At 44.1% G+C, this 72089-nt stretch overlaps 1 protein-coding gene and 1 non-coding gene across 2 annotated transcripts; one reads left to right on the top strand and one right to left on the bottom strand.

Annotated features, from left to right (window-relative positions):
• Positions 1–22620: 22620 nt before the first annotated feature.
• TRNAC-GCA lies at positions 22621–22692 on the top strand. Its single transcript has one exon. It is a non-coding gene; the product is annotated as a tRNA-Cys (tRNA).
• Positions 22693–24742: 2050 nt separating this feature from the next.
• Positions 24743–64355, bottom strand: ONECUT1 (one cut homeobox 1). Its single transcript, XM_027553966.1, has 2 exons — positions 62983–64355; positions 24743–32026 (listed from the first exon to the last, which is right to left on the bottom strand). The coding sequence occupies exons 1-2, from the start codon at positions 64085–64087 to the stop codon at positions 31734–31736; spliced, it is 1398 nt and encodes a 465-aa protein (XP_027409767.1). The 5' UTR covers positions 64088–64355; the 3' UTR covers positions 24743–31733.
• Positions 64356–72089: the final 7734 nt, after the last annotated feature.

Genomic DNA, 72089 nt, shown 5'->3' with positions numbered 1-72089 from the left:
CTTGCCTACAAGTATTTTCTGGGGTCACGTCTCAAACTGCTTTCACTCAATCCAGAGCATTTTCTTCAGGGAACCCAAAGACAGGATCATTTAGAACTTCTCTTAATACAGGTTTATTGGTAACAAATTCACTTTCTGTGTATCAGACAACACCTTCATTTTATTATTGCTCTTGGAAAATGGTTTTGCTGGATCGCTATCCTAGGTTGTCAACTGTTTTCTCTCAAACTTTGAAAGTGTTATTTCATTGTCTACTGTCATTCTAATTACCATCCTTTTGTAGGTGACCTGCCTTTTCTCTTAGAGAAAAGATCACTTTGTCTCTGGTGTTCTGCAGGTTTCATTATGATACAACTGGGTTTAGATTTTTAAGAAATTTAACTTTCCTTGGCATAGATTATTTCTTCCTCTATCTGTGAACTTTCATCCTTCTGGAAAATCCTCAGCAATGATCTCTTTAAATACAGCCTTTTGCATTCTCTTATTCCTTCTGAGACACTGATTAGACATATGCTAGACATTGTTCTTTTTTCTGTCTTTTCTGTCTTTGCTACATTCTGATAGAGTTTTTAAGACTTCTCTTTCAATTAGCCAATTTTTGCTTCAACTGTTTCCAATCTGCTATTTCATCCCTCCGTAGAGTTTAAAATTTTTTCTATACTAATGTTTTGTGTTTTAAAAGTTCTTTATAGATCTTTTCTCAATCAAACTCATTTTCATTGTCTCTTTTTCTCCCACTTCTGTGATTCTGACTTTCATTTATCTAGATACTTCATATATTATTATTTATTGTTTATTTGATAATTCTAGCAATGAAATAAAATTTATATTTTAAGGCAGGTCAAGAAAAAAGTTAAACACAAAATTCCCTCTGTGTGTTTGGGCCTCCTGCCTCCCTCCCTTCCTCTCTCCCTAAAGTGCAGTGTGCATTACACATGAACCAGAGCTCCTCAAAGGTGGGAATGCCTGCTCAACCCTGAAGAGCAATTCTTTTTCTTTCTTCTGATGCTAGCAAGGCAATTTCTTAAAAGAAAAGAGTTCTTTGTGGCTTTGTAGAGGGTCATGGCGGAGAAGGCGATGGCATCCCACTCCAGTACTCTTGCCTGGAAAATCCCATGGACGGAGGGTCCTGGTAGGCTGCAGTCCATGGGGTCGCTAGGAGTCGGACACGACTGAGCGACTTCACTTTCACTTTTCACTTTCATGCATTGGAGAAGGAAATGGCAACCCACTCCAGTGTTCTTGCCTGGAGAATCCCAGGGACGGGGGAGCCTGGTGGGCTGTCGTGTATGGGGTCGCACAGAGTCGGACACGACTGAAGCAACTTAGCAGCAGCAGCAGCAGAGGATCATAGTGACTTCCTGCTGGCTTTGTATATGCTTACCTGGCCTATGTATCCTTGGTGAAAGTGAAAGTGTTAGTCGCTCAGTTGTGTCTGACTCTTCACGACCGCATGGATTGTAGCCTGCCAGCCTCCTCCGTCCATGGGATTCTCCAGGCAAGAATACTGGAGTGGGTTGCCATTTCCTTCTCCAAGGGAACTTCCCAATCCATGGATATAGCCCACGTCTCCTGTATTATACGCAGATTCTTTACCATCTGAGCCACCAGGGAAGCCCAATCCTTGGTGAACTTTACATAAAGTGTCAGTATATCATATTGATATATGATCCTTTGTCTTGAAAATGTATATGACTGTACCGTCTAACAGACGGAATAGTTCTCAGAGCTTTCTGAGAATCTGCTTCCTAGGTTATAATCCTCAGTTCAGTTCAGTTCAGTCGCTCAGTCGTGTCCAACTCTCTCGACCCCATGAATCGAAGCACACCAGGCCTCCCTGTCCATCACCAACTCCCGGAGTTCACTGAGACTCACGTCCATCGAGTCAGTGATGCCATCCAGCCATCTCATCCTCTGTCGTCCCCTTCTCCTCCTGCCCTCAATCCTTCCCAGCAGCAGAGTCTTTTCCAATGAGTCAACTCTTTGCATGAGGTGGCCAAAGTACTGGAGTTTCAGCTTTAGCTTCATTCCTTCCGAAGAAATCCCAGGGCTGATCTCCTTCAGAATGGACTGGTTGGATCTCCTTGCATTCCAAGGGACTCTCAAGAGTCTTCTCCAACACCACAGTTCAAAAGCATCAATTCTTCAGCGCTCAGCCTTCTTCACAATCCAACTCTCACATCCATACATGACCACAGGAAAAACCATAGCCTTGACTAGATGGACCTTTGTTGGCAAAGTAATGTCTCTGCTTTTGAATATGCTATCTAGGTTGGTCATAACTTTTCTTCCAAGGAGTAAGCGTCTTTTAATTTCATGGCTGCAGTCACCATGTGCAGTGATTTTGGAGCCCAAAAAAATAAAGTCTAACACTGTTTCCACTGTTTGAGTTAAATAAAATTTCCCCTTTTTCTTAACTTGATAATTAATTGAATGTTTGTTGACATTAATATTTAAAATTTTGAGTGGTTCTAACCCTGTTGTCTGTTGTTTTTGAAGATGCTTACTCATGGTGCCTTTTTTTCTTTTTGATCATTGGTAAGGAGTGCATATGTATTTGCTATTAATCTACAAGGACACTTACGGCCTAAGACTGGGTTACTTTCTTTCAGGGAATGTTTTCATTTACCTCTGCATACAGGGAGCACTACTGACTGGGACCTTTTGGCCCCTTCCAGGGTTTTTGGCTTAATCTGGAACCAGGACTCAGGGCTTAGACTCTGTTATGGGCTGGACTCTGCCTCCCTCTACCTCCCGATTTCTCTGTTGAAGTCCCAGCTCTCAATACCACAGAGTGTAACCATGCTAAGAGATAAGGTCTTTGAAGAGGTGATAAAGTTAAAAAGAGACTGTTAGGATGGGATCCTAATCCAACATGACTGGTGTTCTTATAAGAAGAAAAGGAGCTAGGGAGGCCTGAGTACAGGGACGACCATGTGAAGAGACAGCAAGAGGGCGACAATCTTCAGGCCAAAGAGAGAAACCTCAGAGGAGCCCAACCTTAGGGGTTGGCACCTAGATCTTGGACATCTAACCCCCAGAACTGTGAGAACATATATTTCTGGGTTTCAACCCCCTCCCAGGCTGTGGTATTTTCTTACAGCAGCCTGAGCAGACTGATACAGGCTCCACAGCTCCTTCATCAGTATTTCCCCCAGGGTAACCACAGTTTCTCTCCTGTGTCCTCATTCACCACTCTGGTTTTAGCCAGCATTTTAATCTCTGCTCCAGGGAAATTTCCCTTACTTCTACAAGCTCACTGATGCAAAGGTGAGTATATTTCATTGTAGGTCTAGTTGTTTTGTTGGAGGATCTGTTCAGAGTATCTAGTCTGACATACTGCCAGCAGTGCCTCAAATGCTATTGTTTTCTTAAGTACCAAATTCCCTGTTCTTTCTTCTACATCTGCTTGAGTCATCTCCCACGGTAATTGCTCTCCTTTTTAAACTCTCAGCATTTATACATACATTATTCATTGCCATTTATGCTACCCTAGAATTAGTCCCCAACTATTTCCTTGAAATCAGAGGTCAAATCCTATACCTTCCTCTCTCCCACAGCTCATAAGGTAATCCCAGACACTGTAGGCACTGATCTCATGTTCACGAAATGAGTAAATGTAAAATGAGAAACAGAGGACCAAAAATCTGTTTGCTGTCAAACCCATGCCCTTAGAGCCAGTGCTCTGCAACAGAAGCCACTGCAATAAGAAACCTGAACTCCCCGTCAAAAAGTAGCCACCACTCACCACAACTAGAGAAAGCCCACATGCAGCAATGAAGACCTAGCACAGCCAAAAATAAATAAGCACATTTTCTTAAAAAATGTACACTTAAAAAAAAAAATCTGTTGGCTGTTAAAACTACATTCATTGAACAGAATACATGAGTCATAGAACTGATGGTGGCTATTAAGTGGTCCAAATATGTTTTAACAACAAAAAGATCATATTTGAGACCTGATTCCCAGAGCCTTTGAGGAGTTAATGAAAAGATCTTGCATTATTCCTTAGAAACAACTCTGTAAGGTCATGAATGTTGAAGTAAATCAGATCCGTAAACCTAAGCTATTTTGCAAGTTCTGCTCTTACTGAGAAATAACAAAAGTAATAGAAACCAAATTTATCTTGCACTGCCTCATACTAGAAAGGAGAATACACTCACCTGCCATGACTCATGCAGCCTATTTGGCAATGATTTCCAGATTCCTCTTCCAATTAAGAAATAAGACAGACGAGCCAAAGTTGTTTAGTTTGTGTGGCAATAGATATTAGACTCTAACCACATGAAGTCCTTTGTCATATGGGGACGTAGTCCATAAATGAATTCTGAGTTTTAAAGTTACTGAGATTTCAGATGTCTTTTAGCAATTGTGTCATTTTACATTGCTGAAGAAATAAAAAAAAAATTAGGTGGAATGTAAAAATGTAATAGTTATAGAGCCACATGGTCAAAATTATTTTATGATTTTAGAGCTTGATTTTTAAAAGGTTAACAATAAGATCCAACATAAAGAAGAGAGATGAGCAATCGAGAAGCAGGAGTGGAGGTGAGAGATGGAGAGAGGCCTCAGCCGAGAACCCTTGGATACCAAGGTTACTTCTTGGAGGTGACTCAGAAATCTGGAAGTGACCTCCCTCCCTCCCAGCCCTTAGGACTCCTTGAGAGGTTCCAAAAAGGTATGTGGAATCTGGATATTGAAGAATCCTTGCATCCCTGGGATAAAGCCCACTTGGTCATGGTGTATGATCTTTTTAATGTGTTGTTGGATTCTGATTGCTAGAATTTTGTTAAGGATTTTTGCATCTATGTTCATCAGTGATATTGGCCTGTAGTTTTCTTTTTTTGTGGGATCTTTGTCAGGTTTTGGGATTAGGGTGATGGTGGCCTCATAGAATGAGTTTGGAAGTTTACCTTCCTCTGCAATTTTCTGGAAGAGTTTGAGCAGGATAGGTGTTGGCTCTCCTCTAAATTTTTGGTAGAATTCAGCTGTGAAGCCGTCTGGACCTGGGCTTTTGTTTGCTGGAAGATTTTTGATTACAGTTTCAATTTCCGTGCTTGTGATGGGTCTGTTAAGATTTTCTATTTCTTCCTGGTCCAGTTTTGAAAAGTTGTACTTTTCTAAGAATTTGTCCATTTCTTCCCCGTTGTCCATTTTATTGGCATATAATTGTTGATAGTAGTCTCTTATGATCCTTTGTATTTCTGTGTTGTCTGTTGTGATCTCTCCATTTTCATTTCTAATTTTATTGATTTGATTTTTCTCCCTTTGTTTCTTGATGAGTCTGGCTAATGGTTTGTCAATTTTATTTATCCTTTCAAAGAACCAGCTTTTGGCTTTGTTGATTTTTGCTATGGTCTATTTTGTTTCTTTTGCATTTATTTCTGCTCTAATTTTTAAGATTTCTTTCCTTCTACTAACCCTGGGGTTCTTCATTTCTTCCTTTTCTAGTTGCTTTAGGTGTAGAGTTAGGTTATTTATTTGACTTTTTTCTTGTTTCTTGAGGTATGCCTGTATTGCTATGAACTTTCCCCTTAGGACTGCTTTTACAGTGTCCCACAGGTTTTGGGTTGTTGTGTTTTCATTTTCATTCGTTTCTATGCAAATTTTGATTTCTTTTTTGATTTCTTCTGTGATTTGTTGGTTATTCAGCAGCGTGTTGTTCAGCCTCCATATGTTGGGATTTTTAATAGTTTTTCTCCTGTAACTGAGATCTAATCTTACTGCATTGTGGTCAGAAAAGATGCTTGGAATGATTTCTATTTTTTTGAATTTACCAAGGCTAGATTTATGGCCCAGGATGTGATCTATCCTGGAGAAGGTTCCATGTGCGCTTGAGAAAAAGGTGAAATTCATTGTTTTGGGATGAAATGTCCTATAGATATCAATTAGGTCTAACTGGTCTATTGTATCGTTTAAAGTTTGTGTTTCCTTGTTAATTTTCTGTTTAGTTGATCTATCCATAGGTGTGAGTGGAGTATTAAAGTCTCCCACTATTATTGTGTTATTGTTAATTCCTCCTTTCATACTTGTTATCATTTGTCTTACATATTGCGGTACTCCCGTGTTGGGTGCATATATATTTATAATTGTTATATTTTCTTCTTGGATTGATCCTTTGATCATTATGTAGTGACCATCTTTGTCTCTTTTCACAGCCTTTGTTTTAAAGTCTATTTTATCTGATATGAGTATTGCTAAGGCAGATAGCTAGACGATATACATTACCCTTCCCTGGCCCACAACTGGGAGCATTCTATGTCAGCGACAGGTGAGCAGCCAGTGTTTAGTTTGCCATGATCCGAGAAACTACTAGAAGCAAGCTTATCCTTAGACCAGTGTGAACACAAAAATCCTGGACTGAATTTTCTTTAGATTTTTCAGTGGGCTCCATTTTCTAGAAGGCTGTGGAATGAAAGGATCACATAGCAGTCTAGTCAAAATTTTGATGATCTCTATAGGCGTATAACTTCGTATTTTTCTTTTTCAAAACAAACTCACTAATTCCTTTAGTTTACCTTCCTTTCATCTAAGGAAAGGGGTGATAATCTCTAAACGGGCCCAGACAAGTTCCTTTCTAGCCTAACTCTTGTGTCATTAGTGGCTTACAGAGATGTATTTTGATTTAAGTGATATGTCTGCATCCCTCCTTTGTTAATAAACCTGTAAATCAGTATCCCTTCACTCATTTGGTGAGAAGAAAAATCCATGATCCCAGTTTCCTAAGAATCTGTGTAGCGCACATACTTCAACTTCTGTCTTCCTCTCATAGACACCATGATCAATTTCCTGTTGACTTGATTTGTCTCATGCAAGTACCATTATATCTTATGACTAATGCACACCACCTTCTCAAGAGGACTTCAATAGCCTACCTGTAATTCTGGTTCTTTTGTAATAGACCCACATCTGGTTTGTCTTCCTGGTGTAGTTAAGGCGGGTGATACGGAGGTAATTTTTCTCTCCCTTTCCCGACGGGGATGGGGGGTCTGGTTAGCTGCCCATCCCTGCACTTTCTTTTGTCAGAAACAAAAGAAAGATGATATCCAAAGTGTTTTGGAGGTGTGGGAAGCACAATAGTTTTCACTTATTACAGCTTTTACAGTCCAATTCTCCAAGGAGCACAAAAGCAGTACACTGAGGTAATGCAAATGAGTCTAAGTGTCAGATCTCAGCTTTCCTGTCTCAGAGTACACCCAGAGAATACCTGAACCTCTGTGTAAGCCAATACCAAGGTTAAAAATACCACTCTGCGCTCTGGCTGGGAGAGAGCAGGCCTTTACTGCTGCTGAGGGGCGGCAAAGGCCAAACTGCCCCTGCCTAACCAGGGCATTCTCCTTCTGGAAGGCTGCCCAAATATTAATACAAGCATAGCCCCCACTATACTCTCTCAGAAGTGTTGTGGGACTAGTCCAGTCCTGAGATGTCATCAAAAGTTGAGGAGAGTTGGGAAAGACATTCTTCTGGGTAAAATAGTATACTTTCCCTTCCCTGATAGCCAGCCACCTGAAATGCTATCACTGAAAAATGCCTTTAGCTGAAGACGTGAAAAAGCAACTCCTTTTGAGAGTGGTTGCCTTATGGGTGGTTTGTTTAACAGTTGCATTAAACAACCAACCAACAAACTCATGATTATTGAAAAAGTCAAATGTGCACATGGTAAAAGAAATCAAATAGTACAAAAGATTATACAGTAAAATTAATCTTCCACCCCATATCCTCAAAAGTTAGTCACTTAGTCGTGTCCAACTCTTCCTGACCCCATGGACTGTAGCCCACCAGGCTCCTCTGTTCATGGAATTCTCATCCTCAGTCTCCCTGCAATTATACCCATCAGGCTCTTACATATCCTTCCAGAAATAGACCATGTATATGCAGGCATATGTAAAATCGGTGTTCCTTTATAGCACACCACCCTCCATTTTCTACCTGCTTGTGAACACACAGGTGTGGCTCCTTGCCCCATTCCCCTCTTCCCCTTTTTTTTTGGCCCCTGACTTTTTTTTTAACTGACTAATTTACTCTGAGTGTAACTAAGCAGTTGAAGAAGGAGCATATCCTTCCTTCCCAGCTGCTCACCAGTGTTCCATGATTACCATCACAGAAAGCAAAGCGGACCCTGCTTAAGGAAGGTCCAGAGGCTCCTTCTTTCTCTGAACAGAAGAAATGGCCGAGATCACTTGGAACTGGCTTGTTCCTGTAAGACACAAGCTCATAGAACGAATTATTCATGCCACAAAACACAGGATATTATTTAGAACTTGGGGTAAATGAAATTTTGAAATGAGGACTCTTGAAAACTGTGAGAACAAGGTAGAATTTCAATCTGGATTTGTGTTTGCTTCTCTTTATCTGTCCCCTATGGGGTTAGGGTGAGATGGAGACTGGGCAGAGAAGGCGTGAAGTGGATGGGCTAGATGGGGGCCAGAACCAGGAGTTGGGTCGGGCTAGGGCTGTGAGTCAAAAACTGGAGACAGATCCATTTCCTAAGTGAAAACAGGCATGTTTCCTGATTTCTTTTATGGCAATTTCTTCTAAGCCATATGAGACTACAAGTTTGTGACTTACAAGATTTTAAAGGTAGAATTAAAAGTAAACTCCGTCCATACAATGGATAAGGAACTAGGTTTTGTGTTTCAGATTAAGATAAGTGTGGCCTAACTGAGTGGTAGCAGTTCATGCATCTGTGATACTTTATATATTAATATGATTGTCATTTATGCCATTCGGCTTTTCTGTGGGACACTTTCTTAATTTTACAAAATACATTTAGATTCAGGTTTCACCTGAAACTCTAACTTTCAGATATAACTTCCAGGTTACAGGAAAGTCAAGGGATAGAGAGACAAGCCAAACCTCATCTATAAGTCTTTAGAAACACTCAGGAGGCAGGCATTCTGCAGTCAACTGACCCCATGTCTCCAAATAGTCAGTGAGAATCCCAGGGACAGGGGAGCCTGGTGGGCTGCCGTCTATGGGGTCGCACAGAGTCGGACACGACTGAATCGACATAGCAGCAGCAGCAGCATGAGAAAAGGGAATGTTGTAGATTAAGACAATAGGGGACTTCCCTCATGGTCCAGTAGTTAAGAACTGCCTGTCAATGCAGGGGACACAAGTTCGATACCAGGTTCCAGAAGATCCCAAGTGCTGCAGGACAACCAAGCCCATGTGCCACAACTATTGAGCCCATACCTCTAGAGCCTGTGCTCTGGCACAAAGAGAAGCCCCTGCTCGCCACAACTAGAGAAAGCCTGTGCTTAGCAATGAAGACCCAGCGCAGCCAATAATAATCTTAAAAAAAAAAAAAAGACAATAGGGGCTTAAGAGAATATGCAATGAAGGATCTTGTTATTGGGTCCTAGTTTATACAAACCAGCTATAAAGGCTATTTTTAAGGACAGTTTGAGAAATTTTAATTTTAACTGGAAATTATATATTAAGGAATATAATTATATAATTTAACTTGGCTAAATGTGAAAATGTTCTTTTGACTCTAAAAAATGTTATTTAAAAAAGATGTCCACTGAAGCTAAAAAACAAACTGTGGGTTTCCCCCACCTCCCACCCCAAGACCTTGGTGTTCTTAAAATGAAGGTTACCAGATCAGGATGTGGTGATGGGACAGGGCTACATTTTCACTTTCATTCTGGTGAAAACAAGTATCACTGTGGGCAGTCTCGGGTGGGGTGTGTTTGCAGCCTTGCCTGGCTGTCTTTCTTGAGTTGCCTCTTTGAAGGAGTTGAGTTCTTATATTAAGTTTTGCACACTCAGCAGAGCGGACATGTGTTATGTAAAACCAAGGGTTCTGGCATCACACTCCTCAAGCCCTCTTACCCACATCCTGTTTCATTCAGCTGCAGATGTGGCAAGAGCCTCAGAGGCAGCACAGAAGGCCTGGGCAGCAGGCAACTGGTGTCTGGGCCTCAGTCTACTGTGGGTCAGAGTGAGCTGCAGGGACTCTGGGTGGGAGGGAAGGCAGAAAAGGGGTGTGTGGGATTTCAGGGCTTCCCTGGTGGCTCAGACAGTGAAGAATCTGCCTGCAATGCAGAAGACGCAGCTTCCATCCCTGGGTTGGGAAGATGCCCTGGAGAAGGGAATGGCTACCCACTCCAGTATTCTTGCCAGGAGAATCCCATGGATAGAGGAGCCTGGAGGGCTATACTCCATGGGGTTGCAAAGAGTTTGACACCATTTAGTGACTAACACTTTCGCTCTTCAGTGTCCCCCAAGCAGACAGATCTCAGGATCGTGTCTGTGCCTTGACATTCTAAGTAAGGAATCCTTTCTTGGGAGAAGCCAATGAGAAGGACCACCTGTGATCTGCGCCCTCCAGTTTCCTGATGACTGGCTTGGACTAGACCTTGAGACACTCGCAGCGATGGCTGCCTGTGGTGGCTCCCAACCTGGACTGGACGAGACACTCAGGAGCCTCTCCTGCTGCGGCTGATTCCTGAATTTCCTCCCTGTCAGTCCTAACACCTCTCAAGCCAGGATCCCTGCTGGCTCTGAAGGCCGTGTCCTTCCACACATCCTTCTAACCTGCTGCTTTTTGAGGGGCTGGGGGGCAGTTAGGACGCCAGGTGGTACGCGTTCACTGGGCAGGCAGCACAACGCTCATCTGTTCATTGGCAGGAGGTTATGGATTAGGAGTGGCAGAAAGGGCATCTTTAAATAGACTTCTGTTTTGTTTGTTTGGTTTTGGGCCTAGTGACTGAAATCTCTCTGGGAGAAGCTTCAGAAGTACCAAGAAGGTCTGGTCACAAGTTTTGGGCTCTATGTTTCACAACAATTATCCTCCCACTGCAGTGGGGTAAAGAAAAGTTAAGTCAGGTTCAGTAGTGGAACAAGGAACAAACGTTCCCGGGTTCAGAAAATCAGAATACAACGCATCGTTAAAATACATATTTTAGGGAATTCCCTGGCGGTCCAGTGATTAAGACTCTGAGCGTCCACCGCGGGGGTGTGCCAGGTTGCTTCAGTTGTGTCTGACTCTTCGTGACCCCATGGACTGTAGCCCACCAGGCTCCTCTATCCATGGGGTTCTCCAGGCAAGAATACTGGACAGGGTTGCTATGCCCTCCTCCAGAGGATCGTCTTGACCCAGGGATCGAACCCAAGTCTCCTGCATTGGCAGGTGGATTCTTTACCACAAGCACCACTTGGGAAGCCCTCCACTGCAGGGGGCATGGGTTCAATTCCTGATTGGGGAACTAAAATTCTGCAAGCTGTGTGGCTCGGCCAAAAACACTGAAAACCAAACAACCAAACGAAAAACAAAATTAAAAAAAACCCCAAACCCAAATCTGAAATAACTGTATCTCATATGTCTTAACCATTATGGGGAGGTTCATCTTAGTTAGCGTACCTGGACTTCATCAGGGACTCCTTGGTGCCCAGTACCAGAAATCATCCCACCCCTGTCTCCTGGGAGCCCACACCAGCACTGATGAAAGGCAGGAATTTAGGATGGGTTTCCTCTGCCCCATGGAAGGGGGACTGGACTCATCAGAGTCTTGGCTTGAAGTTCTAGTTCTAGCACTTGCTGGCTGTGGTCTCTCCTGCTCGCTTGGGGTTCACAGCCACCAAAGATGGCTGAGACAATGAGGTCAGGTTTTTTGATGATGGGAGTGGTTCTGGAGTTTGGGAGAGAAGACAGCAGAGAGAAAAAGAGAAATAAGTGGAGTTCCTCCCAGGCCCACTGTTCTCAGAAAAACCAGCAAGACATTTGGTAACAGTCTTATTTAAAAATTATTAAACTTTTATACTATTACTGATTTATAGTTTCTTTAAAAGTCTCTCAAATGTGGCATTAGCACCTGGTGGAGGCAGTGCCCAGGGCTCCTACCTGATGCCCCAGGCTGGGGTGGGAGCAGTGTGGGAATAGGGTGGAGTGGATAAATTTGCCTCCAAGCCTTAGATCACTGTTTACAAGTTCTTTCCTCTATGCCTCAGCACTTAAGTGTTCATAAATAATGGCATCACCCTAGAGTGACGTATATCAAATAATGACAATGTCACCTTTATCCCCTATCTCCAGGACATCTGTAAAGAGCAATATTGCATAGGAACCTGGAATGTTAGGTCCATGAATCAAGGCAAATTGGAAGTGGTCAAACAGGAGATGGCAAGATATTGACATTCTAGGAATCAGCGAACTAAAGTGGACCGGAATGGGTGAATTTAACTCAGATGACCATTATATCTACTACTGCGGGCAAGAATCCCTTAGAAGAAATGGAGTAGCCATCATGGTCAACAAAAGAGTCCAAAATGCAGTACCTGGATGCAATCTCAAAAACGACAGAATGATCTCTGTTCGTTTCCAAGGCAAACCATTCAATACCACAGTAATCCAAATCTGTGCCCCAACCAATAATGCTGAAGAAGCTGAAGTTGAACGGTTCTATGAAGACCTACAAGACCTTTTAGAACTAACACCCAAAGAAGATGTCCTTTTCATTATAGGGGACTGGAATACAAAAGTAGGAAGTCAAGAAACACCTGGAGTAACAGGCAAATTTGGCCTTGGAATACGGAATGAAGCAGGGCAAAGGCTAATAGAGTTTTGCCACGAGAACGCACTGGTCATAGCAAACACCCTCTTCCAACAACACAAGAGAAGACTCTACACGTGGATATCACCAGATGGTCAACACCGAAATCAGATTGATTATATTCTTGCAGCCAAAGATGGAGAAGCTCTATACAGTCAGCAAAAACAAGACCAGGAGCTGACTGTGGCTCAGATCATGAACTCCTTATTGCCAAATTCAGACTTAAAGAAAGTAGGGAAAACCACTAGACCATTCAGGTATGACCTAAATGAAATCCCTCATGATTATACAGTGGAAGTGAGAAATAGATTTAAGCGACTAGATCTAATAGAGTGCCTGATAAACTATGGACGGAGGTTCGTGACATTGTACAGGAGATAGGGATCAACACCATCCCCATGGAAAAGAAATGCAAAAAAGCAAAATGGCTGTCTGAGGAGGCCTAACAAATAGCTGTGAAAAGAAGGGAATCAAAAAGCAAAGGAGAAAAGGAAAGATATAAGCATCTGAGTGCAGAGTTCCAAAGAATAGCAAGAAGAGATAAGAAAGCCTTCCTCAGCAATCAATGCAAATAAATAGAGAAAAACAACAGAATGGGAAAGACTAGAGATCTCTTCAAGAAAATTAGAGATACTAAAGGACCATTTCATGCAAAGATGGGCTCGATAAAGGACAGAAATGGTATGGACCTTAAGCTCATCTCTCCTCTTGGGTTTCACTGATGAGAAACTAATCAAGTGCTGCCACCTGCTGGCGAAATGGTATATAAATAAGGAGTTGCAGCCTGGAAAATGTTAAAACCTTGGATTCTCAACCACCAGGCCATTCAGGCATGAACTAAATCAAATCCCTTATGATTATACAGTGGTAGTGAGAAATAGATTCAAGGGATTAGGTCTGATAGGTTCATAACATTGTACAAGAGGCAGTGATCAAAACCATTTCCAAGAAAAAGAAATTTAAAAAAGGCAAATTGGTTGTCTGAGGAGGCCTTAAAAATAGCTGAAAAAAGAAGTGAAAGGCAAAGGAGAAAAGGAAAGATATACTTATCTGAATGAAGAGTTCCAAAGAATAGCAAGGAGAGATAAGAAAGCCTTCCTCAGCGATCAATGCAAAGAAAGAGGAAAACAACAGAATGGGAAAGACTAGAGATCTCTTCAAGAAAATTAGAGATACTAAGGGAACATTTCATGCAAAGATGGGCTCAATAAAGGACAGAAATGGTATGGACCTAACAGAAGCAGAAGATACAAAGAAGAGGTGGCAAGAATACACAGAAGAACTGTACAAAAAAGATCTTCATGACCCAGATAATCACAATGGTGTGATCACTCACCTAGAGCCAGACATCCTAGTGTGAACTCAAGTGGGGCCTTAGGAAGCATTATTACAAATAAAGCTAGTGGAGGTGATGGAATTCCAGCTGAGCAATTTCAAATCCTAAAAGATGATACTGAAAGTGCTGCACTCAATATGCCAGCAAATTTGGAAAACTTAGCAGTGGCCACAGGACTGGGAAAGGTCAGTTTTCATTCAAATCTCAGAAGGAAATGCCAAAGAATGTTCAAACTACTGCACAATTGCACTCATTTCACATGCTAGTAATGTAATGCTCAAAATCCTTCAAGTTAGGCTTCAAAAGTAGGTTGAATGAGAATTTCCAAATGTACAAGCTGGATTTCAAAAAGGCAGCAAAACCAGAGATCGAATTGCCAGTATCTGTTGGATCAAAGAAAAAGCAAGGGAATTCCAGGAAAACATCTACTTCTGCTTCATTGAGTACACTACAGCCTTTGATTGTGTGGATCACAACAAATTGTGCAAATTCTTAAAGAGATGGGAATACCAGACCACCTTACCTGCCTCCTGAGAAACCTATATGCAGGTCAGGAAGCAACAGTTAGAACTGGACATTGAACAACAGACTGGTTCCAAATTGGGAAAGGAGTACATCAAGGCTGTATATTGTCACCCTGCTTATTTAACTTATATGAAGAGTACATCATGAGGAACGCTGGGCTGGAAGAAACACAAGCTGGAATCAAGATTGCCAGGAGAAATATCAGCAACCTCAGGTATGCAGATGACACCACACTAATGGCAGAAAGTGAAGAGGAACTAAAGAGCCTCTTGATAAAGGTGAAAGAAGAGAATGAAAAAGCTGGCTTAAAATTCAACATTCAAAAAAACTAAGATCATAGCATCTGGTCCCATCACTGCATGGCAAATAGATGGGGAAAAAATGGAAGCAGTGACAAACTTTATTTTCTTGGGTTTCAAAATCACTGTAGATGGTGACTACAGCCACGAAATTAAGAGACACTTGCTCCTTGGGAGAAAAGCTATGACAAACCTAGACAGTGTATTCAAAAGCAGGAGACATCACGTTGCCAACAAAGGTCCCTCTAGTCAAAGCTGTGGTTTTTCCAGTAGTCGTATGAGAGTTGAACCATAAAGAAGGCTGAGCACTGAAGAATTGATGCTTTCAAATTGTGGTGCTGTAGAAGACTTTTGAGAGTCCCTTGAACAGTAAGGAGGTCAAATCAGTCAATGCTAAAGGAAATCAACTCTGATTACTCTTTGGAAGGACTGATGTTGAAGCGGAAGCTCCAATACTCTGGCCACCTGATAAGAAGAGCTGACTCATTGGAAAAGACCCTGATGCCAGGAAAGATTGAAGGCAGGAGGAAAAGGGGGTGACAGAGGATGAAATTGTTGGATGGCATCATCAACTCAATGGATATGAGTTTGAGCAGACTCTGAGAGATGGAGGCACTGGAGTGGGTTGCCATTTCCTTCTCCAGTGCATGAAAGTGAAAAGTGAAAGTGAAGTCGCTCAGTCGTGTCTCCTCCAACAGGGACATTCTTCAGTCTTTCTTGACCTTAACACTTTTGAAGAGTACTATCAGTTAATTTTCCTCAGTTTGTCTGATACTTTCTCATGATTAGATTGAAGAAATTTATTTTGGATAGTATACTGATGTTGATATGTGTTATTTATAGGTGACTCAGACGGTAAAGAATCTATCGGAAATGCAGGAGACCTGGGTTCAATCCCTACGTCAGGAAGATCCCCTGGAGAAGGAAATGACAACACATTCCAGTTTTCTTGCCTGGAGATTTCCATGGACAGAGGAACCTGGCGGGGTCCATGGGGTCGCAAAAGAGTCTGACACGATTGAGCAACTAATGTTTCCACTTTTTCACTTTTCACTAATGCTAACTTTGATCTCTTGGTTAAGGAGCTATCAGGTTTCTCTGCACTAAAGTTACTATCTTTCCCCTCTGTAATTAGTGAGCATCTTCTATGGAGATGCTTTGAGATTTTGCACATATCCGATTTCTTATCTTTTACCGATTTTAGCTTTCATCAATAGTTGTTACTCTTGCCTGGAGAATCCCAGGAACAGGGGAGCCTGGTGGGCTGCTGTCTGTGGTGTCACACAGAGTCGGACACGACTGAAGCGACTTAGCAGCAGCAGCAGCAGCAGCACTTATTATGGTGATGTTTGCTTAGTGGTGCCATTAACTAATTCAGTCTCTCCTTTTACATTTTTTAAATTGAAATTCTACTGTAGTAAGGCTGTCCCTCCTTCCCATTTATTTATTCACTTATATATTTATGTTAGTATGAACTGGTAAATATTTATTTTATTGTATGGGTTATAATCCAATACTCATTATTTTATTTTGCAGTTCAAATTGTTCAAACTGAAGCCTTTGGGAGTTCTTTTAAAGTCTTCTCCTATATCCTTCAACAGGTCTTATTGTTTAATAAGTAATAGCATAATTAATGGCAACCCACTCCAGTGTTCTTGCCTGGAGAATCCCAGGGACGGGGGAGCCTCATGGGCTGCTGTCTATGGGGTCGCACAGAGTTGGACACGACTGAAGTGACTTAGCAGCAGCAGCAGCAGCATAATTAAGATGTAATTCACATAAAATTTATCCTTTTATAGTGTACAGTTCAGTGGCTTTTTGCATTTTAACAAGATTGTGAAGCTATCACCACTGTCTAAGTCTAGAACATTTTAATCACCCCCCCCAAAAGAAAGCCCACAGCCATCATCAGTCATTTCACATTTCTCCTTCCCTCAGGCCCTGGCAACCACTGATCCACTTTTTCCTTCTGTGGACTTGTCTATTCTGGACATTTCGTGTAAATGGGATTGTACAGTATTTGGCCTTTTATGTCTGTTTTCTTTCACTTAGCGTAGCATTTTTGAAATCCGTCCATGTCATAGCATGCATCAATTCTTTTTTATAGCTGAATAACAGCTCAATATATGAACATAATACAAGCTGTTCATTCACTTAGCCAGGTAATGAACATTTGGGTTGCTTCCACTTTTTTGCTGTTATGATTAATGATGTTATGAGCATTTGTGTACAGCCTTTTGGGTGAACATATGTTTTCAGTTCTTCTGGTTATACACCTACTAGTAAAATTTCTGGATCAAATGGTAACTCTATGACTTAACAGTTTGTAGAACTGCCAATTTGTTTTCTGAAGTAGCTGTACCGTAAATCCCCTTTGGTAATGTATGACCATTTCAGTTTCTCTACATCCTTGCCAACACTCGGTATTATCTTTTTTAGTATAGCCACTCGAGTGGGCAGGAAGTAATAGTTCCTTGGTGGGTTGGATTTGCACTTCCCCAGTGATTAACGATGTAGCATGTGGGATCGGGTTCTCTAACTGAACCTGGGCCCCCTGCATTGGGAGCATGTAGTCCTACCCGCTGGACCACTAGGGAAGTCCCTAGTTATTTCTAATACTTTTATCTTTTAACCTCTATCCTAGAGGTAACTGGTTAACCTGCCACCATATTATATATTATAGTATTCTAAACTTGAATATATACTTACCTTTACTGGTGTGTTGTATTTTCATATGTTTTCACATTAACTAGCATTATGCAAACCGAGAACTGCTAGATGTCCAAGCTGGGTTTAGAAAAGGAAGAGGAATCAGAGATCAAATTGTCAACATCTGCTGAATCATAGAGAAAGCTAGAGAATTCCAGAAAAACATCTACCTTTGTTTCATCGACTACGTCAAAGCCTCTGTGTTGATCATAATAAACTATGGAAAGAACTATGGAAAGAGATGGAAATACCAGACCATCTTACCTGTCTCCTGAGAAACCTGTATGCAGGTCAAGAAGCAGCAGTTAGAACCCTGTATGGAACAACTGATTGGTTTAAGATAGAGAAAGGAGTACAACAGAGCTGTCTGCTGTCACCCTGTTTGTTTAATCTGTACGCTGAGCACATCATGAGAGATGCCGAGCTAGGTAAGTTACAAGCTAGAATCAAGATAGGAGGAAGAAACATCAACAACCTCAGATATGTGGATGATATCACTCTAATGGCAGAAAGCGAAAAGAGCCTCTTGATGAGGGTGAAGGAGGAGGGTGAAAGAGCCAGTTTAAAACTAAATATCAAAAAAAAAAAAAAAAAAAAAACTAAGATCATGGCGTCTGGTGCTATTATTCCATGGAAAATAGAGGGGGGAAAGGTGGAAGTAGTGACAGATTTCCTCTTAGGGCTCTAAAATCACTGTGGATGGTGACTGCAGCCATGAAATCAGATGTTTTCTTCTTGGCAGGAAAGATATGACAAACCTAGACAGTGTGTTGAAAAACAGAGACATTACTCTGCCGACAAAGGTCCATATAGTCAAGACTATAGTCTTCCCAGTGGTCATGTACAATTTTGAGAGCTGCACCATAAAGAAGGCAGAGAGTGGAAGAACTGATGCCTTTGAACTGTGGTGCTGGAGAAGACTCCTGAGAGTCCGTTGGACACCAAGGAGATGAAACCAGTCAATCTCAAAGGAAATCAGCCCTGAATACTTGTTGGAAGTACTGATGCTGAAGCTGAAATTCCAGTATTTTGGTCATCTGATGTGAACAGCTGACTCATTGGAAAAATCCCTGATGCTGGGAAAGATTGAGGGCAGAAGGAGAAGAGGGTGTCAGAGAATGAGGTGGCTGGATGGTATCACCAATGCAATGGACGTGAACTTGGGCAAACTTCAGGAGACAGTGAGGGACAGAGAGGCATGCTGCAGTCCATGAGGTCACAAAGAGTTGGGCATGACTGGGCGACTGAACAACAACAGCATCTTTTCATTTCAGCTTAAAAAATGCCTTTCAGCATTTCTTATAAGGCAGGTGTAGAGGTAATGAATTCCTTTAGCTTTGGTATGTCTGGGAAAGTCTCTTTATCTCTCTACTTATGAAGGAATGTTTTTGGTGGATAGTATATTTTTGATTGACATTTTTTCTTTCAGCACTTTGGAATATATCACCCTATTCTCTCCTGATCTGTGAGGTTTCGGTGGAAAAATCTGCTGATAGCCTTATGAAGTCTCCCTTGTAAGTTACAAGCTTTTCTCTTCCTATTTTAAGATGTTCTCTTTGTCTTTGATTTTTGACAGTTTTATTATAGTGTGTCTAGAGAAGATAGATCTCTTTGAGTTTTTGAGGGTACCTAGGAGAAGGCAATGGCACCCCACTCCAGTACTCTTGCTTGGAAAATCCCACGGACAGAGGAGCCTGGTGGGCTTCAGTCCATGGGGTCGCTGAAGAGTCGGACATGACTGAGCGACTTCACTTTCACTTTTCACTTTCATGCATTGGAGAAGGAAATGGCAACCTACTCCAGTGTTCTTGCCTGGAGAATCCCAGTGACGGGGTAGCCTGCTGGGCTGCCGTCTATGGGGTCGCACAGAGTCGGACACGACTGAAGCGACTTAGCAGCAGCAGCAGCATGAGCTTCATGAACTTGGATATCTAAACAGCTGGGAAAAGAGCAAGGTGCATTCTCTCCCATCACCTCCTTTGTGCCCATGCATACATACTGAGGGCATCACACTCTGCACAAGTGTAATCACTGGAAGTGAGGACCTGCCCAGGAGGGGAGAAATAGGAAAAACTGCTTTAGAAGGAATTGAAACCAATTAAAATTTATAAGTTATGTTTGCCATCAGTGAGGAGTATGTACACACATTGTTTTCAGCACTTTAATGAAATAGAAGAGAAATACTGACCCCATCTGGAGGCTTCCATATTTCTTCTGGCTTCCTTCCCCTGGGCTTTATTTGTAACCCTTCCTCATGAGTGCATGCTCAGTTGCTCAGTCGTGTCCGACTCAGCGACCTCATGGACTGTAGCTTGCAAGGCTCCTCTGTCCATGGAATTCCCTAGGTAAGAATACTGGATTGCGTTGCCATTTCCTCCTCCAAGGGATCTTCCCAACCCAGGGATCAAATCCATGTCTCTTGCATCTCCTGCATTGTAGATGGATTCTTTATCACTAACCACCCAGGAAGTCCCAAGGGGATCTTAATCCTCCCAGGTCCTCTCTGTGGAGCTTTCCAAATCTCCCCAAATTAACTCCAGTCTCTTACAGAATCTACAGTTGAAGCCTTTAGGGAATGGTGTTTGAGATGCTTCCAGGAGTCTCCCCATCCTCTGTAAGGCTCAAAGTCAACTTACACCTCAAAAACTGCTACCCAATGGATAATTCTTCTTTCCTTTCTGGTATCTCGGTACTTAGATATTAAGATAGAGACCTATTTTCTTGGGGATGGTCTTGATCCCTCTTCCTATACGATGTCATGAACCTTCATCCATAGTTCTTCAGTTACTCTATCAGATCTAATCCCTTGAATTTTTCTTACTTCTACTGTATAATCGTAAGGGATATGATTTAGGTAATACCTGAATGGTCTAGTGGTTTTTCCTACTTTCTTCAATTTAAGTCTGAATTTGGCAATAAGGAGTTCAGGATCTGAGCCATACAGTCAGCTCCTGGTCTTTTTTTTTCCTGACTGTATAGAGTTTCTTCATCTTTCGCTGCAAAGACTATAATCAATCTGATTTTGGTGTTGGCCATCCAGTGATGTCCATGTGTAGTCTTCTCTTGTGTTGTTGGAAGAGGGTGTTTGCTGTGACCAGTGTGTTCTCTTGGCAAAACTCTGTTAGACTTTGCCCTCCTCCATTCTGTATTCCAAGGCCAAATTTGCCTGTTACTCCAGGTGTTTCTTGACTTTCTACCTTTGTATTCCAGTCCCTGTAATGAAAAGGACATCTTTTTTTTGGTGTTAGTTCTAGAAAGTCTTGTAGGTCTTCATAGAACCGTTCAACTTCAGCTTCTTCAGCATTATTGGTCAGGGCATAGACTTGGATTACTGGGATATTGAATGGTGTGCCTTGGAAATGAACAGAGATCATTCTGTCGTTTTTGAGATTGCATCCAAGTACTGCCATTTCAGACTTTTTCATTAACTATGATGGCTACTCCATTTCTTCTAAGGGATTCTTGCCCACAGTAGTAGATATAATGGTCATCTGAGTTAAATTCACCCATTCCAGTCCACTTTAGTTCGCTGATTCCTAGAATGTCAATATCTTGCCATCTCCTGTTTGACCACTTCCAATTTGCCTTGACTCATGGACCTAACATTCCAGGTTCCTATGCAATATTGTTCTTTACAGCATCAGACCTTGCTTCTATCACCAGTCACATCCACAACTGGGTGTTGTTGTTGTTTTGGCTCCGTCTCTTCATTCTTTCTGAAATTATTTCTCCACTGATCTCCAGTAGCATATTGGGCACCTACTGACATGGGGAGTTCATATTTCAGTGTCCTATCTTTTTGCCTTTTTATACTGTTCATGGGGTTCTTAAGGCCGGGAGAAATACCAATAACTTCAGATATGCAGATGACACCACCTTTATGGCAGAAAGTGAAGAAGAACTAAAGAGCCTCTTGATGAAAGTGAAAGAGGAAAGTGAAAAAGTTGGTTTAAAACTCAACATTCAGAAAACTAAGATCAGAACATCTGGTCCCATCACTTCATGGCAAATAGATGGGAAAACAGTGGAAACAGTGAGAGACTTTATTTTTGGGGGCTCCAAAATCACTGCAGATGGTGACTGCAGCCATGAAATTAAAAGATGCTTGCTCTTTGGAAGAAAATTTATGACCAGCCTAGACAGCATATTAAAAAACAGAGACATTACTTTGCCAGCAAAGGTCCATCTAGTCAAAGCCATGGTTTTTCCAGTAGTCATGTATGGATGTGAGAGTTGGACCATAAAGAAAGCTGAGTACCAAAGAATTGATGCTTTTTAACTGTGGTGTTGGAGAAGACTTTTGAGAGTCACTTGGTCTGCAAGGAGATCCAACCAGTCCATCTTAAAGGAAATCAGTACTGAATATTCATTGGAAGGATTGATACTGAAGCTGAAACTCCACTACTTTGGCCACTTGATGCAAAGAACTGACTCATCTGAAAAGACCTGATGCTGGAAAAGATTGAAGGCAGGAGGAGAAGGGGATGACAGAGGATGAGATGGTTGGTTGGCATCACTGACTCAATGGACATAAGTTTGAGTAAACTCCAGGAGTTAGTAATGGACAGGGAGGCCTGGCGTGCTGCAGTCCATGGGGTTGCAAAGAGTTGGACACAACTGAGCGACTGAACTGAACTAAACTAATAGAGACCTCTCCAGGGTCAACCCACTGGACCACTTGAGAGGGCCCCCCCCCTCATTCACATTTTATTCTACAGCTTCTTCCCACCCCCACCTTTGGAGAATGTAATGTAATTACTGGGATCATGTCAAGAAATACAACAGACTGGTTCCAAATAGGAAAAGGAGTACGTCAAGGCTGTATATTGTCACCCTGCTTATTTAACTGAGATGCAGAATACATCATGAGAAACTGAGGAAGCACAAGCTGGAATCAAGATTGCTGGGATAAATATCAATAACCTCAGATATGCAGATGACACCACCCTTATGGCAGAAAGTGAAGAAGAACTAAAGAGCCTCTTGATGAAAGTGAAAGAGGAAAGTGAAAAAGTTGGCTTAAAGCTCAACATTCAGAAAACTAAGATCATGGCATCCGGTCCTATCACTTCATGGCAGATAGATGGGGAAACAGTGGAAACAGTGGCTGACTTTATTTTTCTGGGCTCCAAAATCACTGTAGATGGCGATTGCAGCCATGAAATTAAAAGACACTTACTCCTTGGAGTAAGCTTCCCTGGTGGCTCAGACGGTAAAGCCTCTGCCTGCAATGCAGGAGACCCAGGTTCGATTCCTGGGTAGGGAAGATCCCCTGGAGAAGGAAATGGCAATCCACTCCAGCACTCTTGCCTGGAAAATCCCATGGATGGAGGAGCCTGATAGGCTACAGTCCATGGGGTCTCAAAGAGTCGGACATGACTGAGCGACTTCACTTACTCCTTGGAAGGAAAGTTATGACCAACCTAGATAGCATATTAAAAAGCAGAGACATTACTTTGTCAACAAAGGTCCGTCTAGTCAAGGCTATGGTTTTTCCAGTGGTCATGTATGGAGTGAGAGTTGGACTGTGAAGAAAGCTGAGCGCCGAAGAATTGATGCTTTTGAACTGTGGTGTTGGAGAAGACTCTTGAGAGTCCCTCGGACTGCAAAGAAATCCAACCAGTCCATCCTAAAGGAGATCAGTCCTGGGTGTTCATTGGAAGGTCTGATATTGAGGCTGAAACTCCAGTACTTTGGCCACCTGATATGAAGAGCTGACTCATTAGAAAAGACCCTGATGCTGGGAAAGATTGAGGGCAGGAGGAGAAGGGGACAACAGAGGATGAGATGGTTGGATGGCATCATCGACTTGATGTACGTGGGTTTGGGTGGACTCCGGGAGTTGGTGATGGAGAGGGAGGCCTGGCGTGCTGTGGTTCATGGGGTCGCAAAGAGTTGAACACGACTGAGTGACTGAACTGAATTATATTAAAATTTTTTTTTAAACTGAGTTAGAAATTAGTGTTTTCCTTAAACTGGAAAAAAAACCCTGCATTTTAAGATAAATTTACTAATAATAATGAAAATAGGTAAGATTTACTGAAGATTTGTCATATGCCAGACACTATGCTAAGCTTTACTTACTTCAAATTTCTAGTCCTCACAGCAACATTGTAATATAGATATTTATTCCCATTTTACAGATGAGGAAGCTGAGATTTAGGGAAGTTAAATAATTAAATTGTCTGTTCAAAGTCACATAGCTAGTAATCAGTATAGCAGGAATTCACACTCAGTTTCTGTTTTTCCGGAGCCAGGCCTCTTAATCGATCAGCATATTCTATGATTCTATCATATCAGTATATTCTATCATATATCAGTATATTCTGTCATAAAATATAAGTATCTTAATTTCTCAGCCCTGCCCTAGCTCCACACATATATGACACACGCACACACACACACACACACACACACGTTATTTTATCGGAGAGGACTTTTAAAGGCTATGCTCTCTAATAATAATTTTCATTTCTTCTGAGGGTCAATTAGGTTAATATAAATGGCTAACATCTACAAATAAATTGTCCAGCTTCCATTTAAAAAATTCTTCTGCTCCAGTAGAGAACACCTCTTTCTTTCTTTCTTTTTTTTCCCTTAATTTTCCTTTAGGTCATGGCACTGGCTTGAGTTTTCAAGCATGTTGTCCCCTTAACTTCACCCTTCCTCCAAAGAAAACCCGCAAGCTACTCACTGAGGATTGCAGAGAGAAAAAAAACAAAAGAAGGCAAGAATTGTCTAAATTTAAAGTGCTGGAAAATCCAACATTTTATTTACTACATTTTGGTGACTACATAAATGCTGAAACATTTTAACACTGAAAAGCATGATGGCATCATCACTTGCTTTTTTTTCTTTTTTTCTTTTTTGCTTAGCAAACACAGCAGATGATATTGCACGGCATAAAGTGAGAACAGTAGCGAAGCTTAAAAAAAAAATGAAAGAAACCTTAATGCAGTACAGGAGATACTCATAAACAAACCAGGAAATGCCTAATGCATTACACTTTTTGTTGCTACACACAAAAATACAGAAGAAGCATTGGACAGAGAGAAAGAGAAAGAGACAAAATATTAGCAAACAACCATAACTGGGTACAATAATCATTTAGTCTGAAATGTAGATGCAACGTAGAAACTACCACTGCTTTCTAATTGACAAAGAAAATGACAGCAACATTTGTCTTTTATCAAAAATCTTCTAAGCCCCTCATGGTTAGGTTTTAAAATTAATTATGTATTTAACCTTTTTTTTTTTTTTTTCATTACTAAGGAAGAACTCCCTCTGCTCTTGGAAGATATTCTACTCTACTGATCTTTTTTTTTTTTTTTTTTAATTTAATTTTTTTTTTTTTTACCTGATGATTGTCTTAGGCACCCTCCTTACATAATAAACCATCAAGCTAACTTGAACAGGGAAACTGAGTCACACTCAAACATGAGCTAAGGTCAAAGTTACTGAAAATAGAAGAGGGAGAAGGGACAGGTCTACATGAGTGACAGATGGGCTGACTTTAGAAGGGACGAGAAACTCAGGGAGATATGAAGACAACTACCGAAGCAAGTGGAAGACAATGTTTTAAAGTTTATTTTGTTAAAAAATCCTTGTCACTTGGTTCAGACGGCAAATGTCAAATGAGCCCACAATGATTATGTAATAAATGCAGAACATACCACAAAAAATTGAGACTAACACAGAAACAGAAAATACGACCTTATGAATACAACTCTGTTCAGCGTTTCATTGGTGATGGTGAAAGTCAACTCCCTCAACCATTTTCCTGGGCTTTCTGTAACTCACTACACAGCATTTGTATTAAAAACAAGTAATTAATCAATGCTTACCAATAGAGCACTGAATGATCCTGCAACTCAGAGCAGATTTATTGCCCTATTAAAATACATAACAAGTATAAAATGTTTCTAAGAAAATGTAACATTTGACCAAAAGTCTAAACCCTCCCCTTCCTTCCCCCTCCCCCAAACACCCCTGCAAAAGAAAATAAGGTAAAATTCTTATATTAGGAGAAAAAGTATTTACATCTATGGATTTATGTCATGTAGTTGAAGCAACTTACTTAGCAAAATTAAACAAAATAGTGGGCACCGGGTCTTCTGAGGACGCTCTGGTCAGCTGAGAATTCTGTGTGTGTGCTGATCTGAAGCAGGGCCAAGGGTATGAACAGCCTTGATTAAGGGGGTTTGGGGCAGGGACCCTCTTTAGTGTGGGCAAGAAAACTAGTGGGAATATGACCAGTGAGAAGAGACAGACAAGTCTGAAGTTCATTCTCCCCTGGGGCTGTGGCATTTGAGAATTCTTCTAATTTTTGTTGGGGGTGGTGGTTTGGGGAGGGAAAAGGGTAATTGTGGGTAGTAGATGCCAAGAATTAAAAAATAAAACAAAACAAAAAAACATGAGGTGGAATCTGTATCTTTGAAACATTTTTCTTAAATTTGATTTCTGACTGGGGTTCAGCAATTGTGTTTTGCTTCTTCTGCAGGTTGGCTGGACAGGCAAGGGCCAGGTCTGCTGCTACCTAGCCTGACTTTCTCTCTAAGGTCATGGACCTGTGATGATCTCTTAGGTCTGCGAAAGGAACTGTCTCCAAGCCCTGCCCGCTGCCTTGAAGCACTTCAGAAACTTGGTGACACTTAAGAGGATTTCCAAATTCAAGTTAGCTTGTCTCTTTGAGTTTTTACACTTTTTACTTCTCATACCTGGGCAAATGTTTTTCTTTTTTTTTTTAAAAAGTGGCAAAATATCTCACAAATGCCGGTGCTTTGAAACATTAAATAAGTCTTAAAGTCTTCGGAATTTCAGGTCTAACCTGCAAAGCAACCTTTTCTTAAAGAAAAAAAATAAAATATTGATAAATTAAAGGAAGAACATAAACAATGCCTTTCTTCTAAGTGACAGAAAAGACTACCTTGAAACACCCATTTTGGCATGTACAGATTTTTTGAGGGGGGAGCCTGGCAGTGTTCACAACACACATTGAAGTGCCTGCTAAGAAAAGCTGAAGATACACCCTGCAGTTAAGAGAAGTTCTTGCCTTCAGCTAATCTTAGCATAGAGAACAAAAAGATTGTAACATAAAGCTTTGGCCGTTTCCATTCTACTATATACATTTTAAAAACTACACAGTCATAAATTAACACAGTGATTAAATAAGCTCATATAAAATGTAATTTAAATTAAAAAAAATCACAGCACATTATAGAGAAAAATAGGAACCAGTTTCACAAAAAAAGATTATATATACTTCTTTACCCTGTGGAAACAAATTTACTACGAAAACACAAAAACTTCATAAGTAACCGTCAGAATGAAAATCATTTCTTATTCCATTCTTGCATTTTTACACAACCCTTCACCCACCTGGGGAACATTTCCAGAAATTAAGTCTTCCTTGAGCAACAGAGCAGTTCTTCTGAGAAAATAAACCCCGAACCAAAGTGGGGGTGGGGTGGGGGACATCCCAAACATACAAACTACAAAATAAATAAGAATTATAAAGTTTTTTTTTTAAAAGTAACCTTAACAATTATCAAACTAGTAAGTTCTGCCTTATCACATAGACTCTCTATACAACATAACCCTAAAATTTTATTACTATGAGGTATTTGGAGGAATTGGTAAAAGTGATGCACGGCCTGCCTGGGGAAGGGACTCGGTGAAGTTGGGGGGAGCTTTGAGAGGGAACCAGGAGGAGGAGCTTTGGTTTATCAGCAAGAAATTGGGGGGAAAAAGTCATCCTTTGGTATCAAAGAAAGTTTCATTGCATGGTTGCACGGAAAAAGCACCACGGTGATTAATTATTCCTTTTTTTTTTTTTTTTTCATTAGTGGCCTTTCTAAGAGGCTGAGGTATTCAAAGAGTATAAGGTGAGAGAGGTCAACAGCGGTTTAACACTTTGGTTCAAGCAAGGCACTCGTCCTAGGAGTTTACAAAGTTTGCAACATGTTTGCCTAGAGATTTACAAGTAGAACTAGCAGTAGTAAGAGTAGTATTTCCTAATGTTGTTGTTGTCATTATCGTATCATTATTATTAAGAATGAAGACAAGTTTACACACTGAGTGAAGAGTGAGGCGGGGAGAGGAGGTGGGGGGGGGGAGGGGCGGAGTTCCCTCTGCAGACCAAGGCCGTGCACGAAAATATCTTTGGTATTCTTTGGTATCATCAATGTGATTAAAATCACCAATGGAAATCGAGTGAGGTAGCGTCTTTGGTTCACACTATAAATAGTAGATCTTTACACATTTCTTTTTTTTTTTACACGTGGAAGTAGCTATTTCTTACCTTCTGCTTCTTTGTCCTTACTATTTAGTAAATAGTTACCAAATGTACTGTAAAGCTAACCACACCACAAGAATAATCCAGAAGGCCAATCGAGTCTCAAAACGGCCTCTGGTGTTTGAATGCACCCTAAACTAGATAGGAAAGGGAGAAGTGCTTTCTCTTTGTTTGCTAAATGCATAGTTTTCATCCTTTATGTACAAAGAAGGGAGGCCCTTTCTTAGGGAAAATGTCTTTATAGCTCGTGTGAAAATGTCCTAGGACTCTTTGGTATAGCAAAGTCTGCATTTAACCTGCAAAGACCAGTTGTTCACCTGGGGTAGCAATAGGAGTGGCATGAATCTGAAAGTAATATAGAGCTTTATCTTTTTTTTTTTCCTGGAAAATTAATTATGCTTTTGGGGGGTAGAGTGAGTGACATGTTCAGTTGGAACTTCTAAATTTCCCCACACATTTTCTTTGGTTTTTTTCTTTTGGGGTGTGGGGGTCGTCTATTCCAGGTGTATCCAGGAACTAGAATACTCAGTGCTTGACAAAAAGAATTCTTTTACCTGAACATTTACTGATGTCTGGACTCTTGGGGTGTCCAGACATCGTAATTCCCACTCTTTCTCTTGGCCCCTTTTCAGGGAAGCTTCTAGTCATGAGAAGACCCGAATGATTTATGGCCAAAAACAGTCTAACTTCCATTCCACCAAAAAAAAAACACCAAAAACAACCCAAAACATGCTATTTGAAATACAGTTTTGGAATAAACATGCATACAAAGAAAAGAGTGCGGTATCTTTTTAGGTGATTTCACTAAAGGACTGAGAAATGATGGGTGAACAAACAGCACTGCTGAGTGTGGTAGGTGAAGACATTTGAGACGTAAATTAACGCCAGACTAAACAGGAATGCAAGCATTTTCTATGTGCCAAGTCAGAAGCAAGAAGGAATCAGTCATACATGATGTAATACATGTATTGCTTGTGAGAAGCTGAGTTTGTCCATTAAGATTTCTAAAAAGCAAAGGTTGTGAGTATGCCTAAATAGTCAAGTAAAAAAACTGCTTTTCAGGCTCTGATTTGTGCATCTGTTTATGAGAAAATATATCTCTAGGCCCTGAAATTGCATAATGGGTGCAAATTCAATGCTGGTATGAAAATTATCTTTGGTGTTAGCAAATAGGATCACTGGTTATTAAAAAAAAAATTATGGGGAAATCCATGGCCATCCAGTGGTTAGGACTTCATGCTTTCACTGCTGGGGACATGGGCTCGATCCCTAGCTGAGGAACTAAGATCCCGAATGCCACAGGGCTTGGCCAAACAAAACAAAATATTGTGGTGGGAATATTAAAAGTGTAGCAATATTCCTTGAGACTGTGTCTATACTGTACCAAAATAATTGGTTGAAAATGTAAATCGCGTTGGTCAAAAATGTAACCAACTAATCTGAGTGGGTAACATAGGGAAAATAAAGCAAAAGACACAGTTGTCTGAATTCAACTTTCGTTTTTCCTGGGGTATTGAATTTGGTAAGGTTGTGTGTAGACACAGCTTGAATTTCCCTGCATTTAAAACTCTCATGTTTTAAATAAAAAAGGCTTTCTTCCCTCCTAAGTGATAAATATATTGTATTGTATTATATTGCCCCCCTCTTTTTCTGGGGAGAGAAAAAAAATGTTCATCAGTTTTTTTCTTTTTCACTTATGTCATTGACAAGATTATATTTTTAGCAAATCTGAGAGGATGGCCATTTAAATGGTTTCTTTTAATAGCTGAACTATAATTGTGCCATATTTAGAAGGGGAAATTTAAAGATGGAATTTGGGGTGAGATTGAAAAAAAAGTCAAAGACAAAATGTGTCAAGGCAAATGCACAGTTTCATCCAAGGAAGAGTATGTCTTGGTTTCCTTTTCTCATCCCACAGCAGACATGAAGGAGACACTGATGGCTGTGGGTTCATCTCTCCAGGTGCCTGCCTCTTCTAGGCCTGGACAAGATGCTCATATTTGATCCTAAGGAGTTAGGTTTTGTGTCAAAATGGTTCAATTTTTAATTTGGCATTTAAATGAGTCTCAATAAATAGCTTATTATTGAGATAATATTTAATTTTATATTTCTAGTTAGGTGTGGTGATTAAGAGTACCCAATTCTTTAACCTACTAGTACAAAAGGTATCCACTTACGTGCTTACAGTTCAACTGATCCCAAGAGAATTTTTCTGGGAACCAAGTGATTCACTTGGGTACTACTAGAACAACTGTATTACCTTGGGTGGGTTTTTTGTTTTTTTTTTTTTTTGCCTTGATTTCTATAGCCCTGGTTTAAGTGATTTGGAAAAATAGAAATTTAAAATTTTGTATCTGGAAAATTTTCAGGTCTAGTTTTTTAACCTGTCCCTGTTAAGAGGGTGGAATCTATGTTATAAAATTTCCAGCTTAATGCGGTAGCAAGAAAGAATGTAGTATGTTTTGGAGGCTATGCTTAGTGAAATAGATAGCTTAATACCTATGGAACCCAAGGTCTTACCTTCCACTATAATTCTTGCTTTCTCTATGCAGTTCCACAATTTCTTGGTTGCACATGTTATTTTTATTGGTGTCCAAGTCACAAAATTGGGATTGGCAATCAAATCAGCTCGATTATATTCTCAGGATATAATGAACTAGATAGTTCATTTTAATAATAATGTTAGTCTGCTTATTTTGTGTGTTTGTAAAGTATTTTAAATAGGTATTCTGTGTAAAATGGATAAGGAAAATTTTAGTCAAATTTACCTACGTATGGGGTGCTTCATTCAGTGGCATTTTACCAAAAAGAATGACTTTGAACAAATTTTCTAGTTTAGCTACCTGTCCTGTTAAACTTAGTTTTCTAAGTTTACAAATGGGTCCTACTTCGGAAGAATCACCAGGTTTTCTCAGCTGTGAACAGAGCATGGAGTCATGTCTATATGTTTACTTAAGTGACATTTATAGTTCCCGAAAGGGAATGTGCCATATGGATGTTCGTGTATACTGCACTGACCTCTCTGTTATGATATAAATTGCTTCCCTGAAGCTACATTCTTTCTTGCCAGTTCTGAAAACTAATATTTCAAATGCTTCAAGAGTCATAAATAATAGTCATGATTCTACGTGGTATGTGTATTACAGCTAGATCAGTTCATACGTATAACTTTACATAGTATCTTGTGTAAAAATAGCTTTGGTTATTAAAATCATTGCAATAAAATACCTGCACTATAATATTAAGTGTGTTCTTTGGTACCTAGGTGATTTTCTTTCTTTAATGGATGGACTCTTGTTTCATTTCTTAAAAAATATCTGAACATTCCTTAACAAACAAAGAGAATGCACTGGTTTAGGTGTCATTCAAATTTCTTTGCTGGGTTTGAATCTGCATTTAGGTTGTGGGCCTGGCAGGTTCAAACGCTAGGCTAGTTGAGCAAAATCAAGCTCCTAATCCCATGAACTCAGACAACCCCACACTATGTTGGTTGCACTCCTACAGCACAACCCTTCCTGAAGACCAGCCCTGCCTAAGTCCCTAACCACTGGTGGTGGTAGTGGTGGTGGTGGTGTGCATGTGTACGTGTGGGTGTATTCAAGCACACACCCACACACAGTACTGAGACACCATACACCTTCATGGCGCGGTGGAGTGGATGAGGAAGTCTGATCTTAAAGGTGTCCACTCGATGGCTCAAAATCACTATGCTCCAAACCACAGGACAGCCAAGCACAGCGAGGATGATCACGGACCGAAGCTGTGAGATCCAGTGGTGCCTTCCTGCTCATAATTTTTCTTGCCAAGTTGTCACCCGGCTGAAGTGTGTGTCTCCGAACAAAGTCAGAATGCAGGTGAGCTATGTCTTTGGTTTCTTTGGACTATAAATAACACTTTTTTTTTTCTTCAAATATTTCTAAGTATAAACCTGCTATCTTGAGGTCCTGGTCTTTAAAAATTTTTTCTTTTTATTTAAAGCTTTTCCACCGAGGTTTCAGTTCGTGGTTATTCCTTCATGCTTTGGTACAAGTGCTTGATGAAGAAGATGAGTTGCCTGAATTGGAGCCGCCCTCGTCCTGCCACTTGTCCAGACTCCTCCTCCTCGCATTCATGAAGAAGTTGCTGACGGTGCTCAGCTCCAACCCCAGCTGCTGGGAAATGGTGATTTGCAATTCTTTGGATGGACGCTTATTTTCCTTGAATATTGCATGTAGAGTTCGACGCTGGACATCTGTGAAGACCAACCTGGGCTTTTTGGGTGTGTTGCCTCTATCCTTCCCGTGTTCTTGCTCTTTCCTTTTGCATGCTGCAAAGAGACACAGAGGCTGTTAGAACAGACCGGCTGGGAGACTTGAGAGTAGAAAGGCCCAGCCCATTCAATCTGTTAGGCATTCCTCATGGCCACCTTCTATCTGCTGACCTCTAGTTTTAGCACCATCATGGGCTGGGAGGGAAGTGTAACAAAGGCATAGAGAATGAGGAGGAGATAGAGTTTTGTGAGTAGTGGGCATGAGACCTGGCTTTGACGAGTATTTGTGTTTTGTTGGTAGTAAATCAATTAACGGAGTGTGGACCTTGATTACTCATCTGTGGAATGTTGGGTTTTAGATAAATGAACTGACTATTGGAACTTTTTTTTAATCACTATCCGTAAAGTAGATGTAAGAACATCTACCTTACTGGGTTGTAGTAAGAATATATGAAATAGTATGTAAAAGTTAACGTTAACTAGTGAAGTGAGTGAAGTCGCTCAGTTGTGTCTGACTCTTTGCGACTCCATGGACTGTAGCCTGCCAGGCTCCTCTATCCATGGGATTCTCCAGGCAAGAACACTGGAATGGGTTGCCATTTCCTTCTCCAGGAGATCTTCCTGACCCAGGGATTGAACCCGAATCTCCCGCATTGTAGGCAGATGTTTTACCATCTGATCCACCAGGGAAGTCAGTAACATTAACTAGAGGGCTTCACAAACACAAAGTCTTATCCCCTAGAAGTGGGTGTTGCCCTCAAAGGATTTACGGTCTGCTGCTAGTGGAATACTAAGAACCTAATTGAGGGTCTAAAAGCCAAATAAAAAAGGAATTGCATTTGTTCCCCTTCTGATTGTTTTTGTTTCCTAGGAAACAAACTAGGAAGAGTTAGTATGTAAGAAAACTCCGTAAAGAGTGTCCTACCATGCCCATCAAACAGTTTTCCACCGATTCTTTGGTGGAATCAGGACTTGGGGAGCAGGGATGAAGTGCACTTCGTCACCACTGGGGCTAAACTGTGACATTAGCCATGTTCACCTTTGGGGTGTCCCTGTGCCTCCTTTTTGTTCTTCACGTGAGTCTTGCTGTTGGAGTTGCCCTCTTCCCTCGCCTCATCTCCCGCTGAGAAGGCCCATTTCCTGCCCATGCCCATACAGGCAGTTCCTATTTCATGAAGCTGCCTCATGGCTGCTAGAGCTATTCTGGTGCATCATCCCAATGTGGTCCTCAGGTCCCCAGGGTTTGGTGGTGGATCAGGGTCTCCTCACCTCAGATGCCATACTCCTGTTTCTCAACTAACTTGGCTCAGTGGCTTCCACCTGCCAAAGGGGCACTGAATTGCTAACGATGCCCTCCCCTCCCTCTCCCGCCCACCTCCCCCATCAATGAATCCCCACAGCCATCCCCACATAACCAGGCAACTGAAGTAAAAACAGCGCTCTCTGGCTCTGCTAATTCACCTTTAAGACAAGGCTCCGGTGCTGTAATCCCAGTCAGTTTCCGGCCCCTTGCTGCACCTCCTCCCACTTCCTGCAACCTCCCCCACTCCCACCCCCCAACCCCATGCTGCCCACCCAGTGTAGAGGTTCCGGAGCAGCCTCAGTTATCTTCACAGCTGGCTAGTACACACTGTAAGGTGTACACTCCCACCACAGCAAAAGGCAGACAGGGCATCTTCCCGGTGGAGATGGGGCCTGCCTCTCTTTCATGTCGCTGTAGCCGGCTGCCCTACCTACTGCTGTCTCTTGCTCCCTCTCCCATCTTTCTGTATTCCAGGTTCCTAATTCCCTACTAGGTGGTTCACCACTTCTGGCTACGTGCAGCCTCTGTGCTCTCCCCAGTTAGCCCTGCCCTTCAGCCTGCCCCTACCTTTTGTACCCTGCTGTTCCACAAGGTGGATTCCCTTAAAGCTTTAGGTGTCCATTTAGCACAAATCAGTTGAGCAATCAGAGCAGCTAAAAAGCTATTGGGTACAGGTTGAAAAAGCCTCCAGTCTTCAGAGTGCAATCTAGGAGTCTCCAAGTTTTGTTTTTTTTTAATTATGTGCTATTTAGTAAAGAATGCTTTGAGTATTACATTCCCTTGTGTTATTTCTTTATACATGATATGCATGTGTTACTATACAACTGTGTTACAGACATTATAAAGCAAACACAAAATATAGAAAATTTTAAAAGGGTAAAATAACATAAATAGATATAGAAATTCTTTTCTACAGTTGCATCAGCTTACTCAGGCCTCAGAGTGCATTTGCCTCACTCCAGCGCTCACAGGTCCATTATATTAGGAAATATAAGAACAAGAATTTCAGAATGGACATGAGGGATTGTTGTTTAGTTGCTAAGTCATGTCTGACTCTTTTGCGACCCCATGGACTGTAGCCCACCAAGCTCCTCTGTCCATGGGATTTCCCAGGCAAGAATACTAGGGCGGGTTGCCATTTCTTACTCCAGGAGATCTTCCATACCCAGGGACTGAACCCATGCCTCCTGCATTGGCAGGCAGAATCTTTACCACTGAGCCACCTGGGAAGCCTGGACATGATGGAAGGCCTCTCTTTTATGTCCTCAGTTATGAAAGAGAGATTTTAGAGCAGCCAGGTCTTCTGGTACCTTTTATAACACATTCTATAGATCACTGGCTCTGTCCTTTGCCCACCATGACAGGAAGCATCTACATAATGGGAAAGATTTATTAAATATCCAACTCCCTCAGAGCATTGAGCTGTATATCCTGAACTAAGTGAGAGAGTCCCTGCCCCCAGGGAACCCACAGCCTTCACTGGACAACCAGATTAAGTCCCTGAAAAAATAAGCTGACTAGACTAAAGTCAAGCCTAGTTAGTTTGTGTCAACCCAAGTAGACACAGCTTTACATAATACTGATGCACATGGCTGGTTGATTCATTCACTTACATTCAAAAACGAATATAACACAAGCCTTTCTCTTAAGGAAGTCAATCTAATGGTTATGTAACCTAATAACTGCAGGAGTATGACAAGAGCCTACAGGATATTATCTCTGCTTGAGGATATTAAAGAAGGCATCACACAAGAAGGATACTTATGCTAGGCCCTAAAGGATGAATAGGAGTTTGCTAGTGAGAAAAGCAGGAAAAACTCATTCCCAGCAGGGGGAGCAGCACTCGTGAAGGACTGATAAGTGTTAGTAGATTGGTGGCGGAGCAAGAGTGCATGCAAGGAAGAAAGCTGTGGGGGACAAGGCTTCACAGGTAGACCGAGATCAGAAATGAATTACCTTGTAGGTAAGGTTTTGAGTAAGGGTGCTGTGTGATTGAATTTTAGTTTAGAAAAACCCCTCTGGCAGTGTTGTGGGGGGCGAGGTGGAAAGCGGCAATTCAGGACATGTATGCTGACATGTGCTACTTTGACCTCCTTTAGGACACTCATTCTTGCACCTGTTGGAAGACGCTGGTGACTCTCAGCTGAGATCCATGCTGGGAACTGCCCTTGGCCAAAGGTTATGCCATCCCAGAGAGAAGCTGGAGGGCTAGACACATCCAGTGGGGGATTGGGGGAGTAGGGGATGGGAGTATGAGGGTAGAGGTTGAAGACAGTGGAATGAATTGGTTTAAGGCTCCCCCACACCAAACCCTTGCATCTAATAGGGACAACTTTGAAGCATTATCCAGCTCCAGAGTACCCTGTAGGATGGGTTGAGGCTATTTTTGCAACTTCGTTAAAGTTCAGCTCCATCTGCCTGGTCTTACTTCCTCCACACCCTTCCCCACTCGAAAAGGGTTAATCTCCATAGCCCTCTTTCTGCATGCAAGTCTCAGAGTCTGTTTCTCAGAAAACCTGGCCTAAGACAGAAGCCAATTAGAAAACCAGTGTAATGAGGACCCCAAGATAGACAATGGCAGTTGAAGATGGAAAAGAGGAAGCAAATTTAAGAGCTTCTTGGAAGGGAGAACCAAGAGGAATTAGTAACAACAACCCTGCTGGGAGGATGGAGTTCAGAACATCTCCCAGGCTTCTGATTGGATGGTAGTAAGGGGGCCATGAGGAATGCAGATGGAGGAATGAGTTTTATGAGAGCAGTTGTCACTTCTATGAGGGACAAATCCATCTGAAGTGCATGTTGGACATCCTGTTAAATATCTCCAATAGGTGGGTGTCCAGCAGATGGCAGAATACATGGGGCCTGGAGCTCAGGGGGAGAGATCTGTGTTAGGAATATAGACTGGGAGGCGTTATCTCTAGATAACTCTAGACACTTCCCTGTGCAGAAGCTGGAGTGGCTGAGTAAGAAAGTAGAGAGCTCTGTACAGTGAAGAGTGGACTAAATTACACAGAACACATACCTATGTAAAAATAAATAACTGAGCATTGGGTGCAGACTCTACTTATTTATCATTCAAAAGGCAGAACTAAGGGAAATCACAAAGAGATATCTATTTTCAACCCAACTAGGGTAACTGAGGGCTTTCCAGGTGGTGCTAGTGGTAGAGAACACACCTGCCAATGCAGGAGACATAAGAGACCTGGGTTTGATCCCTGGGTCTGGAAGATCCCCTGCAGGAGGGCATGGCAACCCACTCCAGAATTTTTGCCTGCAGAATTCCCATGGGCAGAGGAGCCTGGCGGGCTAGGTCCATAGGGTCACATAGAGTCGGACACGACTAAAGCGACTTAGCATGCACGTACACAGGGTACCTGAGTGACTTCAGTGTGGTCCTTAGCACTTGCAGGACTTGGCTGAAGCTACTCCAGAGCACCCTTTCCCAAATGGCATCAGAGGCATGATATTGTCTCAAACACGAGTTACTTGAAAAGATGGTTTGCAGGCCAAGTACTTTCAGAAAAACCTACTATACATAGCCTCTTCCTCAAAATGCGTTGTATGTGTTTAGCACATATAATTATGTTTCTCAAATTTATTTAATTCCAGAACTTTGTTTGGTAGAAACTGTCTATGTCTTATACAATACTAATTATGGGGAAATGCAGTTTGGAAGTTCCTGCAATGAGCTTTCAAGCATTGCAAATGTCACTATGTCAGAACCTGGGAAGTGAGATTCTCCTGGGGCAAGGAGCCTGGCCAACTCATTCTGTCTCTCCAGGGCAGGCTGCCATAGTGCTTGGATGTAAGGGGAGCCCAGTACTCATATGGGTACTGGATGGGGTGACTGTGATTAAATGTGTGTGGTTATATCTGGAAAGAGCTTTGTACAGAAGTTGGAGTGGCCAAATAAGAAAGTAGAGATGTCTATAGAGTGAAGAGTGGACTAAAGCTTGTTGAAGGTCAGTGTGTAACTTCAATGAGGTGCCCAGGAGAAGCAGCCCACAGAAACAAAATCATGCTTCTAGAAGCGTGTATAGAATTATAGTTGTGAGACCTGTTAAGAGAATATAAATGAAAGCAATGTTCTGGCATTTCCATGGAACTCATGTCAGGGTACACATTGTTGTTTAGCAGCTCAGTTGTGTCTGACTCTTTTGCGACCCTATGGACTGTAGCCTGCCTGGCTCCTTTGTCTATGGGATTTCCCAGGCAAGAATACTGGAGTGGGTTGCAATTTTCTTCTCTAGGGTATCTTTCTGACCCAGGGATCAAATCCTCATCTCCTGCATTGGCAGTTGGATTCTTTACCACTGAGCCAGCAGGGAAGCCCCAGAGATTACCTAATATAAAGTTGAAAACCAGCAACTGGTCTATAAAAGTGTGCAGTGGACAAAGAGAGAGAATAAGAAAGTGGGAATAAAGTCTGACAACAGGAACCACTGCTTAGGGAACAGTATTGCATGTGTTTTATGGGAAAACTATATTTTTGTGTGGGTGTATAGTTTTCACTAAAAATAGAGTAGTTATCACAGAACCGGACTAAAGGGAAGAAGATTTCTATTACGTGCAAAAGGCAATACTGAAGAGGAAGATGACTCATCCCAAGTCACCTCCATGAAGGTGGGCAAGTAGATATGTTTGCAGGATGCAGTGGCCAAGTGTAATAGGGCTGTCTCAGGTGACTTTGATCTCTGGGAGCCAGGTCACCTACAGGCAGTACTGTATGGGAAAAAGAACCAGGTGTGGAAGATAGCAAAAGGCAGAGAATGATTTTGTGTATCACAAGAATAAAGATGATAAAGAATTGTTTTTTTAAAAGGCAATGCACGAGGATGTGGGCAAAGGACAAGCTTTCACCTCAGGCATGCCTGGGGCCTGTGCTTTGCCCAGAGTTGGCAGGAGAGAACCAAGGGTATTTCAAGAAATATGAATTCTGAAAGATGTTGAAAGGCATTCAATGAACAATGAGTTTTGAAGTCAGGCAGTTTGGGAAATGCTGAGTTAATGATTAAGCAATCTTCTTTAATGCAGGACTTCTCAGAGCCTTTAACATGCTAATATGCACTGATACTTTCTAGCTTATGGGGTCTCTCAAACTTATTTGATTAAGCAACTCTTTACTCAGAGATTCTCTCAGGAATGGTGTTGCTTAGAACCATGTCTCTCAAAATCTGGTTGCCAGACCCATGCTGGTCTGTAAACTGTTACTGACCTGTAGCAAGATCAGAAATTTGAGAATAAACAATTAGAAAGTTTTATGGCAGTTTGACATTGCTCCAGCATTCTGTGATTATTGTTCTAGTAATATATTTTTTATTGTATTATCAAAACTATTGGTCCAGAACATATGGAAATCAGAGACAAACTTCACTACACAGAGTTGAAGAAGCCTTGTCTTAGAATATACTTTATAAAACATGGTATACAGTAACATCCTAGAATCAGCTGTCACCCAAGCATTTGTGTGTCAACATATCCATTTTCCTGATATAATGACACAAAGGACTTTACAACATCTAAACTGCTAACTGAGCTGTGCAAAAGTCTGCCAAGAATTTGTTTGGGAATAAGTAGGCACATTGCTGTACACCTGAAAATAACACAACATTGTAAATCAACTATAGTTTAATTTAACAATTACAACAAAAAAAGATCTGCTGTGCCATATTAAAAAAAATACATAGGTACAGACATGTGGGCTTGAGAGACATTTATAAAGCCAGACAGAATCATAATACAACTTCTTAAATGAACCTGAGCTCACAGGACACAAGCTCAAGTCCCAGCTCTGTGGCCACTGATAGATGTGTGATCTTGGGCAAGTTACTTGTCTTCTAGAGCCTTAGTATACCCAGCTGTAAGGTAGAGAACAGTGGCTTTCTTTCCTCTCAGGATTAGAATAAGCATGAGATAAGATAAGCTATGGGCTTCCTAGGTGGCACTAGTGGTAAAGAACCCACCTGCCAATGCATGGCACCCCACTCCAGTACTTTTGCCTAGAAAATCCCATGGACGGAGGAGCCTGGTAGGCTGCAGTCCATGCTCTAGTCCATAGGCTAGAGTCGGACACGACTGAGCGACTTCACTTTCACTTTTCACTTTCATGCATTGGAGAAGGAAATGGCAACCCACTCCAGTGTTCTTGCCTGGAGAATCCCAGGGACAGGAAGCCTGGTGGGCTGCCGGACACTACTGAAGCGATGCAGCAGCAGCAGCAGCAGCCAATGCATGAGACGTAAGAGATGTGGGTCAAGGGTTTGATCCCTGGGTCAGGAAGATCCCTTGGAGGAGGGCATGGCAACTTGCTCCAGTATTCTTGCCTGGAGAATCCCATGGACAGAGGAGCCTAACAGGCTACAGTCCATGAGGCCTCGGAGAGTAGGACATGACTGAAGCAACTTAGCATGCACACAAGATCTGATTGTTGAAATGACTGTTAAAATGACAAGTGCTTAGGAGATATTCTAGATGTTTACAAATTAATTCTCTGATCTTTTCTTCTCTGATCAAGATGCAGGTATAAACACTGAATTTACACAGCAAGTTTGGGTCTTCGCTCTGTCTCTAGCCTATGGTATAAACTTGGGCACATCACTTGATCTCTTTTTCTGCATCCTTTCAATGAGTAGGCAGTGTTCTAAGGCCCCTGCAGGCTTTAGAGCCCTGTGAGTCAATGAATAAACCCATGCAGTATCTCTCCTGGTGTCCAAAGTCTTATATTATCTGTTAAAAAATTTCCAAGGTAACCTTACTCTGTCTTTTAGAATATATAGCCACTATGGTGACTCTTCCATTTTATCTTCTCCATCCTTTTGGCTTCTCAAAAAGAGAAGGTAATGGCTCTGCAGGGACACCATCCAGTTTTGCAAATAGTCCGGATCCATGTTTATTTGAATGCAGGTGATCTAATACAAACTCATATTCTTCACAGTGGCTTCAGACTTATGAGCTTTAGAGATGAAAATGATAACAACAGCAACAACCACAGACCCTGTGAACAGTTAAGCATTCTGAGCCCTTGAACAATAGGTACTTTATATTTTTGCCACTTTCTATTTTTCATTAACATTATAGGAAAATTGTCTGAACTTGCTGCTTGAGGTTCTTGGTATATCTGTCCTAGAGCTGGCTGCTTCACATAGCACAGAATTGTGGATAAAGAGGACGACCACTTCCTTGGTGGTCCAGTGGCTAAGACTCTGGGCTCCCGAGGCAAGTGGCCCAGGTTCGATTGTGGTCAGGGAACTAGATCCTGCATGCCGCAACTAAGAGTTCATACGCTGCGACTAAGACCCGGTGCAGCCAAATACATATTTATTTATTTAATAAATTCATTTATTTATCAATAGATAGAAGAGGCTGTCTTCTTGGGGGCACTAGTGGGTGTTTCAGTGTGAACTTATGGAAAGTACACCAAGGATCCAAGTAGACTGAGGGTGTCCATTATATTCTCAGTCTATAAGGGAGGAAGGTTCTGAAAGGAGCACCGCTCTAGTTGTTGAAAGTTTTAGGTTCTGGCTCTGTCATTAATTAGTTGAATGGCTGGGTTAAATCCCTTAACGAGGCTAGTCCACGTTCCTTAACTGTATAATAATGAAAGAATTTGACTAAAAACTTTACAGTTCCTCCTGGGTGCAGCCCTATGACTTGACGTGTGTAAAGAGCTTTCAATATCACTCCAGGGAAAAGACATACAGTTCAGATTTCTATGTCCTAAGTGGGCACTTGGAGAAGTGAGAGGGTTGAACTGTTCACTCTAGCTGCCCCCCTCCCTGCCCTCCTCCCCTCTATTCTCAGAATATCCCCATGCCAGCACCATCTTCTCCCTCCTGGCAGGCGGTGGGGAGGGAAGACCTCTGGGCAGAGCACCTGCAGATGGAGTAGAAAAGGGACTGAGACGTGTGTGCCCAGTGAACAGTATCACTAGGTGGGACCAGAAAGCTGAACTTCATAAGTTGTAATGACAATTTGAAAAGGTCTTCTGGAAAATTTTCACTTATCTTAGCTACCCTAAGGAGGAATATGGAGAACTGTGTGTGTTTGGTGGGGGTTGTAGATGTACAAACGGACAAGTGACCAAGAAGCCACAGTATCTGCTAGAATAAGATGAGAATGGAGTCAGATGAAGGATAAGCTGTGTGTCTCTCACTTTAGAGACGTTATTTAATTTTAGCAATAGCTCGGTGAGGTATGACATTTAATAGGAAATTTGGGACTCAACTTGAGGAGAGAACAGTTTTGGCCTCAATGTTTGGATAGAGACCTCTAGACAGACAGGATGAAAGGACTTGAGGGGTGCCAAGACAGAACCAGGCTTGGCTGATTCAAATCAGACTTATTTGGTGATCTGACTCCATGGGACTGAGGAAGGAGACTGTATGCCTACAGCTTCCCCAATCACACCTGGGTTTTACCCTGAGCGTCCTTATACTATAGCCATGTACTTTCCGCCTCCATACAACTGCTCAAGAGTCTGCTGTCCTATTGTGATTGAGGAGAGGTGGGCCAGGGAGCAGAAAGGGGAAGGCCTGAGATTCCAGGGCAGCATGAAAATGCACTGTCATCTCAAGACAGTGTGGTGCACTTTATCAGGGGCCTGTTAGAAACACAATGTCTTTCGCCTGAAGGCTGCTGATAGAACTGAAAACTGCAACCTGCAGAGCCAAGTGCTCTTGAACAGGTGAGCCTGCCATGTCCCACATCACTCAGGGAAGGCCTGGCCTGGAGCTGGAGGAGGGTCCGGGCAGCTGCTCCTCTCCTGCTCCAGGGTCTCCAGGACCAGTAGGGTATACGGGGAGGGCAAAAACACACACTGAAATTCCACCCAGATTCCTGATGGAGTCAGCAGGGATTTCCTTGCACATCCTGCTCAGGGGGGCTTGAGACTTCATGGGTAGGAAAAGGGATAAAAAAGCAGTGGGACCAGAATAGGCAAATCCATAGGGACTGAAGTAGTAGGTGGTTGCCTGTGGCTGAGTAGGTAGTGAGGGGTGTGGAATGCAAGGGTCTGCTAATGGGTACAGGCTTTCTTTTTGGAGAGGAGATAAAAAGGTTCTAAAATTGTGGTGAAGGTTGCACAGCTCTGTGAATATACTAAAAACCACTGACTTACACCCTTTAAATGGGTAAATTGTAGAGCATGTAAATTATTTTTTAGTGCGTGCATGCTCAGTCACTTCAGTCGTGCCTGATTCTTTGCAGCCCTGTGGACTGCAGTCCTCCAGGCTCCTCTGTCCATGGGATTCTCCAGGAAAGAATACTGGAGTGGGTTTCCATATCCTCCTCCAGGGGATCTTCCTGACCCAGGGATCGAACCCACGTCTTTTATGTCTCCTGCATTGGCAGGTGGGTTCTTTACCACTAGCGCCACCTGGGAAGCCCTTATTTCTTAGTAAAACTATTTAAGAAAGAAGTAGCTGGGCACACATACAGAGTGAGCCCTCTGCTCTCACTGCCCAGGAAACCTCTCCTGGACTAACAGGGATGGTGGCATTGCTGTTCATGTCTACTGAGCCCCCAAACACTGTCTCTTGACAGCTGAAGCTGCTTTTCAAAGTAAACTCTATAAGACAATACATGTTCGAGGAGGAAGCATGCAAATAGAACAAATTTCAGTAAGACAAGAATGGGTAACACACATGGTAAATCAACTATATTCCAATAAACATTCTTCAAAAAGACAAGAATGGGGGAACTATGGAGGTGAATATGGGAGGTTCTTGAGCCCATTTAACAGGATGGCATCCACCTTGTGGAGATCAGAGAGCCAGTGGGTGGGCCACACAACTTTAGGATTAGAGCTCAGACTGCAGGAGTGCTGGGTCATCATGTTATCTGCTTTGCTTTGTGTTATGTTACTGTCCGGCGCATATTTTTTATAAGCCAGGCCCCTCGCTGTTCTGGGGATGGGACAGCTCTTAAGCAGCAAATTTACCCTTCCCACAGTATAAAGTACAATTTGAAAAGCAACTCCAGTGAGTTCTAACTGATACAGCCAAAGACAGCCTTTACACGGGAAGGGAACACCTGCACGGACTATTTGGTAACGATGATGCCCAGGAGAGGGAGGTGGGGCCAGTACAACCTGCTGGACACAGGTGAGCTTTGCTGGTGTCTATGACTTTGTGGGTAGCTTAAGTACCTATGGAAGCTCTTCTGGGCATGCTTATGAAACACCTAATACAGACATGGAAAGAGCAGATGTTCCTGGTCAAGGATGATTGCTGTATCTTACCCCTGTACCATGCTTTACAGTGCTTAAAACACCTCCATTAAACCTTCCCATGTGATCCCACAAAACTCAGGGGAGGTAGAAATGGATAGTATGTCTTTTTCTGTAAGTGAAGAAACGCTGTTAAAGAGGTGAGGTAACTTACCTATGGGCACACAGCTGGTTAAGCTGGGGACCTCCAACTCCACTGTGCCCCGGAAGCAGATGCAACACAGGGGACACATCATGAAATCTTTCCCCAGGATGGTTAAATAGGGAAGGAGCAGCTGGTGAGGGGAGCCTAGGGAACCCAGAGCCATGGTGAGTGGAGCAGAAGCAGGTGGCTAGCCAGGCAGTAGGCCTATTATCAGCCAGACTGGTCTGGCAGAAAGGACTGCATTGGCCCACCCAAGAAAGTGGGTTGCATACAAATTGAGATGGAGGAAGCCCAGGCAATGAAGGGGATGCAAGACCCACGCTGGCCTGGGAGAGGGGCCAGAGTGAGTGTAGTCTCAGTAAGGGCACAGAAGAACACTAGAGGCTGTCTCTGTGTGGATATTGGCTCTGAGAGGAAGCAGAAGAAACCTGAGCTGATCCGAAGCAAAGGAAAGATGGGTAGCAGCTAAAGTCAAGAGAGGTCTGCTGCACCAAACTCAGGTTGGAAAAGTTGCTCAACCCTCTCACCTCTCCACCCTGTTTGCTTCTATAACTGAGCTTTTCAGGACACAGACCTGCCTTCCCACCCATCTGCTGCCTGGAGTGCTCCAAAATACTTCCATCAATTTCTCTTCTCTAAAGAAGGCTCCAGAGCTGTAGCCCAAGAGGTTGGACTTTGTGACCAAAGGAGGGCAGAGGCTGGCTGAACCTGGGAGGGATGGAACAGAATTGACTGAAATGTACAGCTGCTGACAGTAACTGGTGGAGCTCCTCAATAGTTTGGGCCCTGATAATTGGAAATATGTGATATCGATGCCCTAGTTATGATGTTGATTCTGCAAAACAGTCACAACAAATGGCAGACCTGATGAATTACATGCTTATTATGCATTATTATCTCATGCAGGCCCATTGTGAATTGTAAGTCTTAGCTTATTGATCCCATTTCTTTAATTAATAGCCATATATAACACTTCACAATATTCACAGCAATTGAAAATTATAAAATGGAACTCCTTCAAAAATAGCCTACAATTTTGAATTTTCACTTGGTCATTAGACATTTCTTAATTTTAAATTAGTGGTTTTCCTTGTTTTCATTACTGGAAAGTCATCTGCAGAGTCAGTTGAAAATGCTATTCTTCCAATGACAGATGTATCATACAATTGGCCTCACAAGGGTCTCCAGAAAGCCTGAGAGAAAGCCCTTGGTGGCTGCTTCATCATGAGATTCAAGGACCTTGACATTCTGATCCCGACCACTGTTCCCACCTCACTTCCCACAGCTGCCCACCCACCATCCATACTAAGTCACATTACTCAGAAGTCAGTCCTAAATCTACTATGAATGTTCACACTTCTATTCCTTTGCTCAAGCTGTTTCCTCACTCAGAATGTCCTTCTCTTTCTTTTCCCTAACTCAAGGCTTAGCTCAAGCATCTCACTTTCTATCAAGACTTCTCCATCCCCTGTCTCATATAGGGAGAACTGTGGTCTCCTGTGCCCACAGAGCTCCCCAGAAAACTACTTTACCTACCCATCTCTCTCACTAGGAAACAATGAGTTCGGGCCAAGTAGACTTCAGATTATTAATTTGGCATACTCAGCATCCTTGTTGGATAAATAAGTTGGATGTGGCTCCATAGAAAATGGGGAGCCATCCAAGACACAATCCTTTTAAATTCCCAGGTGATTCTAACACGTAGCCAAGGCTGAGAACCACTACTCTAAATCAGTGCTTCTCAAACTTGAGTGCATAAACTTGAGTCATTTGGACATCTTATTAAGGTGATTTGGGAGAATGGCATTGAAATATGTATAATATCATATAGGAAACGAGTCGCCAGTCCAGGTTCTGCATGATACTGGATGCTTGGGGCTGGTGTACTGGGATGACCCAGAGGGATGGTATGGAGGGGGGAGGAGGGAGGAGGGTTCAGGATGGGGAACACATGTATACCTGTGGCAGATTCATTTCGATATATGGCAAAACCAATACATTATTGTAAAGTTAAAAAATTAAATTAAATTAAAAAAAATAAAAATAAAATTGAGATCAGAAAAAAAAATAAAGTGAGATGCTCACTGTTTAAAAAAAACAAAAAACAAAAACGACCCCTGTGTGATGAAACTAAGACCCAGCACAGCCAAGTAAATAAATAAATATTTGTTTAAAAACAAAACAAACAAACAAAAAAGAAAATTCTGATCTGGCTGGTCAGGGCAGAGTCTGAGATTCTGCACATTTAACACGTTCCCAGTTGCTCACTACTCAGTCACTGGTCCAGGATGGTCCTCTGAGTGACCAGGGTCTAGAGTCCAGAGCAGAAACTGTAAGGTGTGGGTCAAATATATCAACATCACCTGGGAGCATGAAGGGGAGGCTTGTTCAAAGTGCACATTCCAGAACCCTATCCTAACCCTGCTGAATTAGATTCTCTGAGAGAACTGATTCACAAACATACATCTTCCCAGGTTTCCCAGGGAATTTGGAATAAAGTTGGAGGAGATTCTGTCATTAACTGATAGAACTTCCTAATGCTGAAGGGCAGCAGGGCTGCAACTGTGGAGCTGAAGAGCACCCCCTCTGGAAAATGAGGGTACTTCACACCCATCCCTTCCTCTTCCTCCTGATTATACACCAGGCTGGCAAAGGAGCAGAAACAAAGAACTGGGGGCTTATCTTCTTTTATATCACACTTCCACACCCACGCTGACAAAAGGACCCTGATGAATTTTCACTGGACCTGTTTTATGTTTTTTACATTTAGGGTATTTTTAAAGTATTATTGCACACAATAACATGTTGGTACAAAGGTACATACACATAAACATATTATAAACCTGTTCCACATATTTCAGGCAGGGCTTCTCAGACTTTAACATGTTTTAGAATCACTTGGAGAGCTTGTAAGAACTCAGATTACTGAGCTCTTTCCCAGTAGGATTTCTAACAAGTTCCCAGTGATGTTGGGGCATATGTATGGGAGAAGAACTGCAAATGAATACTACAGAAAAAAATTTTAGCGGGTTTATTTATTTTATGGGTATGGGTGAAGCAAGTTTGAAATGATTTCGGATGTATTACAGAATTGAGCAAATGAGTAACTGTGCATGTGGGTTGGTGTGGTGGATAAATTATTGGGTAATAGGGTTCTCACTGTAGAGGAAGGGACATACAATTATGGAATGTGGGTAGGCAAGAAAAAATCCTATGGGGATATGTTACAGTTAGATGGGGAGGTACTTGTGCAAATTCATGATTTTAAAAATATGTATGTAAGCATGTTTATGTGTATGCGTTCATGCTCAGTCACTCAGTTGTGTCCGACTCTGTGCGACCCAAGGACTGTAGCCTGCCAGGCTCCTCTGACCATGGGATTTCCCAGGCAAGAATACTGGAGTTGGTTGCCATTTCCTCATCCAAGGGATCTTCCTGACCCAGGGATCGAACCCACGACTCTTGCATCTCCTGTACTAGCAGGTGGATTCTTTACCACTGTGCCATTTGAGTTCAGGTGCACATGTATATTATTTATGTATGAGTGCATATGTATGTTTGTGTGGTGTGTGTGCATAAATATCCATACATTTTTTTCCCTGGATTTTTCTGTGAGGGCTGGAAAACAAAATCACCCTGGTAGCCATGAGCACACTTAGTACCCAGGCCTTCTTGGTCTCTAACACCATTCCTCACCACAATAAACCATGGCTCACCAAAGAAGAGGTAGACTCCAGGACTTGGAACATCTTATAAGGAATGCCATAAAGTTTAAAGGGGAAAAAAAAAAAAAAAGATAGGGAGAAGGAGGACGAGAAGGAGAAGGAAAAGACAGAAGCATGTCACAAGAACACATGAGCCAAATTAAAGGGGTTCTCACTCTAGTGTTCTTGCCTGGAGAATCCCAGGGACGATGGGGCCTGGTGGGCTGCCGTCTATGGGGTCGCACAGAGTCGGACACGACTGAAGTGACTTAGCAGCAGCAGCAGCACTGTCAAATCTGAGAAAGCTTGAGAGTACCAAAACAGGTATGTACAGAACTGAATTAGAAGCCACTGGGAAAGAAGGAATGTGTGAATCCACACCAATAACAAATGGGTAAGTAGATGAGAGAGAAGGGGCTCTTGCTCACAGAAGAAAGCCGAGAGCTGACTGTCAAACAAGGCAGGAAACCAGAGATGGAAAATCATTTTGAAGCCGTAGCGATGAAGAGTAGGTCAGGCAAGAATCAACAGTTGCTAAATCTGGGGGGAATTTTGATAAGTAGTAGGATATTTGCATAATCTTATCAATGGACAAAAAAGTGAACTGTGGCTACAGTGGAAAGATCTGTACTCTTGGAAATACATTCCTAAGTACATAGGAGTGAGGGGCCATGATGTATGTAATATACCCTGAAATGGCTCATGAAAACATTTCTGTGCATATAAGAGAGTGAGAGAAAGACAGACTGAGAGAAATTGGCAGAGAGAGAGCATAGGTGCACAAATGATAACACAAATGGGATAAAATGTTAACAATTAGTCAACTGGTGGGTAAATGGTATATGCTCTTTGCACTATTCTATTTTTGTATCATTTGAAAAATTGGAAATTTTCAAATAAAATCTTAAATCATGCTTTTGATTAATATTTACACTGAGATAAGTTCTATTGTTAACTCTTTATGAGCTTAATTTTGTGAAAAATTAAAGTTAAAAGTGTATTTAATTTATGTACTTTTAAAACCTAGAAGAAAACAAACCAAGACATAGACGGGTATCATTTCTGGGTTACAGAATTATGGATGACTTGATTCTGTTGTATTGTTTATAGTGTTTCATATTTTTCAAAGCTATTAGAGAAAACTTATTTTTGAAAAAGGAAAATATTCACAAAATATTATATATAATATTGCTGACTGTTATGTCATTGATTTCTAATAGCACACACAAAATAAAATAAAAAACCTGAAATCATTGAAATGTCCAATGACAGGAAAGGTTGTTGGAGAGGTTGTATAAATTATGATACTTCTAAAATATTAGTCATAAAATTTATGTTTGCCCAATCAATTTATGGAACCACCTAAGTATCCACAAATAGGGGGTTGGTTAAATTATAGCATAGCTGTAAAACACAATGTGCAGAATGTTTTCTGACCCAAACTGCTCCAGGAGTAGGGGGAGGGCTTTGACTCTTTGCCGTCTTGCAAACATCCTAGCTATACAAATCTGCTAAATGAGTAAGTGCTCAGTTCAGTTCAGTTCAGTTGCTCAGTCGTGTCCAACTCTTTGCAACCCATTATTCTTCCATGTATTTTCAAATGTTCTATCATAAATTTGGTAAAAAGGGATTTTAATTAAAAAAATTGTAACATAGTATGTATGGATCATCCCATTGAGAAAAGATTGGAAGGATATTCACAAAAATGAGGATTACCTATGCTTATGGGTGATTCTTGTCACCTTTTTTCTTGACTAGTAGTAATACTTGTACAAAGAAGTTATGTTTTAAAAGCATTAGATGATCATTAAGAAGCCTATAAATACTATTGCTGGAGAGGGTGTGCAGGAAAAGGAATCCTCCTATACCGTCGGTTGGAAGGTGGGTGCAGCCACTATAGAGAACAGTATGGGAGTTCCTTAAAAAACTAAAAATACAGTTACCATGTAATCCTGCAGTCCCACTCCTAGGCATATATGCAGAGGAAACTCTGTTTGGAAAAGATACATGCACCCCTATGTTCATTGCAGTACTATTCACAAGAGCTAAGACACAGAAGCTGCCTAAGTGTCTAAAAACATGTAGTACATATATACAATGGAACATTACTCAGCCATAAAGAAGGAGATAATGCCATTTGGATGGACCTAGAGATATCATAGTAAGTGAAATAAGTCAGAGAAAGACAAATATATAATATTGCTTATATGTAGAATCTAAAAAAAATGATACCAATGAACTTGTTTACAAAACAGAAATCGACTCACAGACATGGCAAACAAATTTATGGTTACCAAAGGGAATAACAGTATGGGGGGGGGGAATTAGGAGTTTGGGGTTAATAGATACACAATACTATATATAAAATAGATAAACAGTAAAGACATGCTGTATAACATGGGGATCTATAGTCAATGTCTTATAGTAACCTATAATGGAAAAAAACCTGAAAAGAAACACATATTTTCTCTACCTCTGCTGACAGTGGCATACAATCTGACCCTCATCATCTATTGCCACCCCTCCTAGTTAGTCCCTTGCTGCTGCTGCTTCTCCTATTGGTTCACACTGGGATGACTTTCAAAAGCACAAGCCTGACAACTTCACGCCAATAGAGGCCACAACTTCCTTCAGCTCCTGCTGTCACAAAGTCCAGTCCCTTGGACTGGACAGACATACCACTATGTACTCCCTTTCCAGTCTTCTTTCCAGTGTCCTCCCTGCTCCCACATAACTGTATTCCTACCTATCCCAGCAATCATCAGGGACACTGTAAGTAATTCTTTACCCATACTCATCCTCCTGTGAGCTCCTACAGGATATGACTTTTGGGCCCCAGCGCTTAGCCCAGCATCTTGCACATAGGAAAAGACCCTGATGCTGGGAAAGATTGAAGGCAGGGGGAGAAGGGGACGACAGATGATGAGATAGCTGGATGGCATCACCAACTCAACGGATGTGAGTTTGAGCAACCTCCGGGGAGTTGGTGATGGACAGGAAAGACTGCTGCAGTCCACAGGGTTGCAAAGAGTCGGACATGACTGAGCAACTGAACTGAACTTGCACATAGGAGGCGCTCCAATAGCATGAGGGCTAATGAAGGAGAATGGACCTTCTGAATGATGTGATGTGACCCTTGGTGACTTGAATGTGCACATGAATCTTCTGGGGATCTTGTCAAGATGCAGGTTCAGATTCAGTAGGTCCGGGGGGGGGAACCTGAGAGTCTGCATTTCTTACAAGTTCTGCTGTTGTGCTAAGAACCACACTGAGTAGTAAGGACCCAGTGAACAGTAAGAGTTTTTCAGATAGAGGAAAGTATGGACACAACATTCCAATAGGAATATTGAATTTTTGAGTGAACTTTTGATCTCAAAAGAGATAAAATATCATAAAATGATACTAATATAATACATTATGTAATAATATTATGTGTCATTAAAATATATATAACTATAGAATTATATAGGTCATTCCAGAAAAAGGGTAAAATAAATAATAAAAGGGGCAAAAATAAAGTCATTTACTCTTAAAGTCTCAATATCAATACTCTTTTTTTAAACTATAGTTGATTTACAATGTTGTGTTAGTTTCTAATGTACACCAAAGTGAATCAGTTAAATATATATATACACACACAGACATACACATATATATATATTCTTTTTCAGATTCTTTTCCACTATAGGTTATTAGAAGATATTGAATATAGTTCCCTGTGCTATATACGTTAGATCCTTGTTTATTTTATATATAGCAATGCTCAATATCAATGTTCTAATGCTCAACTTGGAGTTATATTAGAATCACCTGAAAAACTTTTTAATCGGCATGTATTTTCTTCCCACTTCTCTGCCAGCCGCCAACCTGATTTGAGGAATATGAAACCCTCCATCCACCCCTCCCCACTACAAAAAACTACAGCCTTGGAGAACACTTTTGTTATTGATAGAAAGGTACTGTGTCTCTCAGTTGTGCTGGGGGAGAAACAAGCTTCCAGTTATATAATAACTCACATCCGCTAAATCTTCTGCAAAAGGGTTGCAGCCAGGCTGTGCACAGATGCTGTTGTTCCCTCTGCCTGAAAACCTCTTTCTCTATTTCTGACCAAGTCCAATTTTTTTCCCGAGATCTTCAAAACTATCCTTTCATCACATTCCAAACCTTTTGTTTTGGCACAAAAATGCAACCAGGAAACAGCCATTTGTCTCTCTTCCCCACTCGACTATGAGTTCCAAAAACGTCTGCTGTGCACACCATCCCCAGTATTGAGCACAGTGTTGTTATGCTGGTGCTCAAACGAATAAAGAAAGAACCACTCTCCCCAGACCTAGTGAAGTTTCCTCTTCCACATCTTATGCCCTGTCCATAACCGGCCAAACCTAATTCTTAAGAGGGCTGACATTTAGTACAGGGCTAAGAACTGTGTAAATAACAACTCAAATGTCCTGGGGTTGGTTTGGTTCAAGTTGTTTGGGTTGGGGAACCAGACAGAAACAATATTTTTCCTCCTAAAAGTTAAAATTACATAATATTTACCTCTTACAAATCATATATATTTAAGATAGGAAGCCCAGGAACAAAATGAACACAGGTGAAGGCAGACATGACGAAAGAACCAGAACAACTGGTGTTTGGGAAGCTACAACGGTGTCCTCTCCTTCCATCTTTGACCTTCTCCTATTGGAGGTAACCACTCAGGAACTTGAATTTATTATTAGTTTTCACCACATACTTATATATCTCTAAACCGTAAGTTGTTTAGCATTGCTTGCTTTTGAGCCTTGTAAAAACAGTATTGTTCTGGTGTGACCTTTTGTAGCTTTTTCTTTTTTTTTTAATTTACATTGTTCCTAAGACTCAACTATGCTGTGGTGTATACCTGTGGCTCATTCATTTTCATCACAAAATACTCCTGCATTAATATGAATATATCACAGTTTATTCCTGTGTTCCTCATCAGTGGACTTTTGGGATGTTTCTGGTTGTTTGCTCTTAGAGACAGTGCTGTTACAAACCATCCTTGTACTCGTCTTCAAGAGCATCTGTCAGCTTATCTAGGGTATACACCAAGGAGTAGACTTGATCCAGGCATGGGTTCAGGTTTATAATCCAAATGATGTTTTGAAGCAACGGTGCCAGTTTACATCCCCACCAGCAGGGCATGAATTCCTGGTGATCTGTATCCTCACCAACCACTTGTATTGTTAGGACCCAGGAATTGTATCCTTAAGTGGCAGCATTTTTGCACCAGAATGCAGTGTCCTGACTGGACAGGTGTTTCCTCTTGGCCATCTAATAGAAGGGCCTGATCTGAGACTCTGCCCAAGAGATGAGTGCCAGGGACTTACACCTTGTTGAATCCTGACTTTGGGACACAGCACTAAATTGAGATAAGAGACACAGTCATCACAGAAGTCAATGAATCATAGAACATGGATCTTGAAGGACCCTAAGGCCAAATACTTCATTCTATATTTAAGGAGACTGAGGCCCAGAAAGGTTAAATGACTTGACAAGCTCTCAGAGCTAATTAGTATAAGAACCTGTCTCTGGGGCTCTCAATTCTTAATTTAGGCCTATTTTTTTTTGGTTTTTAAATGTGTTTGGTTTAGTAATTTAAAATGGTGTAGAAATCTATTAAATTAAAAATGACTGTAAATACTTAAATAACTGCCAATTTACTTTTAAAGGTAGTTTTTTGATGTAAGTGACTGATGAATTTGATATCTTCAGGTCCTTTCCTTGTGAACTAAACAGAAATAATACTGAATTTCAATGGGATAAATAGGGGAAAGATGCAATCTCCATAATAATGGTTTTCAATAGACAAATTTAACAGTTTTTAAAGACACCAATCGGAGAAGGCAATGGCACCCCACTCCAGTACTCTTGCCTGGAAAATCCCATGGATAGAGGAGCCTGGTAGGCTGCAGTCCATGGGGTCGCAAAGAGTCAGACACGACTGAGAGGCTTCACTTTCACTTTTCACTTTCATGCTTTGGAGAAGGAAATGGCAACCCACTCCAGTGTTCTTGCCTGGAGAATCCCAGGGATGGGGGAGCCTGATGGGCTGCCATCTATGGGGTCGCACAGAGTCAGGCATGATTGAAGTGACTTAGCATAGCATAAAGACACCAATCTCCCAGGGAAATTAATCTCCAATTTTTTGACTTGTCACTCTCATCCTTGGATCATTCCCCCAGGCAAAATATAGGTTTGGGCTTAAGAAGCCATTTTGTGAGGAAGTGAAAAAGAGTGAAAAAGTGTTAGTTGCTCAGTCATGTCTGACTCTTCATGACCTCATGGACTGTAGTCCACCAGGATCCTCTGTTGATGGAAGTCTCCAGGCAAGAATGCTGGAGTGGGTAGCCATTCCCTTCTCCAGGCAATCTTCCTGACCCAAGGATAGAACCCAGGTCTCCTGAATTGTAGGCAGATTGTTTATCATCTGAGCCACCAGGGAAGCCCCAAACTTCAAATGCTGTGAAATTTCAATTCATCCTCCTCTTCTGAGTACTCAGAATTAAGCTGTTGTAGGAGGCTAGGACCTATTTATGGATATTACACATATCCATACAATGTAGTCCCAGTAAGCTGATGGTGTATAATCTTAGATGCCTTTACATGCGAATGTAGAAAAACTGAAAAGAGATTAATTTGCAGCTGAAGCTGTTATGCAGCTGTTACGCTCTTCAGAGTGTGCATAACAAGCATGGTGTGTGTAAAGGAATCTGTCCTCACATAAGAGGTAGTCAAAAGCAACTGGGGAGGGAGAAGGACTACTTGGTAGGAAAGGTGTTTGTGTAGTGGCTTCGAAAACCTGAAGTGGAAATTTTCATTCTGGAGTTGTTTACTTCAGAGATCCCCCCTCCCCCACCTCCCCTGCCTTGATCTTCTCTACCCCAAGAATCCATTTACCATTTGAAAATATCTTTTGGTTTAACAGTGTCTGCAGGCTGGCAATAAAAGCTTTCCAAGAAGCATCCCTCTTTTAATGTCAGGATAAAACTCAGGAGCTGCTTATTACTTTGGAGGTGGGGGGGGGGGGGAGGCTTGAAGGGAGAGGCCTTCAAGTAATTTTGCTAAGAATGCTGACCAAAGGGTACTTTGGTACTCCTGGATCAGGTTTTCCTCCCAGCAATCATTTTAATCAGCACTTCCCCTGTTTAATGAGCTTGTAGTGCCATTACATAATCACCCAGCTCACTGGATTAATGATGAAAAGAGGAACTGATTTTTCCAGTTGCATCATTTGAAGTAAATGTTAACTTTCTTTCTGAGTCCTTAGTTAACCGCATTAGTGTGACAAATATGTCTTTGTCTAGCATAAGTAATTAGAATTTAATCACTTTAACTGCATCTTAATTACCCCAAATGAATTGAAAGGACATTTAATAGCAAAGATTAAATTGCCTTAATGAACGATTTTTGTGACTCCATCAATACTTGAATCGCGCTAGCCACTCCTCTCACGCACTTCACCTGCAGTGAGCACAGGAGTCACTAGGTGGCGCGTTTCGCTCATTTATTTATTTAATTTCCCCATTGATCTGTTTTAGAAGACAACAGGAAAGAAAGTGAAAAGAACAGAGTTTATTATGTTCCTTTGATAACCTCTCTTTGGGACTATGAGGTCATCACCAGATGCAAAAACAAAAGTAGCGATTTCAGAAACTGTCGATTCTGAGGACTCTGGCGAATGCAAAGGGAGATAAGAAACACACGGATAACTGGAAGCTTGCAGTGGTTGAGGGAAACTGTAAGTTACCCTCTGGACGACTGCCAACATATATACAGAGTTTAAGTCAATTTATTATTTTTTAGTGCAGAGTCCTAAAACATGAGTAACAGGCAAGCTTTGGAATAGCAAGACAGGAACTGATGTGAAGCCAAGAAAAATAATTGTTGTGCAAGTGCGGATTAGAACACCAATGCCAGAAAGTATGGGAGGTTTGGGCCTTTGGGCCCTCCTCCAGGCTGGGTCCCAGTGGACCAGTCCTACCCACAGAACACATCTAATGAGATGGGTCTTGCCCATCAATAATTGTTTAAGTGAACAAATGGATGGGAGACTTGAGTTCCATGGCTAGCTCTGTTACTGCCTCACATTCCCTCTTTCTTCAAAGGAGCAATAAAAGATCTCTCTTATAAGTCTTAATAAAAAAAAGAAAGAAGTTTCCACAAGTATTTCTCTTTGAGCATCCCAGAGGGAAGACACACATTCTCTACTTTCAAGACCTTTATTATGCAGAGACTTTCCAGGTTGGTGTTTATGACAGGGGATCAGACATTTCCACATTCTTGGTCCACTGACCTGGTGAACTTGAGCCCATAACTGAGGCACAGGGTGAAGGGTAAGGGGGTTCTGGGCTTTGAGCTGAGAAAGTTGAGCACAGGGTCTCAAGTGATTTCCAGCTCTGTTACCACAGTTAAGTAATTCAACCTCATTGAACAGAGAAGCCGGAAAATAATGGTAACTACCCCATAAACTAGTGGCTTCTAAACTTTGCCGCACATTAAAATCACATCAGAGCTCTTAAAAATCACAGTGCCCAGGTCATGCCTTAATACTACTAATGCCCAGAATATCTGAGATTTTAGCCAGGAATAATTTTTAAAAAGATCCCTAAATAAGTTCAAAGTATAGCAAGATTTGGGAGCACTGGTACAGGGAGAATTAAATGGTGGCTCAGACGGTAAAGAATCTGTCTATAATGCAGGAGAACTGGGTTTGATCCCTGGGCTGGGAAGATCCCCTGGAGATCCCCATGGCAACCCCCTCCAGTATTCTTGCCTGGAGAATCCCCATGGACAGAAGAGCCTGGCGGGCTATAGTCCATGGGGGTCACAAAGAGTCGGACACAACTGAGCAACTAAGCACAACACATATGTGCCCCGTAGAGTTCCTGACCAATAATAGGTACACAATGGACAGAAGCTCCTTCCTTATCAACTGACTTCCTTATCACTTGCTAAGACAAATCTGTGGGTTGAACTTCAGGGTCTTGTTCTGTTCAGCTGTTATCAAACTATCTCACCTAAAGGAGAGGAAAATTTCTGGAAGTTAATTTGTTTCACCTTTATGATCATGTTACATCTTTGGGGAGGAATACAATGTGGATGTTTCTACAGCCAGACCCTGTGGTAAAACAAATTTATACGATTGTATCAAAATAATCAGATTGTCCTGGTCATCTAAGCCAATTCTACAATTTCAGAATAAAATTAAGCTTCATTCATATTAGCATACTTGTGTTAAAATAAAAATCTATGCAAATCTATTGACAGAAGACAGGAATGTATGATTATGCATTAAATTAATTCACATTAGAAATCAGGTTTTTCCTTTTTACTAAACTCTATAAGGCTGACACTTTTCAGGAAATGACTTCTCTCAAAGGTGCTTAGCCATCTTATTTAAATACAAACAAAATGAAAACAGTATTTAATTAATACTTGTTGAATCCTTTATCCCAAGTTATAGGAAATCTATACTTTAACTATTATGACTTCAATAAGACCCTCCTTCTGTTGGTATCTTAGATTGAGGACCATTCAAATTTGCCAAGAGTGTGGAAACTTCTGTTTTTATGGGGGCTGAAATGAAATTAGAAATTTCTTATCCTGTCCATCTAAGCTCCTTGGCTGACTTAAAATATTAAACTGGTGTTCAACTATTCCAATATATGAAGTTTACAAAGAGCACTGAGCACTGTTACTTGAAGGGAAAGGCTTCTAACTATGTATTTTGAGGAGCAAGACACATGAGAACCTCCTTTTTAATTACCCACTTTCACTAGACTTGAGGATTTTCTTTCTTAAAAGGAAATAAAGAATAAATTTTACCGATATACTCTGCAAGAACTCTTTCTTCTGAGAACTTTGGGTAGCAGCATCTGTTTGATTAGCTGAATTTGCCATGAATGTGGAAATGATGACATCAAAACAGCTCATGTAACAACCTCCTTAAAGACCTCATAGATTAGAGATGACTATAGATTTTCCCCAGCACGGATCAAAGGGACTGAATTGAACGTTTTAGCTTAATGATCCAACCCCTGTCACACCCATAGGGACTCAAATTCCGATTGTATAAGCAGGTGTGCATGTGCACTCAGATGCACGCAGAAAGCTGCTGGGGAGGGAAGAAAAGATCAACCACCTGATTGACGAGGATAGGTTTGATCTTTTCCATTATTACTTGATTGTGCTCATGGATACTACTGTCAGGGCCTCATGACTTCTCATAAACTTTGAAATATTAGCTGTTAATTTTTGTTTCCTCACCACAACTCTTCAAAGCCATCTTAGCCACTTTTCAAGGGCAAGAGAAACCCAGAAGACAGGACTGACTGGGCCCTGTCCAGGGTCCTGACGCCACACTGGGGCTTCAAGGCTGCCAGGCCTCCAAGCGTTCCTTCACACACCCCACCAGACAGCAAACAAAGAGCTTCAAGCTCAAAGCCTCAGGGCAGCCTTCCAACTCTGGTCAGTTAGCTGGAAGGCGAAACAACAAAACAAAGGGACCGCTAATCCACCCTCCCTACACCCTGAGCCGCAATCTCCGATTTCAGACTGCCAGGGTCACCTTCTCTACTGTGACCCTGATATTCTCAACATTCCAGCAAAAGTATAATTTGGATATAAATTCCAAACATGCTATCTTGTTTGGAGAGGTTAGAGTTGGGGTATAATTTGGGGGAATGGTGATTTTGTCTCACCAGTGGGGTCATACCCAGGAAGTGGGTAGGACCAAGACAGATCCACTAAGTATCCTTTCCTCCCTCCACTACACTCTACCAATCAAAACAGTTATCCGTTGAAAATCACTAGGACATCAGTGTTCTAAAACAAAGCCTCTTCTCTTCCCATTGGATTGAGGCACGGAGGTTTACTGGGTGCCTGGCCCTGCGGCCCGCAGGGGGCGCGCGCAGTTACTGGAGCACAGTCTGGAGCACAGTACGATCCCCTAAGCTACCGGGGGAAGGTGAGTCCAGATCGAGGGCATCAGCAAGGGCAGGAGTTTAGCTCCCCACCTGGCACTGAGCGCTGGAAGCTTGAAGATAAAGATGCAGCCTGGGATTTGAGTCGCTCTGCTGCTACAACACAACCTTGCTGTTGTTGGCACAGACTGTCCCAAGTGTCAAGTACAAAACAGCTATGGCAGGATTGGGTTTCTATTGACCCTGATTGCCCTCTGACTTGGGGCTGCGCCCGCTGGTGGGAGAGCCAACCGCCCTAGGAACAAGTTGCAGGGTTTATTGTCTCTGGCGGCCGTGCTCAATGCCCCGACACCAGGTCACCACACAACGACCAGCAGGTCTCCTCTACTCTAGTCAAACTATCTGCTGTGATCTTCACCACATGCACACTTAACTCCATACATTCCCTCTTCTCCTCCCTGGAGTTTGTGCTCCCTAGTGGGGACTGCAAGGGAGAACTATTATCACAAGGCCTCTAGGACTCAGACATGGGCTGGGAGAAAGGTGCACGAAAAGCCGTCTGGTGATCGGACTCCAGAGCCAGACCTGTTCGGCTGGTGTGTCCGGGGTCCCAAACCAACTCCCCGGGAGCAAGGTGACCATTGGGCCTGAGTTGGTGAGGGGACTCTGCCTCTGCCTGACAACTGGCTGCCCCCAGGCCACGCTGGGAGGAGGCTATAAGAAAGCTTCGGAAGAGGCCCTCCTCCCCGGCAGCCAGCCCCCCTCGCCCCCAGGCTGCGAGGCTGATTCGGTCCGCCGCGCCCCACGGGCCCTTTGTTCGCGCCACAGCCGGCTGGGAGCAGCTGCACTGCCGGAGACCCGCGGCGCAAAGACGCCGGCCCGGGCGTGGGGGGAACTAGTCCATTTGGCACCTTCTCCTCCTACTCTTGGGCCCAGGAACCCTTCTGTTCCTGCATTCCGCAGCCCCAGTCCTGGCTTTTCTCCCGGCCTTCGAGGATTCGGGAAGTGGGGTTCCCCGGGCCCAGCATCGCACTCCTTCTGCTTGGCTCCCTTGGTCCAGGGAAATGAGGGGACAGTTGAAGTGTCACCCGCTGGGATAAATATTAACAAAAAGCAAATGGACTTGTGCGGGGGCCAGTTATCAATCAACCAGACCGCAAGGCCACTTATGGCAAACATGGCCCAGGTTGGCCTATGGGAGACTTTTCTCATGGCCACCTTCTGGCCAGACTGCCACCCCCTCACCCCCACCCCTGCCCTTGTCCAGGTGGCCCTGAGGCAAGTGCCAGCCTGGAAATAGGAGCAGTCCTGGGTGCTGCAAACCCGTGTGGCTCCCCCGCGCTGCGGTTTGGAGGTTTCTTCACCTCCACCTTCACAGGTTCCTCAAGGCAGGAGTCAGGCACCAGACTCCCGGCCTTGCCCGCTGGTGGGTGTGCACTTGCAGCCACTTATTGCACTGGCAGCTCCCCTAATGTGGCCAGAGTCTTCTGGAATCTTTAATTGGAAACTAATCTCCTTGCGTCTTAATAGGCGACCACGTCAGAGGCGGGCGACCACCCACCCGCACAGCCCAGCCCACTCTCCCCACCTGGGAGAAGACGCAACGTGAGCCTAGTTGCACTGCACTTAAATGGGGTAGCAGCAAGTACTACATTGAGGGAACATATATTGATTTTTTAAAGGTAGTTAATTTGGTGAAAATTTCCTCCTGTCTCTTGTCTTCCACCAGCCGATGTAATTTCGTGAAGAGAAAGCTTCTCTCCAAACAGGCTGCCACCTGCCCGGAACCTGGGGTACCAGGAAGGGCACGAAGAAGCGACTCTCCTGCCACCCAGCCAAGGAACCGACCTCGATGGGCCTTGCCTGGAATGGGGCAGAAACGAGTGTGAGGTGGCGGGGGGTGGGGGTGGGGTTGTCTTTGAATGAATGTAAAGGGGAGCAGAACTGCAAGTGGCACCTTCCTCTGTGCATCGGACGGAGCTGGGGGGTGGGGGTCGGCGATGTCCCATAGCTGGGGCCAACATGCCCTGCAATCTGTTTTAAGTCACCTGCAGTCAGAACCGACAAGAGATCATTTGAACGGCCCAGGAATCTGCCCCCCCCCTTTTATTTTCCGTAAAAGAAATGTTAACAGGACGGCTCGCTGTTAGTTGGTGTCTTAAAAACAAGTCCTGGTTCTTCCTGCATAATGGGATTGATCCCGGCTGGCTCCGCAAGCACGCTCATCCCAGCCTGCCCCACCCCTTTAATGCAGTTAAAGAAAGGAAAATGGAAGAGACGACTCTCCATCCGGGTCTTAGGATGCAGAGTTCGCTGGGGGTTTGGCGCCAAACGCCTGTTCCGCCGAAGTCTCCGACTTGCCTTCACCACCCCCACCTCACGGAGGAAAAGGCCACGCGCCCCGGCGCAAGGGCTGAGCACGACTCTCTACTGGCTGCTGGGTGCCAGGCAGCGGCCCCTTTGATAACTCGGGTCCCCGAGAGCCCTGGTGGGTACGCCGCCCGCACCTCCCCAGGCCTGCCCACGCAAGGAGGTCAGAGGACGCTCCTGCAGGACAGAGCGCCAGGGCGGGTTGCCAGGGCTCCAGGGTCGTCTCTGAACCTAACTTCTCAGTCAGTCTTTCGAGGGGGAGATAGGAGGCCCTGGGGAAAGAGAGTCCTTGAAGTCCTGAAGAAGCGCCTTCACGAGGTAGGGGGTGTGGAGCGAGTTTTCCTGAGGGGACTTGCTTTCCAGCTGCACCCCCTCCTTGAATTCTCCTAACCCCACTAACTGAGGCTTGTGTGTACACTGCCTGGGTAAAAGGTCCTGAAGCCCGACTCGAGGGTGGCCTGGCGTGCGCGCGTGTGAAAAGGCACTACCTTGGGCGCCCATAGAGGCGAAGCAGTCAGGGAGAGGAATAGCCTTTTCGGCCGTTCCTTCTAGGACTTCAACTGTCCTGGGGTCTCGGTCAACCCATAAGATAGGGGGGCGATCTGGTGGCTGCACACACAACTACAGAATGGAATTGCGGGAGCCCCAGAGGGTACCCGGTCAACCTTTTTTTTTTGCCCCTCCCGTCCCCTTACCCCAGCCTCTCCAAACTTCTGGGCGAAGGCTGCACGAGTCCTCCTGGGGACTTTGCTTGGAGCCTACGAGCGCGGGGTTGGGCTGGAAAACCTGGCGGGGGCAGAGGCTCAGGCGGCGAGGCGCTTTAGCCAGGCCACAAGAGCTCACACGCCAGGAGTGCTTTGAGTCCTCTCCGGCTCCAGTCGCAGGCTCGCGGGGACACCGGCACCTGCTCCCCTCTAGCTTCTCATTGGCCCGCACGATGTGGGGGAGGGGGCCCTGGCCTCTGGCTTTGATTTTAGACTGTGAAACGGCTCAGTGCCCCCGGCTCTGAGCGGATTGACTGTCTCTCGTACTCCAGGGACAAATTAATGGAGAACGATCAGTTAATTAACAAACCCTCATTCCGGCTTTTACCTTTTTCTTCGCCAGGACTCAGGCGAGGGCGCCAGGCTAAGATGGGGTGGGGAGCGGCAGCATGTACCCAAGAGTCAATCAACTCAGCCCCGGTCTCATCAAACCGAGTCCACCCTCGGCTCCCCTTGGCTCTACCTCTCCGCTTGTCCTTCGCCCTAGGGGGTGGCTGAATCTGCTTGAAGTCCCCCGTGTGATTCAGGCTGGCGTCACTTGTTCCCTCCGCCAGTCGGCCGGCCAGAGCCTTCCCGGTATCCTTGGCCTAGAGAGGCTGGGGGACCTGGGCGCTGTGTGTATGCAGTATCACCGAGACCTTCCCGCCCAACTCAGAAACACTAGTGCCTCGGGGTTTGGGGCCAGGAGACCTCTTCTCGAAGACTTGTTTTTTTTTCCTCTCACACTCCCACCCCCTGCATGGGGATTCAGACGAAAATTCATGCGGAAGAATAAAACAAAATGAGAAGTACTAAGCGAATCGGCAACGACAGCGGTCTCTGGGCTCAGCTAGAAGCTCCCTTGTTCCTTGGCCGCCCTCACCTGGACCTTGGCACGGTCTGCCTCCGTCTCAACAGTCGGTCACCCGCGCAAAGTGCGTGCTAAATCTTAGGAAGCATCTGCGCCACACACCCACCGCCGCGATTCCATAACCTTTTGCTGAAACTCCCAGAGTGCGCTCCCCACTCCTCAGACCCCTGCCCTTCTCCGTGCCACTAGAGTGAGCGCCGGAGGGGGGAGTCAACGCAGCGAGTTCAGATAAACATTGGCAGGCAGCTCCTGCACGCTCCAGCGCAGCGCCCAGGTATGTGCCAGGGATACTGGTTGGCAGCATCTGCGCGCAGTTTCACGTATGCTTCGCCTCTCTTTCCCCAAACCCGAGTGCGAAACCCAGAAGCGACGCACAAATCGTATCCATCCAGGTGTGGGGATTTCTCTCCTCCTATGGTTGTGCGAGCTTCCTGCGCTGTCTCCCAGCACAAATGCGCCCCCGCGATCACCCAGGCCGCGCCGCTCACCTCCCGGAACCTTCCACAGACCAATGCACTAAGTCCTGGAAGAGGCTGCCTGCTCCCGAGAGCCACGCTCTGGCTCTTCCAGGCCTAGGAACCCCCCTCTCGGTGAAAGAAGGACGGGATGAAGCGTGCACAGAAGGCTATCCTTCCCTGCCTCCTTGGGTCCCTTTAGCTTCCCCAATACCTTATCTGCTCTCGCGCCCAACAAATTGGCGGCTCACCTGCTAAGCGGAGCGCAGACATACGCTGGAATTCCGGCTCCTGCAGCCACTTCCACATTCTCCTGAAGGTCTCCCGGCCGGACTTGAGTTTGCTCCAGGGTTTGGGGTTGCGTAGCAGGTCCGAGAGGGTCCCTTGGGAACGGCAGAGCACCCTCTGCGCGAAGATGGCCTGTGGGATGCTGTAGCGCTTGAGCTCGGTGGTGATACGCTGCGCCACCTCTTTGGTATTGATCTCTTCCATCTGCCCTGAATTACTTCCATTGCTGACCTGCGCACCGGTTACCGAAGGGTTGGGCTCCCGGGCCGTGCCCAGGAGTTGCCCGTGGCCCTGGGCGTTCAGGTGGGCGTGGGGGTGGTGTGGAGGAAGGCCATTGATGGGAACCATGCCTGCCGAAGTGGGCGTGAGGTGCTGCTCCCCGTGACGACCGAGCATGGCCGGGTGGTGGGCTTCGAAGCCGTTGGGGGTGAGCATTTTGTCGGTGGGCATGGCGGCACCCGGGTGGGCATAGTGTGGGAGCCCTTGCTGGGAGTTGTGGATGCCGCCCAGACCGGAGCCGGAAAGGGGCGAGAGGCTCTGGCCCATGCCGGCCACGTCCTTGTGGTAGGGGGTATAGAGGTTATTCATCGAGGCCAGCCCGCGCTCGTCCCGCATGAGCGTGAAGCTACCGCTCACGTTGCCTGCCAGGCGCTGGTGGTGGTGCGGGTGGTGGTGGTGGTGGTGGTGATGGTGATGGTGGGGGAACTTGTCCGAGACGGTGGAGATGGGCGGCAGCGGCTGCAGAGGGGTTAAGGTGGTGTAGGTGGTGGGCATGCTCATACCTGGGGGAGTCTCGCAGGCCATGGTCATGGTGGGGTGCAGGGGGCCGGCCAGGCTGTGCTCGGGGGCCCGGTGGTGGTGGTGGTAATCGCCGCTCCCGCCGCCGCCGTCCAGCAAGGACGCCATGCCCATGGAGCGCGGGTGCGCCGGGGGCAGGTGGCTGCCGCGGTGCGCCACCGAGCTTCGCGCGTGGGGGCTGCCGCCCAGCAAGTCGGCAGGGGCCGGCACCGGCTCATGGCTCACCCCGTGCAGTTCCCCGATTGCCTCCATGGTCAGCTGCGCGTTCATCGTGATCTGGGCGAGCGGGCGGCGGACACAACATCGATGAGGCCGGGCAGAGGCGGCGAAGGGCGCACGCAGTCCGGTTTTCACATCGGCTGCTGGCGACTGTTGCCTTCCTTCCTTCCTCTCACTGTGGGGCTCTGTCTCCCTCTCAGTGTGTCTCGCCTTCCCTCTTGCCCCCACCTTCCCCTCTGCGTCCTCTCTCTCTCTCTCTTTTTTTTTTTTTAATATTAATTTCCAAAAAGGATTCGCGCCGTTGGGCGAGCGCGGTTCCCCCAGCCCTCCCGCCCCTGGCCCCCTCTCGCCCCTCTCCTTCTTAGAATTGTGAGGCCCCCGGCTCCCCTGACGCAGCCCGCGCGCCTTCCGCGGCTGCTGCCTGTCCGTGCCGCTGGCCAGCTCCAGCCATGGCTCGGTTACTGTTGCAGACTCTGTGGCCGCTGTTCCGCCGCCGCCGCCGCCGCGGCCCACCCTCCCGCTAGCCGGGCGCAGCGCGCAGGCGCGCCAATCGGCCCCGCCCCCTCGTCCCCGCGCTCTCGGTCGGTGACGTCCCCGTACAAATGAAGGTGGGGGGCCTCCACGCCTTACCAGCAGCGCCGGGTGGCGGGGAAGCGGCGGGCGCGTGCGAGTGTCTAACGTAGAGCGCGACCTAGGGTTGCTAACCCGCGCCGGGAAACTTGCGTCCCCCTTGGCTCCCTGGCTTGGGTGGGCTCTTCTCCTAGCCCCCGGCCGCACTTGCTGGGCTCGCATCCCGAGTGGCGCACGATGCCTAGAGAGCCATCGCCCCTCTCTCCAGTTGCTGCCTCCCGGTGAAGGTTACCCAGGAGCCTCAGCTGGTGTCATCACTTCTTCCACCCTGGCCTGTTTCCCGGGAGGGCCTTTGAGAGTCCACACTCTCCCAAGCTTCAGGTGTTTGACCTTTTGCCGGGGAGGGGAACAAATATTTTAAAGGCCTTGGTCAACCCAGTGGCTGTTCAGCCGACAATCTCTGTGCTCCCTAATACTTTGCCCACCCTTCCTCTTCCATGCTCTGCGAAGAGGCGCGCTTAGTGCCAAGAGTCCCGGCCGGGCCATACCTCTCTATCCTCAGCCGCCTGGGTCCTTCTCCGGTTCAGCTGATAATTAAGCGGTGCGCCGCTTCGTGAATGACTCGGCGTGTGTGTGTGTGTGTGTGTGTGTGTGTGTGTGTGGGTGTGGGTGTGTGGGTGGGTTCCTATGTTAACTCGTATGGGGCCGCAGAGGTTCGTGCTGTTCCTGCGGCTTCTTCATGGCCCTCCTGGTAAAGCACCCAGAGGCCGCTGCTTGCGGAAGGACTGACGCCCGCAGGGTGGACCAGGCGCGCCGGTCTCTGTTTGGCCCGTAGGGACGCCCTCTTCCCGGCGTCCCTGCGAGAGGCCTCCAGATTTGAAAATCAATTCAGCTTCGGGAGTAATTGTTCGCTTTCCACAATCACGCTCCAATCCGGAATCGAACCTGGTCCTTGGGCCTGGCTGGGGACGCGTGGGGAAGCCCCCAGTATGGGACGTATTCCCGGCTGCCACATGCCGGCTTTCTTTCATTTACAAAAGAAAGAAAAAAAAGTCCGTAACAAAAGGCAGAGCGTGTCCGCTTAGGTGCTTTCATCCCTCAGAGAAAGGACAGATGTGTCCATTGTCAGGCCCTTGGCAGTTACGACCCGGTCAGTGCCGAGCCTCAGCCCCGGGCGAGTGGTGGTCACAATGGGGGAACAACTCCTCCAGAGCCTGGGTGTCTATCCGGGCTGGGATATGAAATAAAGTGTTTGTGACCTGAGCAGAGCCGAACTCCAACTGTATTTTCCGATCAGAGCCCACCACTGGTGTCTCTCCTGGGACTGTTCCCAGACCCTAGGAAAGCTCAGGTTGGTTCGGTGCTAGTAATGGTGGTAGCTGAGTCCCTTAGGCAAAAGCTTGGGCTGGCCTATCCTTGGGGAGGGGGAGGAGGTGGGGAGACTTCCCACCAGCGAAGGCATAAGCAGGCCAACCTCTTTGCCCAGGTCTCTACCACAGCCCAGGAAACATGAAGATCAAGGTAGGTCAAGACCTGTGGGTTCACTCTAGCTGACTTCTTTGAAAGCTATCCTGTTCAGACATGGGTTAACCTGGTTGGTTTCATCACCACAGACACTCCTATTTTGTCCAAACAATGCCTATGGGGGGTCTATCTCCGTGGACTTAGCATCAACTTGAACAATGAATATTTAGGATTTAAAACCTCCTGAGGGTAAAAGGTCTTTGGGAAACATAGACTGACAAAAAGGAACTCAGAAAACAAAAATTAATTTTAAAATTACTTGTATCTACATGTATCTACATCTATTTATACATACATACATACAAGCATAAAACATATTTTCTGCCTAGTGGATCACAATATGTTGGTGGCAAGCTGAATTATTGGTTCCTTAATGTTTCTGATCTCGTTTCTTACAACACAGAGCATGTAGCTCTCGTATGAGACCAAACAATGGGTTAACATAGAAGGCAGACTTTGAGCTAAACCGTTTGCCTCCCCTTTGCCTCTCCCCCTTCATTCTAATCCTCTTGAAGTGATTGATTTGCCCTTATGACAACTCTGTTCCCAAAAGGCAGTTTGTTAAAAGAAAGAAGTAAATACCACCAAATGCACAAATTGTTCATGGTTTTCTCTTTGTGTAACTAATTAGGGACTTGATCCTAGAAACCTTTCCTCCTTTGAGGCTCCTGGTTGAACCTCTGGAGTCTACCTGAAGAGGGCTGGGATCAGGTGAGCTTAACTCTCCCTCCCCCCACCTTATGAAAGGGGGCCTGGTTCAGTGCTGGTCCCTAAAGGAGGAGCCAAAGTAAAAATCTGGGTAAGTATTTATATGGTGGACTAAAGTGTGTACAGGACTTGCTTGGGGAGGAAATCTTAATTTTTCTTGGTCATTTATGCCTTTTATTTAACCTTCATTTTCCTGGAGTTGACTGAATTACAGTGATTTCTCAGAAACATTTTTATTCTTACTCAAAGTCTTGGAAAACTTTCCTGTTACTAAGAATGTATGTTGGGTGGGATGGGCGCTCTTAGGCCTAATTAGGGTGAATGCATATCTATGTGAGTGAGTGTGCATTCGTGTGTATGGGGGGAACCAGAGGACTGGGATAGATTCTTGTCATTTTGTCTCTCTCTGCCCTTCCACCTGCCATTGCCTAGCCTGGCACCCATCCGGTGCACTATGGACGATTAAAGAGCCCAAGGATGGGTCTCTTGAAATTACCTGATGGGTTTAATGTATGTGATTACAGGATGTGTACAGTTCTATATAATAGCCAAGAAGCTTGAGGGGAGGGCTCATTGTTAGCTGGTTAGATTTTGAGTAGCTGCAGGGAACTTTAAAAAAAAAAGTCAGTCACTACTCTGTTTCATACACTTATATATTTAAGAAAAAAGGAAACAAGACTATGGACTGGATGCTTGTTGCTGGCAATATTTTCAGTGTGGAAACAAGGATTTCAGACTACTTATTTTGTAGTTGGAGTGCTGCTTGGTGGTGGTCAGGCAGGTCCAATCCTTCCTATGCTAGGTGGGCTCGAGCTTGCCCGATGACCCCAGAAGGCTTAGAAGAGAGAATGAGAATAAAGTCTTTCCTCCAAATGCTGGCCACACAAGGTTCTTTGAGAACCTTCTATCAGTTTCAGGGTTGCTACTTTAGTGTGCTTTGTAAGTAACAGAGATGTGGCATATGACTCAGTCCCAGTTTTCAGTACCTTTCCAAAGAACTGTTTCCAGCCCCTCTGAGTCATTAAATGTTTACTTCCTGTTTGTAGACAGCACAAACAGCAAAGCTGAGTGTCAGGGTGGATTCCCTCATCCAGGGCTTCATGGCAAGGCTGGTAACTCACCAGCCTTTCTGATGCCTGTAGCAAGTCTAGAATTAAACTTCTTTGGTGTCGGGTAGAGTTAGGCACTTGATAACTGTGGGTGAAGGATTTGATCCTGGGTGCTTCTAGCCAGGTTCTCCTGTCTTCCTCCCACCTCTGCAGATTTTTTTTTTTAATCCAGAAAACTGCTATTGGCTTAGAATAGGAAAAATTCAGAAGAGGGTGGCCTGTAATTCCCTACTGACAACCATTAAAAAAAATTAGTCAGTGGCTTCTCTCCATTTTATGAGGGCCAAGGAAGTGCTAATCAATTATTCTAGCCCTCTTCATCAATCTTTGACCTTCATATACTTCTTATTCATCTGTTGTTAGTTTTTTCCTTTTTAATGTAAATTATGTTTTGCACACTATATATAGTGTGAGTTCACTCTCTCCTTTGTGACATTTCCTACCTACACTTTCCAAATCCGAAAGAGAAGATGCTCTGGTGCAGAGCTCTTTGACAGTTCCTGTTAGTTCAGCAGACTCTGGGTTATAGGAGATGCCCAGGTGGTCCAACATTCCTTTCCCCATTCTTGGGCAATTGGGCCACCGAAAATAAGCTAGAGGCGGCTTTTCCTGGACTTAAATTCATCCCAATGGCTGCCAATTTTGGCTAGGGCTTTTCAAGATCTCTGGCTAAGAGCCCTAAAGGGAGAGGGGCTTCCTGATACCCTGGGGCTTTGGATGGGGTCCAAGGCTCCCAGGTGGAACATACTGTTTTCAAGACCCCGCTATGGATGCAGCCAGCTAGATTTCGGGGCAGGTGACCTTCTCTGGCCAATCCTTCAGTGGATTTTCTTTCCTAGTCTTTGTATTGTTGAAGTATATTACAAAGGAGACCTATCTGGGCTGCAGGTGCAGTGGAGCAATGAATTTACCAGATTTGGGGCAGTGGTAAATGCTCTTGCAGTGCTTCCTTTGTGGGGCTCTATTCCAGGTTAGCCGGTGAGCCCCTGATGTAGAGAACTACAGGGCTGGAGACTGGGGAGGACAGGGAGAAGGGGTCCTTTCACTGGAGCAGATCAAAGCGACCCAAAGTGAGGACAACTCTGAGCAAAAGGGTTGGAGAGAGGGCAAAGTTGGCTCACAATGATCTCCAGGTACACCAAGCTTCAGACCTGGTGGACAGGAAGGATGGAAGTCAAGGGTGGCAGTCCAGCCCGGAATCTGAAGTGGATGGGTGTGGACTAGCCCCCAGAGCCCTGGGCTGATTGCAGTCTCTGCAGCCAGGAGCATGGCCCATTTGGTGAGCTCCTCCGCAGCCTCGCAGTATCACACCGACCCACTGGAGAGCAGCTGCACTTGGGAAGGAAAACTCTTTAAACAAATCATTTTGGTGTCTAATCAATTAGTGTTTGCGAAGTCAAGTACCATAGATTTAACAGAATAATCGTTACTGCCCTTGTCTTTATTTGACCTGCAGACACCTAGAAGATTTAAAAATGAAACGCCGGTGTTGGTGTTCTGGGCTCCCCATTCCTTGCCTGTGCCTCCCGCCCGGGGTTGCGCCTGGCCATGTGTTTTCTTGAGGCTGGGCCGCCTTTTCCCCTCCCAACCTTCATCTTTCCTTTCCCCTTCACAGTTTCTACACATTCCCTTCTTTCTTTGCCCATCCGGCCCTGTTCATCTTGCAAGTCTTGGCCTTCTCATTCCTTCGTCCCTGCGGCTGACAAGAGAACCAGCCTTGGCTGCGTGACTCTTGGGCTCTGGGCAAGCTTCTGCCCCAGCACCATCTGGGCAATGGTGCCCAGAAGTCTTTTCCCCTACAATCCTTACCCTCTAACCCTTTTGCCCCCTTCTGAACCATCCAAGGCCCAAGGGGTCCTGTGCAAGCCCTTTAACATGAGTGGAGCTTGTAAAAGACCTTCACCTTCACTTGCTGGGAACTTCATGTCGCAGGGTCTTGCTCCATAAATGCAGTGACCCAGGGTGCAGGAGAGGGGATGAGAAAAAAAAAGCAGAGTGTGTGGTCTTAGAACCCCTCCCCCTCAACTGTGGGGGAGGGGGGGGCAAGGCGCCAGGGCCTGTGGGGAGTGGGCCTGCGGTTGGGTTGGGGTGAGGGGATGACTGGGGACCGTTATGTGGGGGATGTCTGTTGTCTCAGAGGCACACTTCCCAGGGCTGGGCCAGCACCCAGGCTGAGCCAGGACTGGGAGGGTCTCCAGGTGTCTCTCTCCCCAGTTCGTCTCTTTTTTTCAGGTCTAACTGGTGTGGATGCATGTGGATGTACTTGTGTAGGCACGCCAATGTGCTCCCTGCCAGGCCTCAGACCACCGACTGGGATGTGGGAGTTCCCAGCCTTAGGTCCCAAGCGGGTTGTAGGGATGGTCACCAGGGCCAATAGACCTGGAAGCCGGGCTAGGAGGGTGTGGGAAAATGCCTGGGGCCGGCGAAAAATTTTTGGTGTCAAGAATGCCTCCACCTCTCCAGATAACCCACTCTAATACTCTTGCCTGGAAAATCCCATGGACAGAGGAACCTGGCAGTTCATGAGGTTGCAAAGAGTCAGACGCAACTGAAGTGACTTAGCTTGTACATTTCTGTAGTCACCTACGCAGCTAGAGATTGAACCTGACATACCTGGGTAGTAGATTGGTTAAATAAGCCTGTAATTCTAAAGGAGCGGGAGGAAGAGCAAGCTGGGGTGGAGGGTGCCTTCTTTCTGCACTGCCAGCCCCTGTGGGCTCCCAGATGCCCCTAACTGGACCTGGATGTTCTTGAGCCCCTGGAAGTGCTTTACAGTCCTGAATCTCCAGCACTCACCTGAGAAAGGTTGCTCTCAACAATAGATGATTATAATGTACTTGACTAATGCCTGTATTTCCCTGTTTAACATACATTAATCCAAGTAACAAAAAAAAAAATCAATATTGCTAACAATATTGCAAACAAATCCTAGTCTCTCTCACACAAACCCTTGTCTGATTCTCAGTCACTTTGACCCGCTTAAATTTTGTTATCTTTCCTAGCCCACTGGTAGCCCCCAGCTAGCCTCGAATCCAGAACTGGCTTTCAATAGTTTTTCTTTAAAAATTCTATTTCCCCCTCCTCCCAGGGGGAGTTGTAGGGGGAGGACCTGGGACACTCCCTGAGTCCCCTTGAAAACTCTGAGTTTACCTAAAACTTTGTTCCTTCCAGTACCAGTGAATGTCCCAAGTCACTGCCACTGACTTCAGATTTTTTTGTTTTCTCTAACAACCCCTCCCCCTCAAGCCCCCCACAGGGCAGCTCTCTGCTCCTCTGAAAACCCCATATGCCTCTCTTCCAGCCAATCTGCCCCCACCCTTACCACCTTTAAACTAATCATAGCCAGTGGTTCTTGGGAGTTTATTGTGATTCTTATTTTGATTACTATTTTTTTTTAAATTGGTGTTTTCCACCTGGAAGGAACAAACCCGAGGGGCTGGCTAATGAAGGAACTTAGGTTTGCAAAAACACTGTAAATAATTTAGTATTGTATTTCAAGGAAAAAAAAAAATAGCTTTCTTAAATCATCCCTGCAATATAAATTGCAGACTTACAGTATGGTCCTGGTAAGTCTAAATTTTTAAAGGAGCAATATTCAAAGAGACATAGATGTCTGTATTAATTATTTATTCGCCGGTGCCTTCCTTCGTTTCTAACTTATTATTAATTAGGCGCCTCTAGTCTTTCGCAGAGCGCTCCACCGAGCCGGTTGCAGCTTTAAATATGAATTAAAAGCAAATCCAGGCTACTGTAATGCGAAAATTATTCCGTGTCTTGCATGGCAGAGATGAATAGCCGCGTGGATCAATACCGTGAAACTCGGCTCCGAACGACAGGGTTATTGATAGCTTATATTAATGATGTTAATGATGGAAAAAGGAAAACAACGGCCCACCCGACTTAGAAACTTTTTAGCCGCTGAAACCCCGCAATAAAAACGGGAAGGGGGCAGGAATCGGGCTTAAGTGTAATAAGAAAATTATTTATGAAACCGGATAAATGACTTCAGAGCCTTGATGCATTTGAACCTAACGCTCTCGGCTCCTGGCGGCCCCGGCTCCAGCTGGGGAGACCGCGAAAACCCCAAGCAGCGGTGAGCTGGGGGCTGGGGGCGCTCCGCCAGCCTCGGCAGCCTCCGGTTT

This window comes from Bos indicus x Bos taurus, chromosome 10, assembly GCF_003369695.1.
Source record: "Bos indicus x Bos taurus breed Angus x Brahman F1 hybrid chromosome 10, Bos_hybrid_MaternalHap_v2.0, whole genome shotgun sequence".
In the NCBI taxonomy this organism is placed as follows: Eukaryota; Metazoa; Chordata; class Mammalia; order Artiodactyla; family Bovidae; genus Bos; species Bos indicus x Bos taurus.
Note: the sequence above shows the minus strand (reverse complement) of the source record. Positions and strands in the feature narration are given on the sequence as shown.

Coding starts and splice junctions, on each gene's coding strand:
- ONECUT1 (XM_027553966.1), bottom strand. CDS start 64,087: ATGAACGCGCAGCTGACCATGGAGGCAATCGGGGAACTGCACGGGGTG. Junction 32,027..62,982: donor GTCTGCGCTCCGCTTAGCAG/GTGAGCCGCCAA, acceptor GTCTCTTTGCAG/CATGCAAAAGGAAAGAGCAA.